This window comes from Lycorma delicatula, chromosome 9, assembly GCF_047948215.1.
Source record: "Lycorma delicatula isolate Av1 chromosome 9, ASM4794821v1, whole genome shotgun sequence".
Lineage (NCBI taxonomy): Eukaryota > Metazoa > Arthropoda > Insecta > Hemiptera > Fulgoridae > Lycorma > Lycorma delicatula.
In genome coordinates this window covers 112,429,658-112,480,686 of record NC_134463.1, presented here as the reverse complement: position 1 = coordinate 112,480,686, position 51,029 = coordinate 112,429,658, and the positions used below count along the sequence as shown (strand labels likewise).

At 31.3% G+C, this 51,029-nt stretch overlaps 1 protein-coding gene across 1 annotated transcript; it reads right to left on the bottom strand.

Annotated features, from left to right (window-relative positions):
- Positions 1-2,177: 2,177 nt before the first annotated feature.
- LOC142330000 (uncharacterized) lies at positions 2,178-49,231 on the bottom strand. Its single transcript, XM_075375002.1, has 4 exons — positions 49,168-49,231; positions 10,492-10,644; positions 6,691-6,819; positions 2,178-3,868 (listed from the first exon to the last, which is right to left on the bottom strand). The coding sequence occupies exons 2-4, from the start codon at positions 10,639-10,641 to the stop codon at positions 3,374-3,376; spliced, it is 774 nt and encodes a 257-aa protein (XP_075231117.1). The 5' UTR covers positions 10,642-10,644; positions 49,168-49,231; the 3' UTR covers positions 2,178-3,373.
- Positions 49,232-51,029: the final 1,798 nt, after the last annotated feature.

The following is a 51,029-nucleotide window of genomic DNA, read 5'->3' as shown; positions in this document are numbered from 1 at the left end:
TTTTTGTGATACTGAATGAAATTATATGAAAAAAAAAACATTGGCCATTAAAATACTTTTACTTCCTGTATAGGCGGCACTCAGTGTTAAAGTAACCTTTACAAAGATATGAACCATAGAACTATGGACTTCGAAATCAGCTGATTTGCGAAGACGCGTTCACACGAGACCAACCTGGTGGGTTAGGATTTGTCCATCTAACGTGGGCATATACACAAAGATCGCATGCTCAACACCATTATGGCCGCTACAGTATGATAAATCATACATGCTGTTCTCCATGGCGTACAGATATGCCTGAAGCAGCCATGACCTTATAAGAACTGAGCAAGTCTACTTTGAAGCTGTTTAAAACAGGCGTCAGCTGAAACTATTAGGCGGTTTTCTAAAAATCAGTATATGCATACTTTAGGAATTGATAGAAATAAATAACAACTGATATAAAAATTTTTATAACGCAAGTACACATTTATAATCTATTTGTTCAATCAGGACAATGTATAAATGAGGTGAATGAATGTCTGCAAATGTCTTAAGGAGAAAAGCCAACAGTAAAAGTTATCTCCTATTTACTTCATACTTCTCTTACAAGGAATTACATCTTAAAAATCTTGAATTTTAAAAGTCACTAGGATATAAGTGTCAAATGTGGATTGAAAGGTTAATTGTAAGAACATTTGTATGAATGTTGAATTTTGAGCAATACATTGAGATTTCTTCTGCGATTGTAGGTATGTTGCGAGTCATGTACATTGTTATTTGTAATGTACAAAGGCAAATCAGTGGTATATAAAACTTTGGATTGAAATTGTCATATAGTTACAGGGATCCTTGATTTACACGATTAATTCATTCCTGAAAATTGTTGCGTGAATCACAACTGTTTTCTCAAGAAATGTATACAGTAGACTATAGTATCTGTACATATTTAGTAGGCTAAATTTGTAATTCTTTTTGTCGGTAGAAGACACAAAATTTAAAACAATTTGGCTAAACATCTTTTAATTAACAGAACATAAATTGAATCCAGTACAGTAAATATGATTACATACAGTACAATATTGAAGAAACAAAGTAAAAAATGTAAGAATAAAAAAGTGCAAAAGAAGTACAGTATTATTAAACAAATAGTTACCTTAAAATAAATGTATATAGGCCTAAATACGATAAGGAATATTAAAAAAAAAAAACTTGTGATTTAGTTCAGCTTTGGTTTCTTAAAATAACTGTCCAGTTATACTGCTAATTGCAACTGATCTAGCAGTATCTTATAACTTAATATTCAATTTACAACTTTTGTATTTTGTTTTTGATCAGAATCATTTTCAGTTACGTAATCTCAAAATTTTTCGACGTATTCTAATGCCTCCTGCAATCCTTTTACTGTTAATTATGGCTTTGAAAGGGGAGGATGAGGTTGAAGGTTCATCACTGTAGATTTTTGTTAACCCTGATTTAAATCAACTATTATCGACTAAATCAACTATTATTTAAATGTAACTACTACTCGAACTGTCTCTAGCTGCTCATTGGCAACTTGACTACTACCAAGTCTTTGTTTTCTAAAAGTTGTTTATCTCCTTCCACAAGTTCAGTTACATCTTCAGAATCAACTTTGAGCCCTACACTGCTGGTGAGTTGTATAACTTCATTAAATAGTACCTGTAAGTCCTTGTCTGATATCATCGAATGCAGTTTGAGTTTGATAATCATCTTGATACACCATGTGTCATACTCTACAAAGCGTACTCTCTTTGATTTCTTTCCAAGCTTCACCGTCAATACGTACAACATGATGTTATATTTTTTCCAGAACATTCGCAAATCACAGATCCTATTGCTTGAACTGTTAGTCACAGAAACCATCTGAGAAAATGTTTTTTGTAAGATAGTAAGCATTGAATTGAGTTTTCAATCCTTGATCGCATTACTGTATCAGTGATGTCGAATTTGCAAGCATATAAATGACTTTTATATGTGAATTAAAATTACAAATTACCTACTCACCACGCAGCATGAGATGCATCATTAAAAAATAACATGATAGTACAAGATAAATAATAAACTTGCATCTGGACACACTAGAATACATTAATTTGTTTTTACAAAAAGAATGGTGTATGTTTTAAATAAAAATAAACCTGTTTTCTGTAGTACTTTGTTTATTAGATTAAAAATACAATTTTTTATATAAAATAAATATGTATAAACTTTACTCCACTTAAACATTTAAGTGAATGTTAACAATTTGACTACACAGATATATTATAAAATCAAACTACATAATTCTAAAATCTTTTACATTATGAAGAAAATGTTATTTATTAACATCACATAAAAACTCACAATTTATATCTTATAAACGTATTTCTAAAACTGAAATTCAAATATACTGCATCTATTTCACCAAGAAAATTATTTTCTAAAAAATTAAGTACAGATAATATAAAAAAAAATTTAAATATAAGTGATATAAACTTGCGATAGTAAAATTTTAACAATTTATTTTGAAGACCTATTAAATCTGCGAAATACCAAAGAAAAGCTCAACTATTTGGAACTAGTAAATAAATTATAAAACTCAAATTCCCTGAATAAACAAGAAAAAGAATATTTAATCAGATATCTAAAAAATAAGAAAGCATCCCATGAGGACTCAATAATGGTGTAACTTAAAATTATAACAAATTTGTTAATTAATGTATGATGATTTATTAGAGAAATTATTTGGAAGCCAGAAAAAATCTCATAAGAATGGCCGTCTGCACTAATTCATACTCTACACAAAAAAGGAGACAAAATAGAAATTAATATTACAGAGGAATATCTCTTCTTTTAGTAACCTATAAAATCTTATAAAAGTTGTAGAAAACTGAATAGCACATCAATAAACAGTTTGGAAAATATATCATGGTTGTTTAGAACATGAAGATCTTGTGTGGAAAAAATTGTTTGTGTAAATTAATAAAATGAGATGTATTTTGCCAGAATTATGTATTACATTTTACATTTTAAAAAGGTATATGATTCTGTTGACAGAAATGGGAATGAATGATATTAATAATGTTTTATGGGAAATGAATGTTTTAAATTATGCACAGTTGAAAGAAAGCTATTATTTTTTTCTCTGAATCAAATTTCATAATATAAGATCTTTGTAATGATATTTTAATATGGATATTATTAAAATGTCTGCCTAATTTAAAGTATAACATTTGTTAAAAGTTAACATTAAGTTAAACACTATAAACAATATTTCTCTTTGGGGTGTAAATTATTAATATGTTTCTTTGCATTAGAAAGATTATTAAAATCCTAAACAAACATAACTTTTCTCTTTTGTATGATTATTAAGATGTGCCTTTAAAACTTCTTAATGATTAAAAGACTTCGGACAAAAGTTACAAACATAATTTTTCTCTTTTGTATGAATATTAAGATGTTTCTTTAAACTAGAAGAAGAATTGAAAACCTTTTGGCAGAAGTTACACATATAATTTTTCTCTTTTGTATGAATATTAAGATGCGATTTTAAAGTAGAACTTTGATTAAAAGACTTCTGACAAAAGTTAGTATTATTTTTTTTCTCTTTAGCCTGAAAGTTAATGTGACTCTTTAAATAACATTTACATTTGAAACTTTCACTGCAATATTCACAAACCAATTTTTTTCCTTTCTGGACAGGTAACTTGTTTTTACTACTTATATTCTCAACTAAATCTTTTTCTGTTGTAACATCACCATATACACACATACATTCATTGGATTTTTCTTTTATAATTCCATCATGTACAGAATTATTTATGCATCTCTTACAAGTAATAAAATTCTTGGTACTATCCTCTATAGTTCCTTCATCGATAGTAACCTGTAAAATTAAAAATAAAAAAAAATTACAATTAAAAATGAAACACACACACATCAAAATTCAATGTCTGGTTATGGCGAAACAAAAATGGCATCATTGATCTGTTTTTTTTTTCATGGAGCCCACTGTTACAGGGCATATGTATTTCGACATGCTTGAGGAATTTACTGTTCCTCAGATTCCTGCAGGATTCAGTTTCCAACAAGATAGTGCCCACACTTTTATCGAGATGTTACCTTGTTAATGAACAATGGTTTTTTGGATGTTGGATCAGACGAGGAGGAATATCCACTAATATTTAATTATATTAATGTATATATATATATTCACATATACAGGGTGAACAACTTAAAAACCAAACAGAAAGCTAGAACTGCAATTATTTAAAGTGTCACCTTTAAGAATGCTTCTATTAGCATTACTGGTTGTGTGTTACTACTCTAATCTACTGGTGTCAGTTGCAAATTAATCATGCATCAGTGCAGTATGTTTTGTCCCTACTCCAGGAATAAACGTCTCAATTGATGACACTAACAATATATATTCTTTATTCAGGTTATTTTTTACTGATAAATTAGTTGATATTCTAATGAAATAAACTAGTAAACCTGTGGAAGCAGGACTGATAATTGATAATAATGAGATGGTTTTGTTGTTTCTAATTGTATATATGCTATCAGGAATTATTTGGAAGCCCCAAATCAAAAGTTATTATACAAACCAGCCCCTTTTTATTACTCCAGGATTTGGGAAAATTTTGTCTCATAAAAATTAAACTTCTGTTGCGTTTCCTCTGTTTTACTGATGATAAAAATAATAACCCATCTCCAAAAAATAAAGCCTCGTAAAAGATTCATACACACCAGAAATAATTTAGTGGTCGATGAAAGTTTACCGCTGTAACAAGCTAGGCTACGTTTCATTCAATTTATTCGAATAAAAAGGGACACACTTTGGCATTAAGACTTATGTTATTTCAGAATCAGAAGCAAGTTATTATAACTTGATAATTTATGTAGGTGCAGACACAAATTACAGAAAACCCAATTCATGGTTACATCACTAATATTATCACAACTTTTAAAATTGAGTAACCTGTACACAAACATCACTATATTTACAACAATTATTTTTGCCATCCTGAACTTGCTCTGACTTTCAGTGAGCAAAATACTGACTCGGTGGGTACTGTCAGAAAATAAAGGCGTAATATTCCAAAAGATAATACTGCAAAAGAAATTAAATAAAAATGAAATTCATGTAGTGTGTGATAAGGAGGGGAAAATTATGAAGTGACATCTTATATATGAATAATAAACAATTAGAAGAAGTACGGAAAGGAAAGAAGGCAATTCTTCCAGATGTTGTCAATGATTATAATAATTTTATGGGTGGAGGTGATCAGGTGGATCAAATGCTGGGCGGATGCTTACTCACAAAAAAAAAATACAAGTGTTATATAAAAGCAGTTCTGCCACTTTTTAAATATAACTATATTAAATATTCATGTTTTACATACGGTGGCAAGTACACTTTTATTCAATACACAAAGCCCTTATTGAGCAAATCCATCATAAAGTCATTCCTAAAACAGGTAGGCCCTCTGTAAGAGATGATACTCTCATACCCTATAAACAACATTTGTCATATATTTTTGATACAGAAAAAACCTACACCAACAAGATGTGTTGTTCATTATGCAAATAAGATAAGAAAGGAATCATAATATTATTGCTGTGAATGTGATGTTGGTCTTTAAGCTGCCCCTTCTTTTAGAAATTTTCAAAGGAATACAAATATATTTCTTAAAATATTTTCATATTTCAAAAACATTAAATTTTATTTTTAAAAAGTAATTATTTATAACTAGTTTTAAACTGAAATATAGCAATAGTTCTGTGAATTGGCAAATGTGAATGTATGATGTTATTGTGTGATCTTGAACTGTGATTGCCTAAATTCATAAATATTTATGAACTGTTTTCATAAAAAATAATTTAAAGCAACTTTTAAGGTAAAGTGGTAATTTGTATAATATATGTTTTTTTATTGTGCGAAAAGTATTCATAAATGTATGTATATTGACATCCTTCATTCACCAACATGTCAACTTGGTTCACCATTACCCAATGAGATGATGATAATATGTGTGACATGTAAACAAAGTGTATTCTTGTCAGACTCAGGCAGACCATATGAGGAAGGTATCCACTCTTCAGTTTTTAAATCTGTATAAAGCAACTAACGTTTACTAGGATTTGAACATGAAAACCTTTCGACTTTAAAAATCAGCTGTTAACAGATTTGCAACAAGTTAATAAATGAACTGTATACAATTCAAAATTTACACATTAGGTAATAATAATGAAAAGATAATACATTGGGATGCCAATTTTCCAAATGTTAAAACTAACTGGACTGCTTAAATCCAGAATAAGCTGTTTTAAAAACCTAATACATTATTTGAAAAATCTTAACACTATTCAAATAAATGTATGCTTTCACAAGGATTTTTTTATCAATCTTTATTTTACTGGAGTTTTTAATTGACTTTTGCAATTCATTTAGCAAAAGCATATATTTTGGCCTTTCCTATACACTATATTAATCATATTGTACAAATGTTCCAATTTCTTTATAATCTTACTGGAATATATATATATTTTGTAATTAGTATGTTAACTATTAAACATTAAGAATGATATGTGCACTATATATGATAAATCCTTTTTAGATTATCCTTTTCAATTATCTAGATATGGGCTGGCAAAGGCCCATCTGGATAATTGGTGTCTCATGTATGTAAAATCGAATACCCTTACCTCTTCATTTTCAATTTTAAAATTTTCTGATTTAACTAATTTAGTCTCTTCAATTGCTAAAGGATCTTTTTCAACATCACCATCAACAATATCAAGCGGTTCCTCCTTCAGTTGTAGTAAATCTTCTTGCTGTAATAAAAAAAAAAAATGAATGATATAAAGTAAATATTTAATGATTTTTTTTTGTAGAAAAAAGGTCAAAGGAATCTGAAAGTTGTTTGTAATCTGATTACTGAATTTTATGTTATTTTGTGCGCTGATTTCAAATATGGCCACCGTTTTTACTATCACTTAAGAATTTTTTACATACTAAAAAAAGAGAATGGAAAAAAGTCTTATTCTGTATGTATTCCTCATGAGAAACATTTTTATAAAAAAGTAAAAGGACGTTTTACCTAGAAAAAGGTAAAATAACCTCTACGAAGACTTGTAATGGCTTTATCTTTTCCTTTCAAAGCTTCAGGCTACATTTTCTGTTGTAGTCAGCTTGCAGTTCATCTATATGGATGCACTAACAGTACTCTGCAATCAGGTTCACATTCTGCCTTTCCTGTTATCTGCATTCCATTTCATTTATATCTTTGTGAAATCTTTCACCCTGTTCTTCATTTACAGCACCAACATATTTAGGAAAGTAATCAATATGAGAATGCAGAAAATGATGTTAAAGAACAATTTAGATCCAGAGTAACAGTACAAAGTGAAAAGATAAAGATGCTATGATTTGCTGATGATATAGTAATTCTAGCTGAGAGTAAAAAGAATTTAGAAGGAACAATGAACGGCATGGATGAAGTCCCACGCAAGAACTACCGAAAGAAAATAAACAAGAACAAAACGAAAGTAATGAAATGTAGTAGAAATAACGAAGATGGACCACTGAATGTGAAAATAGGAGGAGAAAAGATAATGGAGGAAGAAGAATTTTGTTATTTGGGAAGTAGAATTACTAAAGATGGACGACGTAGGAGCGACATAAAATGCTGAATAGCACGGGCAAAACAAGCCTTCAGTCAGAAATATAATTTGTTTACATCAAAAATTAATTTACAAGCCAGGAAAAGATTTTTGAAAGTATATGTTTGGAGCGTCGCTTTATATGGAAGTGAAACTTGGAACGATTGGAGTACCTGAGAAGAAAAGATTAGAAGCTTTTGAAATGCGGTGCTATAGGAGAATGTTAAAAATCAGACGGGTGGATAAAGTGACAAATGCAGAGGTGTTGCGACAAATCAATGAAGAAGCATTTGGAAAAATATAGTTAAAAGAAGAGACAGACTTATAGGCCATGTATGAGGTGCCACCCAAAATTTTGGGGAATTTTACCATAAAAATAAGGTAAGCTATTTAGCTTACCTTATAATTGCCACTGTCTCCTTCAAAGTAATCCCCTTGGGCATTGATATAGTGATCCCAGCATTTTCCCACGATTCCATGCATCCCTGGAAGTCTGCAGGTGTTCGAAGCACGTTCTGCGTTTCTTCCTGAATCTCCTCAACTGTGTTAAAACAACGGCCTTTCAATTGAAATTTTATTTTCGGAAAGAGAAAAAAGTTGCACGGGGCAAGGTCAGACGAATAGGGTGGGTGGGGAATCACTACCTTCTTTTTGGAAGCCAAGAAATTCTGAATGGCTAGCGATGTGCGCACAGGCGTGTTGTCATGGTGCAGAACCCAGCTGTTGTTACCCCACAGATCTGAACGTTTGCACCTAATGCTTTCATGTAATCGCTTTAAAGCTTCACAGTAAAACATCCCATTGACAGTTTGACCAACAGGAATAAATTCCTTATTGATAATGCCTTTGATGTCGAAAAAAACAATCATCATGGACTTCACGTTGCTGCGAACTATGCGAGTTTTTTTTGGCCGCAGTGAACTTGGCGACTTCCACTGTGATGACTGCTGCTTAGTTTCAGGGTTATACCTGTACACCCATGTGTCATCACTGGTTATGATGTTGAAGTTAGGGACATCTCTTGCTGAATTTTTCAATTCACTACAGACAGGTGATTTTGTTTCTGATCGCTGTTCAACAGTCTCGGTACAAATTTTGCAGCAATGCGTCTCATGTTTAAATTGTCCGACAAGATGCGTTGCACGGACCCATATGACATTTGCACGATTGCACAAACATCATGGATTGTTCGTCTACTCTCAATAATAGACTCTTGTACTTTCACGATGTTTTCCTTGTTGATGGTCTTCCTGAACGCTTATCGTCATCGACTGTCGTTCGTCCATCTCTGAATCTTTTGTACCACAAAAAAGTTTTACTTTTACTCATAGCATTGTTACCAAATGCTCCCACAAGCATGTGATGGGTATCTGCACCAGTTTTTTAAGCATGAAGCAAAATTTGATGCAGGTTCTTTGCTCTTTAAAATCTGCATTTAGAACTTCAGCGAAGCAGTAAAACACAACATTACACAAATGCACGAAAGTCAATAATGTAGCCTCTCACCGTCACAGCTGTTGGAACACTGATTCACATAGCCACATCTGCGGCAGCAGGTTGTACCAGCAATGATTTGTGCGCGAAATTTAAATTCCCTGAACTTTTAGGTAGCACCTTGTATTAAGCCATCCTGTAATAATCGCTTTAATATTGGAGGAACAGGTAGAAGGGAAAAATTGTGCAGGCAGACAACATTTAGAATATGTAAAACAAATTGTTAGGGATGTAGGATGTAGGGGGGTTTAAGGAGATTTGAGGGTTCATTAAGGGTTTAATGACTAGTACTAGATAGGGAATCTTGCAGAGTTGCATCAAACCAGTCAAATGATTGAAGACAAAAAAAAAACCAAATTATTTAAGCGTATTGCAAATCTAGTTTATATTCAATTACTTCAAATCAATTTAACTCTGTGTAGAAATGATGTAACTTAAATAGTACTTCTTCTAACATAAAATTTTATTTTCATATTTAATTTGGAAGGTTTGCTAATGTTGATATTGTTATTTATTGAATAATACTGCATTACTAAAGGGATCTTCTATTAAAGACTTAGGTTATATTTTGATAGCAAGTTATTCTGAAGTGAATACACTGGTTATACTGTATCTAAGTCAGTAAAAACGGTAAATTTTATTAAGTGATTCTCTACAAATTTAAAAAATATTAACTCTTTAGAAATTTAGGTTAGGCTTTTATTCTTCCAAGTCCCAAAAAACAAAACATGGAAAAATCAATAGTCAACAAATTTAAATATATGGGAATAAAATCAAAATTAATCACTTAGATAACAAAGGAAATCAAAAAAGAGTGAGAAAATTAGCCTACCAACTAAGAAAAGATATTTTCAACAAAAGGAACACCTCAGTAGTTACCAAAATAAGGCATGCAAAATCAGTAATCAAACCAGAGGACTCTGCATCAGATGTATCCTCAGTTTGAAATCAGATAAAACAAATTCAATAGAAAAAAGAAGGTAAAACCTTGAGAAAAATCCTAGGACCAATAAAAATACAAGAGAATGAATGCTAATTAAGAAGTAATAAAGATATTTATAGATACAATGAAACTGAGAAAATGTCAATTCCATCAGAAAAAATAGCCAAATCTTTTTCCAGGCTCACAAAAAAGATATTCAACTATATTTACAGCAAAAAAAGAGATTTCAAGGATTTCAAAGAGGAGAAAAATGGGACATTTGGTCAGAAGAGAGAAGACAAAAGTAAAGCAAAAAAATGAACTGTTTGAAAACCAGGAACGAAAACATACAGCAGAAAAATTAATAAATGCAAAATATTGCTTCATGGTCCTGTCTGGCAAACATAAAAAAAATTAGATAAACTTACATGCTCAAATGATGTATCAATTTCAGTCACATTATCTGGTAAAAATAAGCATATCATTTCTGTTACATTATCCTGTTCAGTCTCTAATTTAATATCTTTATTAAGAGGCAGAGCTTCATTAACAAAATTATTATTTACAGATCCATCCATTACCTGAAAAAATAAAAAATAAAATAAAATGAGAAACAAAAATTAAAATAAACATCCATAATAAAAAAAACAAAAAGACTATAAACATTTCTCCTGTAATTCCTTAATGATTGTTTTTAGTTATGTTTTATGGTGGCGAGAACGTGATTATATTTGATACTTCTTACTTCTTAATGAAAAAAATAAGAACAGGCAAAGATTAATGAAAATGCATTGATTGCCATTTCTGGCTCACATTACATCTTTCTGTGATTCATTGAATCAGAAGCGATGAAAACTACATATGACTCATACGCATATCCTTAGAATTAGACAACATGATCCTCGTAGGGCTTGCAACAAAATTCTTTTTATATTGGAAGTGTAGTCACAGCCTCACAGTTGTACGGACCTTAACTTTCAAGAAATTTCATGTTGGGAATAGTGACGACATGATGAATCAAGCTATTTACATATTTGTGAAATAATAAATGCAGTTTTAGATTCTGTTTAAACATAAATAAACAATGAGATTTAAGATGATAAAAACGGAAATTACTAAACTGAAGTTTTTAACATCTTATTATATTATTTTATAATATTTAAATTTTGTTTTTGTGATGGATTAAGTGTCAAGTGTCACTAACAAATAGCAAATTACAAGAACTAGTAAAAACTAGAACCATTAAGCTGATGAACCTCACTAAGGTAAATACAGGTGATTTAAAATTGCATGTCAATCTCACGACAATATCCTACAGCCAAAAATAAGAAAACAATTATATAAACATAGATCAGAAAACGGTTAGCTAGCGAGTTTCAGCTTGCAAAAAATTTAGCCCTGCTGTCCAACTAAACAATACTAAAATTCTTCGGGTAAAAATCGAGGGATAAACTTGATGCTTCCTAATGATTTTAATTGTAATGATTTTTTGATCTAAGAAACTGAATAAAAGTGGTCCCCTATCTCACTTAAATCAAGGAAAATGGGTCAAAACAAGAAAATACTTCTTGGAAAAATATAGTTTCTTTGTGGCTTGGAATAAAATAATTTTGGTAATTTCTGAGGATGAGATGAATGAAAGTTTTAGTAGTGTGTGAAAATGCCATGCCTGACTGGGATTTGAATCCAGGACCTCCAGATGAAAGGCCAAGACGCTACCACTCGTGCCACAGAGACCAAAATACATTAAACGGAATACATATATTTACGGAATAATTTTCATCAATGTTTGAACAACATAATGTATATGAAAACAAATAGATAAATTAACAATAAAAGAAAAAACGAATAAAAACTAGATTTTAAAAAATAGAAATCACAAACTTTTTGGTTTTTTCCTAAAAGTTATTAAAATCAAAATGGTTACTTGACAACTCTGCAAACATTTCTTCAAAGCAGCTGCACAATGGCAATGGAAGCCACTCTGTTCAATGCACAGTTCAGCTTAGCGAATCCATGCTAACTGGGATAACATCTAATAGCACAATTAGTTTTGGTTAAATCAAATCAAAAAAATAAGTTTTAATTTAATCATGATTAAATTAAAACAAATCTGACACTCATACTGCCAAGTATGATGAAGTTCAAATGACAATGACTTAGGCAAAACAATAAAAGAGCTTAGCTGTCAAGGTAATTTTCCTAATACTGAGTATGCTTGTGCCGACTGAAAAAAGGCTCCTCTCTTTTTCTGTTTAGCCTCCAAAACCACCATAATGTATTACTTCAGAGGATGATATGTATGAATGCAAATGAAGTTAGTCTTGTACAGTTTCAGGTGGTTAATTGAAACCCAACCACCAAAGGACACCAGTATCCACCACAATCTAGTATTCAAATCCGTTTAAAAGTAGTTACTTTACTAGGATTTGAATCTTAGAACTCTCAACTTCAAAATCAGCTGATTTGCAGCGACGAGTTAATCACTACATCAGCCCAGTGGGCTACTCGAAAAACACTGGTTTGTTGCAAGAATAGCATGAAAGATTGGGGCATCAAATATGAGATATGTATAATTATTTCTGAAGGATTGTAGAATTGAGTGTGACAACAATTCTGTGAAGGCTGCGTTATGGAAAAAAAATCATAAATGTCATTTGGTAAAAATTAAACATATACATTAAATAGAACAGCATCAATGAAAGTAAAAGAAAAGAGCCCTTTGTAGTTGTTTCTGAAAAGTTTATTTTACAACGTTCATTTGTAATGACAAAGTTTAAACTTAATTTTGTAAAGTTTATTTTCTGAATAAATATAGATTTAAAAGTTTATTTTCTGGATAAGTAAAAAGTTGTCTGCAGGGATGTTAAGTCAAGATCGGAAACATTACAAGAATCTAACTCATAACTTTTCTTACATACCAAACAAAGACCTTACTTAAAACCCAAATAAACAGAAGAGAATTTGATTCCTCATGCGTTAGCAACAGATAATAAAGATAAATACCATGTAATTAACCATGGGCAAATAAAGAAACCTTCCAGAGCATCGAGTATTAATATTTATGTACAAGGTGGTATTTAATTTCAGAGGATTTTTCATAGAATCTATGGTTTAAGATATTATGTAGGCATAAAAATTATACATTATAATATACTATAATGCATATTATGAACACCTCGCACTATAATGTATATAATGCCTTTGTTCAGCGTCACAACAGTTTTTGTAACCGAATTTTGTTTATTTTAGTGAGTTTACCGTGAAACTAATAAAACAGACTAACATTTGCTAGAAGTTATCATCAAAGAGATGCGTTTTCCATTAATTACAAGATGAGTTTTCCATTAATTATGCGTTTTGACTGTTGAAAGCTTCAACAGTCAATTACAAAACTGTCCATCAAATGTTCTGTTTTGTTAGTATCGGAAAATAATGGATAAAGAAGTAAGTACTATAATTTCCAATGCAATAAGAAGAAAATTACTATTAACAAATGACTAATAACAATGATGTGCCCACAATTTATGATGACATTTTTTTATTAATACGTTGCTTAAATAAACGATTTTACATTGAACTCAAATGAATTTACATCACAGGATAAAGCTCACACTACCAATTCAATACACACACAAAAAAATTAAGCTTAAATAATATTAATTTATATAAGAATATTATATAATATCTTACTTAGATAGATAAATAAATGAGAACCCCAAACAATAAATAATAATGAAATTAGAACGCAGTTCTTTCCTTAACAACCTGTCAGATAAATGATAAGCAAGTTGGTCAATGATGCCAACACATGCAATTTTATACTTCAATGTTGGAAAAAATATATAACATTTATGATGTTGCACAACAACAAAATACATAATTTTTCAATATACATTTAAAATGGTTTAATTCAAAAATAAAAAATCTACTGTAATTTTCATAAAATTCTGAGAAGCGATTGTTATTTATTCATTTATTTAAAAAAGAAAAAATGAGCTAGCATTTAATAATAATAATGTTTTTGTTGAAAATAAAAGTAATATAACAGAAAAACAAACGTAGTTAAAACACAAAAATTCAAATAACATTACGATAATAAATTAAACAACCAGTAATCATTTTTAATTACCTTATAGATTCTGGTCATTACGGTCGGTGATATTATTTAAAAATATATACCTTAAATTATATATTTTTTATTAAAACATAATTCAAATATTTTAAAAGTAATTAGTTGTTTTTTTTTTTACGTTGTTGAGAGTAAATCTCACAGAGACACTACCTGCCCCACACAGACAATAGCATCGGGCTCTCTCCGACCATATCACAAGTCTAGCGAGCGTGATATAATTTGTTATTCATGTTAACCGGTAATGGTATACTTTCTTTAGACTTGATTTGCCTCAACTTCTGCCATGCTTCAATGTTAACTTTTCTTGAAGGTGGTGTCCCGTGAATTACTTTTACACACTACAAGCATAGTATATTAGTAAAATCAGCTATTGTGTTACGAGAAACAGGCATATTGGAAGTTTATGTAGATTAGACTTCCGTGAATAATGCCTGCAGTTTTGGAAAATAATGGGGACACTTCAGTTTGGAATTTAACCATAAAATATATTTTACTTAAAAAACAACTGAAAATGTTAATGGTGATTAATTTTAAAAAGGCTAGTATATCACACTCTAAAGCTGTCTGAGCTTTGCAAAAACTCTATGAATCTTTTTAAAGGTACTAATCTGTTTTGAAGACTGATTGGTAGTCAAATATTAGTTTTTGTTGTAAAAAGGTTTTAATCTTCCAAATAAAAATTTCTTGAAACCTTTTGAAAGTACAGATAGCATGCAATCGGCCGATATGATGTTATATTATTAACGGTTTACCTGGTTTGATTGGTTTTGATTATTTTCCATAGATGCAGAAAATACTCATTTCTGAGAACAGATGTAAAGTAATAATTATACTCGCCAAACAAGCAACATTTTTATTTTGTGTGATTACAAGTGTAATAGACATTGTAGATAGTTTATGAATTGGTGTTTCGTTACATGTCGAGCCGTCTGGTGCTGCGATCTAGTGGGTGCTAGTGCTAGCCGAAAAGTTAAGTCTACTAGCTTTCTACGTCAGAATCCACCGAGTTGGTCTAGTGGTGAACGCGTCTTCCCAAATCAGCTGATTTGGAAGTCGAGAGTTCCAGCATTCAAGTCCTAGTAAAGTCAGTTATTTTTACATGGATTTGAATACTAGGTCGTGGATACCATTGTTCTTTGGTGGTTGGGTTTAAGTTAACCACACATCTCAGGAATGGTCGAACTGAGACTGTACAAGACTACACTCATACATATCATCCTCTGAAATATTATCTGAAAGGTAATTACTGGAGGTAAAACAGGAAAAAGAAAGAATAAAAAGTTTCTATGTCAGAATCTGATCCAGAGCGGTCGTATGCACTTTCAGTCCCGATGGACATATTCGGATGAACGTTTAGTTTATTAGTATAAGTTATATGTTATTTAATTTAATTATATTTGTATAAAATTCAATTATACATTTCCTTAACTGTCAAGATGACAATTCCTTAACAGTTATTCAACAAGCAGCAAGGCGTTGCCTTCATTCTTCACCTATGAATATATAGTCCAACCTCGCTCTAAAATCTACCACACATTTCATGGTCCTCCAGGCCGAATAGTCAAGTCGACAGACCTAACCAGACGGTATGTGAAAAATGAAGATAGTGGATTTTAATACTTTAATGATAAGAAAATCAGCATTTAATTTTACAAAAGCAGCAAAAGTTCTGAATCAATACATACAAGTTAAAAAAAACTTATTCATATATTAAAAACAAATTAAAATAATTTTATGCTGTTGGGTTATCTGTGAGAACTTTTACTCTTATTTCTGCAGCAACGTGTAAATATTTTTAAACAACTTTCGAATTAAAAATCTTTTGGCATGGACTTGAAATTAGTTTAATACATATTCTTAGAATTAAGCTTCACCTTGACAAAGCAGTACTTGTTGTTGATGTTGACACTTCCTATGTCTTATAAGAGACCTTACATGTGCTTAATCCTATTGGGCAACCAAATTACAAGGTCATGGTGTTACAGAAATTAAAAACAAACCTTTAAATAACTATTTTTGAATGTACACATTTTATAATGTTGCACTGTACAAATATAAAACCCTCCTCTACACTATCATATTTTTGAAATTGTACATTAATTTGGTGTAAAACATGTTTATATTTGTAGTACGATACTTCTTATCTATTTCTGTATTCAAAATATGAGACAGATTAATGGGAATAACTCTTTTTGCTGAAAAGAAAAAGGAGGAATATCCACTAATATTTAAATATATTAAAATGTATATATTCACATACACAGGGGGAGCAATTTAAAAACCAAACTGAGAAAGCTGAAACTGCAGTTATTTGAGTGTCACCTTTAACAATGCTTCTGTTAGCAACATTATTGATTGTGTGTTACTACTCTAATCTACTGTTATCAGTTATAAACTATTCATGCATCAGAGCAGGTTTTGTTTCGTACTCGAGGAATAAACTTCCTAATTGATGACACTAAAAATGTATATTCTTTATTCACGTTATTTTTTACTGATGAATTAGTTGATATTCTAATGAAGTAGACTAATCTTTATGCCAAGTTTAAAAAAAAAAAAAAATAGTAAACCAGTTTGAGGTTTCACCTGTGGAAGCAGAACTGATAATGATGAGATGATTTTATTTCTAGCTGTATATATGCCATCAGGAATTATTTGGAAGCCAAAAATTTAAAGTTATTATACAAAACTGGATTGGGAAAACTTTTGTCTCAAAACAGTTAAAATAATGTTACATTTCCTCCATTTTACCGATGATAAAAATACAACCCATCTGCAAAAAATAAATTTTTTTCAACAGATTCAGAAAAGAATATACACCTGAAAAAATTTAGTGGTTGATGAAATTTTACTGCTGCAAAAAGTTAGGCTGTGCTTCATTCAATTTATTAGAATAAAAAAGAGCATACTTTGTCATTAAGACTTTTGTCATTTCAGAATCAGAAATAGGTTATTTACAATCTGATAGTTTATGTAGGTGCAGACAAAAATTGTAAAAAACCCAAATCATGGCTATCGCACTAATATTATCATGACCTTTAAAATGTAGTAACCTGTTAGATAAACATCACTATATTTACACTGACAATTATTACTGCCATCCTTAACTTGTTCTGACTTTCAGTAAGCAAAATAATGATTTGGTCGGTACTATCAGAAAATAAAGGCATGGTATTCCAAAAGATATAGTGCAAAAAAATTAAACAAAAACAAAATTCATGCACTCTGTGATAAGGAGGAAAAAATGGTGATATTGAAGAAACAAGATAAGCAAGACTTCTTGTGTATGAAAACCAAACAATTTTAGAAGTAGTACAGAAAGAAAGAAGACAGTCCATCCAGATGTTGTCAATGATTATATAATTTTATGGGTGTAGTTGATCGGGTGGATCAAATGCTGAGTGAATACTTACAAGAAAAAGAGTAAAAGTGTGATATAAAAGCAGTTCTGTCACCTTTTAAATATAACTATATTAAATGCTCATGTTTTACATAAGAAAAGTAGGGGCAAGTACACTTCTTTTCAATTCACAGAAGCCCTTATTGAGCAAATTGTACAAATTCACCATAAAGTTATTCCTAACACAGGTAAGCCCTCTGTAGATAATCCTCTCATACTCTGTAAAAAATTCATGTCATATCTTTCAGACACAGGAAAAACCTACACCAACAAGAAGTGATGTTCATTATGCGAACAACATAAGAAAGGAATCACAATATTATTGCTGCGAATGTGATTTTGGTCTTTGTTGTTGCCCCTCGTTTTAGAAATTTTCAAAGGAATACAAATATATCTGTTAAAACATTTTCATATTTCAAAAAGATTAAAACTCATTATAAAAAAGTAATTACTTATAACTAGTATTAAATTGAAATATAGTATTCTTATTATTGTGTGATCTTGAACTATGACTGCCTAAATTCATAAATATTTATGAACTACGAGAGTTATTTTTTTTCCAAGGTCCGATTGGTTGCAAAATAAAAACCCGCAGAAAATCAGATGAACCTTTGCGCATATGTGTTGCCCAGCGTCTCTAGTATGGCCTTCAATCACGCCGCGTCACTTCATTTAGTTCTCAACACTCAGCTAGCACGTAAACATGTCTACATTAATAGCATCTCCCGCCAAGTGTGAAGTGCATGCGGTAATTCAATTTCTTCAGGCTGAGGAGTGTAATGCAGCTGAAATTTATTTCAGCTGCATTAAAATTTGACGAAGTTGTCGAATAACTTATAAAAAAATAAAATAAAAAATGATGAAGCAACCAAAAATATTTTGGTTGAATGACTTCATATGGATCGATTCATTCATTATAGTAATTTGCCATAACAGTATTTCTGACTGAAAATACTACTTTATTTCACATCAACATGTTCTTCATGATACACTGATTATAATGGAAAACTAACAGAACTCATTTTTATGGTTACAATATTCTGAAACAGTAACATTCCTGCAAAGTCAATAATAACAATGCTTTATAAAAAAATGATATTGATATAACTATCTTTTTATAATGACTTAATATATTTTTAGTAATATTTAACAAATACGCTTGTTTTTTCTCAGTTCACTCCCCATCCCAAATCTGCATTAAGAAGCTTCACTTCAAAAAATTATTTTTGATGTAAAATAATACGCAGTGAAATAAACTAAAATCATTTTACGTAAATAATATATCTAAATTGTTATTACTCTATTATTATATATTATACAAGCCTGTTTTACAATACTGAAAAGAAATCAAAACTACTTACCCTTTAATGAATGAATCACAATTATATAAATTTGTTGTGTTAATTTTACAACCATGAAGTATTTATAATGAACATATCTTTTTAAAAGTATTGTAAGTGGTGATTTGTTTTTTGATGAGAAAAAAATTGTCAATTACCTCATATGTTAAAAAGTAAAATTGATGCAAATGTAAAAAAAAAACTCAATATATCATTAGATTACTCAGTAACTCTGAATATAATTTTCCTGGATGCTTTTGGCATATTTCAGTGGCTAAGGATCTTAGCAGACAATATCATCAAAAACAAAGAAGATACCTATAAATGATAAATAAACTTATTTTAAAGTAAATAAATACGTTTTGCAAATAAAAGTTTTCATGGTTAATAATATTAAATGACGGAATGGATCGGAAGACCACAGAAAACTATAAATAAAGCTATAATAAATGCATACCAAAAATAACTTAAAGAAATCAGAAATGAAATGTTTTTGGCTACGTATAATTTATATACCAAACAAAAATGATCTGTTAACAATAAACCATGTTCAGTAATTAAATAAGAAAATTCAAATACATAAAAACAATGGAACCTATATAGGAGTTTAAGGGAATCTTTGACAGAAAATAAAAACCAAACAAAAAAAGCCAGTAGCTTAACAAAATTTAAAACTTTACATTAACTGCATTATTACCAATAATACCACATCCTAGTTTAAGTATGAACATCTACACAATCCTGGAACATTTGAACAACTTTAATCATTTGATAATAATTCATTCAAAAGCAAATTTTTCAAATTCATTTCGCTTATTGAAATGTAAAAATATATTAAAAAACCTGTAATAAAAAAAATGGTAGTTTAATTTAAGCCATTCAATTTTTTTGGATTGATAACCAAAGATTTGTGTTATAAACAAAACTTGTTTTGTAATAATACAATAAATTATTTTGTATCATAACATTTTTCTCTGGATAGAAAATTTACTAAATATTTGACATTGCAATGGCAAATTGGGTTTGACATTAACTCTGTTGAATGACTGATACTTGTTTATTATAAAATTATTTTGTTCATACTTTTCAAAGTTATTTTGTAATAATAAATGCAATATGAATATACAAGCTACAAGGAAACATGCTATTAGAAATAATACTGCCCTAAGTAGTTACTACAAATAATTTACACCAATGTAAATTAAGATCAGAAACATTACATTAAGTTGCAAAAAATATAGATTTCAGTTAAAAAAATATGGAGAAGTAAATGCTAACATGCAGGCTAAAATATACAAAGCTGTTCTGTGATCATGGAAAATCATGGTTTACAAACCATGATTCATGCACGAGGAATGCCTAGGATACAAAAGTAACTGAGGAATGATCGACCCGAGACTGTACAAAACTACACTTCATTTACATTCATACATATCATCCTCATTCATCCTATGAAGTAATACCTTACGGTGGTTCTGGGGGCTAAACAGAAAAATAAAGATCCCTATATCTAAGCTTTTTGGGTGTTTTAAAAAAATTCTGTTATAATTTTGTACTTGTGATAGGTGAATGATATGAAAATGTTTAGAAAGAGAACAAAATAAAGTTTATTTCAATATATTATATGAAATACTTATTTTACGTACTTAAAAAATGATGATGTTCTAAAAATCTTACTCCTGCCTCTAAATCCACATACCCCTTCATCAACTGTCAAATTTTCCCAATGAGAAATAATGCTGGATACTCACGAGACTAAATGGTTCAAAAAAGGCCTTGGTTCACAGTCCGTATCTTCAGAAAAATGGGATTCAGATAACATTTCACGGATTACATCCAATGTTTTGGGAACGTGAACATCCACATTTGGGCAGAAAACGATAAACACAAATAATTATTATTTTTACTTACGAAAACAAATACACTACACACAAAAAACATAAGTAACTACTTTTGTCTACAACCAATTCAAACAGCACCTCTAACCTCAAGCACGAAAACTAGCCATTGTGTGATATTTTTAAAAATATCAGGTATAGTGCGGAATACAGCAAAAGAATCATTCCAAATGAACTAAAGAACGATCGTTAAAGCGCAACAACGAATCTGTATGAAATTTATAAAAGAATTAAATACGAATGCCTGTGGATTTCATTGGCTCCGGTCACTACGAAAATATCGATAGCCCACGACATCCACGAGCTTAGGATTCGAAGTGTTAAAGGTAGAATAAAATCCGACAGGACTTGAGTTCGGACAATGGCCCAGTAGTTTAATTTTGTTATTGGTACTGAATTAGCGACTATCAAGAGGGTGATGTGCAACTAGTTAAACTGTATAAATGTGATTGCCGTACATAACTTTGCATGGTAGAATTTTCACAAACAAAAATAAACTGAATGGCATATCAGTGTAACGGTCAACATTCATCTTAATAATCGAAATATCGCTGGTTAAGTTGATAGCTGAGTCATTATTCATCTTTCTTTTTCTGTTTAGCCTCCGGAATCACCGTAAGATATTACTTTGGAGGATGATATGTATTAAAGTAAATGAAGTTGTAGTCTTGTACAGTCGCAGGTCGACCACCCCTGAGATGTATGGTTAGTTGAAACCTGTTCAATTTTTTGTCAAGGTCGCAGACACAACGTTGTTCGAGAGCCAACAGTTTTGTCGATTTCGCAATACCGGGCTTTCTTGCTTTCTTTTTCCTGTTTAGCCTTCGGTAACTACCGTTTAGATAATTCTTCAGAAGATGAATGAGGATGATATGTATGAGTGTAGTCTTGTACATTCTCAGTTCGACCATTCCTGAGATGTGTGGTTAATTGAAACCCAACCACCAAAGAACACTGGTATCCACGATATAGTATTCAAATCCGTGTAGAAATAACTGGCTTTATCGTAATACCGGGCTAGAATTTGTCAACAAATCAGAAAATAAGTTATAAACAACATACCAATCTGAAAAGAAGATTAAAACCTAACACCATGCTTCTTCGGAAATGGAATCATGATTGTTTTAAGAAAATCTGACTACATCCCATCGTTGTATATCCCATTACATAATTTTGTTATCTCCTGAAATCCTATTTAATTCTTAAGCAGTTCTGTTGATGCTGATAAAACTTCCAATTTTGGTTTTGCTGGTCCTACTTCAAGTTTTAATTTTATTCCAGCCTTTATAAGATCATTTGGCTTCCTTTTGAGCAGTGTTGTTACTTTATACACTTATTCCACCTTTCAAATATCTTTCCCTCTTCCTATAACACTGCCATTTTTACTGGCAATTTCTTTAGTGTGTGTACCATTCCTATACTTATCTCATGTTACTGTTTTTACATTTTATCACATTAGTTCATACCAAAATGCTTTTTCTGAATTTTCTACATATGAGCGTACTCAAAATGCTATTTCTTCTTTGCTTTTAGTGTTGCTCTACTAACCTCATTATTCAGTTTTCTCCATGATCTTATGTCTTCATCATATTTCTTATAAGATGACAGTTGTATTTGAAAAAGAGACTGCATTGTTTCCAATATTAAACACATGGTGATACAGAGTGTACAATGATAAACATTGGAGTCAATGTTTAAAACAAATTTGAGACCAATGTTGGACACATTGTATGGCAGTGCCTTGATCATGACATGGATTCTAACTCTCAGAGCTATATACAATCACATTTTGTATACAGAGGGGTTGTTATAAAAGTATACTAATGTATATTCCCTTTTAAAAATTGACCCCTCCTTCTATTGAAGCCTAGACATCTGTAAATGAATAATGAAATAAATCCAAAATCTCTTGCATTATCAACATGGGTTAGATCATTGTTATTAGTCTTACAGCTATGGTAAGGAGGATTCCTTTTACTAATTGAAGAAGAGAATAATTCTCTTCTTCAAAAAAAAAAAATAATTACTACATTTTCCCTTATTCATATCTAGATCACTTTAAATTCACCAATTAAATACACAATCTGCATGATCTCAAAAACATAATGTAGTCATTCAGTTCAAAAATGTGTTATTCACAAACATTAAATAACTTTAATTTTTTATAACTGTCAATTATTTGCAATTAATAAAAACAATGAAGTAATAATTTATTGTGATGTATTATTTTCAATCAGGTAACTATGACAGAATCTCCTGGTGCTAAATTTATACACAAAGATTTTGATTTATCTTCAATTAATGATATGGTAGCTGAACTAGCTGGAATCCTATTCTAAATTGATTTATTTTGTCTGTGTCATATTAACAAAATTATGAGGTGGCAGTGTGCATATCTCATGAGCAAAGTCGAGGTCCTAAATTTTCTTGAATGAATCCTACCAGTTTTTTATCTTCAATTGCCTACCTCGACAAATTATCAATTACCATCAGAAATATTTAAAATGATAGTACTCAGTGCAATCTGACACCTTTATTTACTCTTAACCTCTTGGTCAAATTTCCTGGCTGAATGACTTGAGATTTATATTTCTCTTTAGCAATGTTTATTATGTTTGTTGGTAAATTATATCTTTCATGGTTTTCCAGATATTAAAATTTTCTTAAATTAAATATTTAACCAAGATTTTCCTTCTATCTTCACATTCATTAAGCCTATTCTAAATCTCACATCACCCAACTCTGATTTTCTCACCCACTACATCTAACTTTTTATCTCAATTACTGAAAATTATAATTGTACTGAAAAATGAAGAGATAATAATAAGATTTTAAAAGAATAGAAGCTTAATCAGAAAAAAATAAGAAAGCTAACTGGCTGGAATAAATTCTGAAAGAAAAAAATTGGTTAAAACAGCATTTTATGTTCTTGGATGTCTGTAGCTGGAATAAGCAAACGATTTGAAAGGCCTTGAAGACCTTCCTATGACTCCAAAATATAACTTTTTTTTAATAGGAGATATTAACATAAATATTAATGAAAGAATAAACAGTATTTGTAAGCATTATCTAAAAATACTTGGTATGAATGAGTACAACTCCTTAGTTAATATTGATAATAGAGGCATACAATGTTTCTAGTGCTGTCATTCTGGCACATTTTAAGGATCATAGGGCTTTTGCTATAGTTATTTCTAAGGATGAAGCTCAAAGTAATTCATAAAGGATTTTAAAGAGGTTAGGATTAAGGTAAATTAAGATCATATTTATATGAAGATGACTGGAGGGAAATTCTTGATAATGACGATGTTAATTTTCAGTTTAATAACTTTTTACATATTATATTAGGGTATATTAATCAATCAAAATCTGTTATTTTAAAATAAACCTGTTTATTTATTTTAAGCCATGGATAAAATTGGGCTGTGCACTACAATTTCTCAGAGAAAGAGATGAATAGTATATGATATGGCATAAAAATTCTCACAACCACAAAATTAAAACTGAATCATTAAGTTAACAAGATAGATGTATGGATTATGGCAGCTAAAAAACAACATTTTAAAAATATGAGGGAATTACCTACAAAGAATCACTGAATTAAAAAACCAGTATACTTCTATGCCTACTATTAAATATAAAATATATATGAATGTAGTTTCTGATACGGTAAAATTGCTAATATTTTTAATGAATATGGTTCTTGGATCTACTTTATAAATGTCCTACTTTTGCATAAATTTTATAGTAAAGCTACATCTTTTTCAGATGATACTGCTCTACTTAACCTATCTTGATAGTTTGCAAACCATAATGCACAGTGATTTGGATAATTTAGGCTTATAGTTTTATCAATAAATTAGCTCATAATGCTTTAAAAATCAAATATATAATTTTTACTTATCATCTGCTTCCAGCGTATTAGTTTCATCAATATATTAGAATGGTGACTGTGCTTGTATACAGTGCAAATGTTAAGTCATATACCAGATGAATTTTATTAAATACTTGGCTTGATGGTAATGACAAATTTATGGGATTTGCATATACAGAGTTTGAAGAAATATTTATTTATATGAATTAAAACAATTTTATCATATAAGGAAGTTTTTTCCACTAGATGTTCTTTGCCAGATCTACTTTAGTTCATTCAAAATTCGATTATAGATTGCACTGCTGGGGATTGGCCTAAGAAAAAATAAATGTGTGGATTATGGCACTTAAAAAACAATATTATAAAAATTAGGGAATACCTGCCAAAAGACAGTGGAGAATTATAAACCATCACATGTGTTGCTGATCTCGTATGTCTATTTTTTTTTTTCAGTCATTTGACTGGTTTGATGCAGCTCTCCAAGATTCCCTATCTAGTGCTAGTCGTTTCATTTCGGTATACCCCCTACATCCTACATCCCTAAAAATTTGTTTTACATATTCCAAACGTGGCCTGCCTGCACAATTTTTTCCTTCTACCTGACCCTCTAATATTAAAGCGACTATTCTAGGATGCCTTAATATGTGGCCTATAAGTCTCTCTTCTTTTAACTATATTTTTGAAATGCTTCTTTCTTCATTGATTTGTAGCAACACCTCTTCATTGGTCACTTTATCCACCCGTCTGATTTTTAACATTCTCCTACAGCACCACATTTCAAAAGCTTCTAATCTTTTCTTCTCAGGTACTCCGATAGTCCAAGTCTCACTTCCATATACAGCGATGCTCCAAACATATACTGAAAAATCTTTTCCTGACAGTTAAATTAATTTTTGATGTAAACAAATTACATTTCTGACTGAAAGCTAGTTTCACCTGTACTATTCGGCATTTTATATCACTCCTGCTTCATCCATCTTCAGTAATTCTACTTCCAAAATAATAAAATTCTTTTACCTCCATAATCTTGGGCGACTGTATGAGCAATAACCTTCAGGTGAATTGTTTAATTCCCAGGGCTCGGTTATTAAGGACCTATTCTATTTATAATTTCTATTAATGACCGCTTTCGCATAAATTTTATGGCAATAGGAAGCTACTATGGTAGAGGTTGCTCTAGTACATTCATCTAAGAACATCGATAGATTGCAGGCTGATCTGGACTGCTTTAAAAATCAAATCATCTAATTTTTTCTTTATTATCTGCCTCCAGGTTATTAGCTCCATTTATATATCCTAGTGTTGATTGTGCTCATATTAAACTACAATGTCACTTTTCAAACATATCTTGGATGAATTCTATTAAATACTTAAGGTTGAAGGTAGATTGTATATTATCAAGGAATTTACATATACCTGTTTTGAAGAGATTTGTTTACATGCATTAAAAAATGTTATAAGTTTTTTCAGTAGATGTTTGTCAAATCTACTTTGGTAGAGTTCATTCAAAATTAGACTATGGATTGCATTGCTGGGCATCAACTTATTGGCTACCTTCATCTGATAATTTTGCAAAATGCTACTGTAATGTAATGTGTGGTGCAAGTAGGGAAAGCCTTTCCCTTTTTTTTCAGTAAATATCTGTATTTTCATTAGATCTCTTTGTTTATAAGGTCTTCTAATCTTTTACAAATGAAGTGGTAACATCAGGGTGATGAGAGCAAGGATGAAAGCCATTAAAGAGATTTTTTACAGAAAATTTTATTGTTCCAGGCCTTATTGTACATTGCTTCAAAAACTTTTCTTTTTTTACACCTAAGTTCTTTAACCGTCAGCTGGGTGTGCAAGAAGTACCTACAATATTAATTTAAATTTAATTTTTAGAGTGGAATTTCTTTAGGAAATTGTTAATTCTGAGATAATGCAAAAATTTAAATGCAAGATAATATTTCAAGGGACAAAAATCACTAACTGTGATCTCAAAGCTGTAATTTAGGTTTTACTTGAATTAGGGGAAAATATGAAAATCAAAATAAATTACCAAACTTTGTATACCACCTCCCCTTCACCCTCTATAAATTACTTTGAAGCACAAGGTAAATTTGAAAGGATACATTGGTTATAAAACTGCTTGACTTCTTATGAAGCAGTATACTAATTTCATGTTGTAAATCTATTCCAAGGATAAACTTGCCTAATTATTTTCAGTATCTAAAATATTAAAAATCACAACTGCCAAAAAAAAAACTGCTCTTAATATAAGGGTAATTAGTGTGTGGATGATAATTTTGTATATATAGTCTATGACATTCCTAGTAACATAAGGATAACAACTCAGAGTCTAGTACATCTAAATCACTTAATGACTTAAGCCGTTGAGCTGCTATGGTGGAACATACATATACCTGAAGTACATTACACTCCTTTTTGGGCAGTTGTGTAAAAATTGAGATTTAGCAATATTCTTTCTCAAAATGGACTTTATTAAAAAAAATAAAAATACCATCTAGTAGAGGGAGATTCAAATCCCTTCTTGCCCACAAGTCTGTAGCCTACCACCTTCAACAAAAATCATAGTATTGCACTGTTAAAACTTTGTTTTCCCAAAATATAATCTACCCTCAAAAAAAAAAAAAAACTTAAATTATGTAAGGGAAGTTCATATATTGAGGTCTAGTAAGGAGGTCAACAGGATTTCCAAGTTCTGTAGCAGTAGAAACAAACCTGCAAATTGTTTTTTTAATATTTTACTTCTAACGACGCTTTCTAATTTGATACTTACGCTTAATCATAGACCTGAACACATGGCAAGCAGCTTTCCATCAATAAAACTTCACAAGTAATGATATTAATCATTTTTTTCAACAAACATTTGTAGTATAAGTTGCAAAATTGCTTGACTTCTTACTAAGCAGTATACATATTTTATTTTATAATGTAAATCTATGCGTGCATAAACTTACTCTAAATTATTTGCAGCGTTTCAAATATTAAAAAAACCATTGTTCTTTCATACAGGATAATTAAAAGAACATGCAGGTGACAATTTTGTACATCGTATAATTTTTTTCAAGTTTTTCAAAACATAAACATATAAATGTATAGCCTATGACACTCTCAGAAATGTAAGGATACCAACGTGGGCACATATCTAAATCAGTTCAACTGTTGAGTTTCAACAGTGCTAAAATCAGAAAAATCAAAAGATTAGAAGGTTATGAAATGTGGTGCTATAGGAGAATGTTAAAAATCAGATGGGTGGATAAACTGACAAATGAAGAGGTATTGTGGCAAATAGATGACGAAAGAAGCATTTTAAAAAATATAGTTAAAAGAAGAGACAGACTTATAGGCCACATACTAAGGCATCCTGGAATAGTCGCTTTAATATTGGAAGGACAGGTAGAAGGAAAAAATTGTGTAGGCAGGCCACGTTTGGAATATGTAAAATAAATTGTTAGGGATGTAGGATGTAGAGGGTATACTGAAATGAAACGACTAGCACTAGATAGGGAATCTTGGAGAGCTGCATCAAACCAGTCAAATGACTGAAGACAAAAAAAAATATGTAATATAATAGCTAATATTTGTTTATTTATAAAACAACACAGTTACATAATATGTAACGCATACATATTACAACGAAAATAGAATCAAATAGACTATAATTTATTCTGTTACAGTTCTTTTAAAGGATATTAAGGATAACAAAGAAAAATGAATTTAAATAACTTTATTAAAATTACTTATTTTAAATATCTTAACATGAAATACATAACATTCACACGGAGAATAAAATCACTAAAATTAGTTGAATTACTGTCGTTTCAGGAAAAAATTTAATTCTGTTGAAAAATGTTTGTTTCTTATAATTGATAACGGAAATATGATTACTATTATTTGTATTTTTATCTGGCCGAACACTATTTTACGAGAAGTAATAGCTTATAACCAGAACTATTAATAAATCGTAATATCTAATATTGTAGATAGGTTGCTGAAAATAAATGCTGTTGTTATAGATAACCAATACATAGAATATTCACTTGGGGAAATTCAGCTAAAAGTATATCTATAACGTCCATCTAGTTCAACATTTTTAATTTCATTTTTACCTACAAAAAAAAAAAAATGGATTATATTTAAGTCAGAATTATTTATAAAATATTCACAGTTTTTTTTCAATCTGTCATTTACATACTAGTAGTTAGAATAAGAAAATTTTAACATCTCAAGAAAAATGTAAAAACAACTAATACAATCTAGCTATTATATTTGTTTTTCTAAAATTTATATTTTTTTGTTTATTTCTTATACTTCCATATGACATTACAACATAAATAATACAAAGAAAGTAAGAAAAGAGTCATCTAACTCAACAAATATGCGCGTGCCTTTTTATATGCATTTTAAATCAAACCTACACATTGGCTACCGATTCTGAGTAAAATAATAATTTTTCTAATACAAGGAAAAATCAGCGGCTCTTAAGGAATGGTTTAAGACCCTTAGCGACTCAATTATATAAAGCACATCTCAAAAATAAGTTATGTTCACAATTCTAGCTTCTTACATCTTCTTAAACTTTATCCGAGAGTCATACAAAGACTGGAGGAACAAATTCTAAAGTATCAGATGAATCATTAATATTTGTCATGATGAAATTCGAGGCTTCAAATGGGTTCGGTAGAAACTGGCTCGCATTACATGGGGAAATTCAAGGAAAAAACATGGTAAACTGGATTGAAAAAGGATTTCTTGCATTTCCCTTTAACGTTGTTTTAAAGGCGTAAATAATTTTCATTTACACGTTCTTAATTGTGATTTATTTATTTTTTAGCTATTTTACTTAATATCTCACATATTTACGTGGGCTTACACACGCACGCACACACGCACGCACGCACACACACACACACATACACATACGCACATACATACACACATACACACACATACGCACATACATACGCACATACACACACACACACACACACACACACACACACACACACACACACACACACACACACACACAATTATTATTATTTAAAAAATCAATTAAAGGTTGTACCTTACGTATACGATTACCTACTGCGACTTTCCCGTCACGCGGCTACAGGAGTAGGTTGTTTATGACGCACAGTTTACACATGGATACACTCAAAATTTAAAATATTTATCATTTTATTTAAATGCAATATTTGTTCATTTATTAAATTCTATGATTTTAACTAAAGCGAGCGCGCATACCGCATTTAATTCGCGCGGATGCGGCGGTACTACCGGCGACAGTCGGCACTTCGGCAGATGGGTGTAGCCGCCAGACTTAACGCACCAGATACCGAGTCAACCGGGCGATTGAGTTCGAGACCCAGCCCGATCGAGTTACTTTTTTACACTTTATATATTATTTATTTATTTAATTCTTCCGCTCACCCATGACGTCACAACATAGCAGTAGTTTAAAGCAGCATTTTTGAGGTGGAGGTGCGATTTTGCAAAAACATTTTTTTGTAAATATTGTTATTTTTTAATTGTTAACAAATGTTCCAAAAAATTGACCTTAATTAGGCGAAATATCGGGTTACTGAAAGGGTGACCTTGTTGTACCGCTCCACCCCTTGACCTTTTAAGTTGTAAATTTAATGGAATCAATGCCACATAAATAGAAGTAACCTGAACAAGTTTGGTCAAAATCGGTCCAGTATTTCTGAAAATATAAGGTTAATTAGAGACCAACACCAAAACACGTATATAAGAACATTAATATCCGGAAAATTTCCATTTTTAGCGTTCCTTAGGTGTCAAAACGTCAAGATCCGGTGAAAACCGCATATGCCCGAATTGACATTTTTCAAAATATGTGTTAGTTGGAAGCCGGATATTTATTTTTAACATTAAATTATCTCTTTGACTGAGCGCATCCGAGATTTCACAATCGGCCGTTACGAAAATAACGGAAAAAACCAAGAGACCACAAACAGTTTTATAATACTAAGTATTCAACCAACACGCCAAATAAAGGTTAATAGCTGAACTGACAGGCTAGCGTGAATAGAATGCATTCCATATGACCTAAGAATAAGCCGCCAAATTGCGCCGAAGGTCCTTTGATAATTTATAACTGCCTAGTGACGCTCAACGTGTTAACATCGTCGCATGAATTTTTTTGAACACTAGTTTCTTTCATTATTTTTTCTTTTCCAACTTCAATGTAATACAGAACTCAGTTTTTTTTTACTTTACGGATATTAAAAAGCAGATACATATCATCGTCGTCGTTGTCATTATTATATAACTCCTATAAGTAGAAAAATAGTGGAAGGCATCTCAACTTATTCCGAAAGAGGAAAAATTTCGATTAACTAAGTTGAATTGAATTTATAACTAAATTGAATTTCTCTGGTTCTGGCGTTGAATTTACTTAAAAACTGTGAGGAAGTATGACGATTGAGGAGGTTACATGTACTGGATCTCACTGATATTTGAGGGATCGGATGACTGCAGTGCGTGACTCGTAATTATACAGTGGTTATTATATTAAGCGTAGTTTAAAAGTTTAAAATCTAATCCTACTTTTATCTGTCTTTAATATTTATAACTTTACTTGGTTGACTTTAATGTTTTATGACTTAATTATTTATCTAACGTTATTATTTGTAGTTATCTGTTACCTTTTATTATCTGTTATCTTTTTATTAACTAACTGCATCGTTTATGTCATAAAGATAAAGCGGGTGTGGAGCGATTCGTGCCGTCTTGGTCTTTGGCTAAGCACTCACCGAAATAGAGAGGGAAACGCCCTTCCTTTAATCCCGCCATCCAAAAATAATAAAATAAAATCAATTTTTTTTTCGTGTGTATGATCTGTTTCTTTTGTTACAGATACTCACAGCAGCCACCACAACAAACAAAAAAATGGATTCTTCACTGCGGCCACGCGGTCCCCCCAAACCCTTCCCGGACACATGTGTGTCTGGAGATTAATATTATGATGTGTAAAGAACCTGCTATTTGCTTCTTCTACAAAGGCGATCGCCGCCCCATAACCGCGATCGCGAATAGGTATCATCAAAAATTGTAAGTTCCCTATTCCCTTTCCTTTCAAGAAAGAAGAAGAGGGAACGAGCCCAGCAGCCACCTGCACAGAAGAACGAAGAAAGAAGAAACCTGCACTTTTCCCCGTTCAGCCCTTCGGGGCCACGGGAATACCAAGGTTAATGGCATGTAACTTCGGTTACTGCCAATTCTCGGAAAGTGCAGGCCAAAGAAGAAAGAAGAGGTCATCGGTAAGAGGAAGAAGAAAATGAAGAAGAAAGAAGACCCTCTACTCGACCCGACGTCACGGACAGGAGTCCGGAAGAGAGCCCAGCGGAGATGCACCGTGAAAGGCAGCCATCAAACAAGTGGATGAAGAACTTCTAACTATCCTCTAACACTTACAATGAATTTAAATCAATCAGCAATTGCGACTCCCTCCGGAGAAGGGGGCGCATTGCTCCCTCCATACAGTTAGTGCCCCGTTGTGGCGTATTCCTGCTAGCCTATGAAGCGTTAGCACCGAAAGGACTTCAGTGGACGGTCTGAAGGGGAATTACGTCGGGAGGACAGGTTTCAAAAGCCTAGCCTTCCGCGGTCGGCCCATGAAATGGGTTCGATAACGCTGGTTTAACAACGGATTGGAATGCAATTAAATCCGTCCTTAAAATCAAAATATAAAATAACACAAAACTTGAAAATTTAGACCCGTCATTAAAAAATAAACCCTTAAAAACACGCTCGATAGAATCATTCAGCAGCAAGGGACACTGTCCAGGTTCTGCGATCTGTAGGGAGAATTGTAAACTCCCGCCAACTTTGCATTCAATTCCAAAGGTAATGCATGTTATTATTATTTGAGGTGGGCTGGCTTTGTTTGGTCTTCCGATACGTTACTCTTAGCCGTACAGTTTTACTTATGGTCACAATCCTTTTGGCGGGCGATTGTAAAAAATAAATTACTCAAAAAAAATTATGTAATCAAAGAAACTTAGAGTTGTACACGCTATTTTGAAATTTCAGGGTTAATGCCAAAATTTTTATTTATTTTTTATTGCAGCAAATATTTGTATTGTAGAAAACTCCGGAAAATGAAAAAAAAAAATGAATATTTTGTTAGTAAAGTAAAAGAATTTGTTAATATTGGATTTTATTTTTATTAGTTAAATTTGTCGATAACAACAGTTTAAAATCACCGGCCTCCGTGGCGCGAGTGGTAGAGTCTCGGCCTTTCATCCGGGGGTCCCGGGTTTAAATCCCGGTCAGGCTTGGTAAAAAAGAAAAAAAGTAGTTTTAAATCGTTGCAATAATTAATTACACTAAATAAATTTTTTAAGGCTCAGTTTCTACGTGTTCAAAATTTTGTTTTCAGTTCTTATAGAATACGGACATAATCGAATAGCGGTCCCGAAAAGGAAGTTCTGAAAGGACGTTTCCATAGAGTAAATGTGCTTCTTTTAATTATTTATATTTGTTTTATTTGACATTCTGGTAATTATTAATTTTATTAATATTTGAAGCATTAATATAGATATACATTACCTGAATCACTTCAGTAACGGATCTGAGAAAAATTCACGTACACGTTAAAATAGTATTCTGGTTAAAGAAATGCAGAAAATTCTGTTTTGTGTTAACTTGTTTCATTTCAAAACTTTACTCGATTCAGTATCCTTTCAGTAAAAATAGGTTTTAAATTTTAAATGAACCAGTCGCACAGAAAGCGCACAGAGATGTAGTATAAAGTGTAAGTAAAGTTTTTTCTTGTATACGAAGTATTTGTAATTTGAAAATATTTCTTATGTATTCCATCAAAAATAAACATGAATTATTGTAGGAATTTTTATCCGAATATGAATTACGAAAGAAGCTACTGAAAATTTCTGAAATCCTGAAGATGAAATTAGAAAATGCTCAACAAAGTTGTCTGTTAATAAATGAGATTGCCAGAACAAGGAAAAGAATTACCTATTACAAAACTGGAAAGGATAATTTAAATTTTCGAATATCATCAGATGACAAAAGTTTAGGAACTGATTGATTTGAAGAAGGGTACAATATTTTTTTTTAAATCGCACAAAAATTGTGATAAAATTAAAGTTAAATTAGAATTTCTTAATAAAATGCTTGTAAAACATGGATAATTTTTCGTTTTATGACCCCCCCCCCCACTTTTTCGCATAAAAATTAATATAACATGTTTTATAATAACTGATGAATAAAGCATTAGATAAAACACACTAAATTCTATTTTATACCGGTCATTTTAAGCATTTTAGTTAAGATTAGCGAGCGTAGGTTAATGTCTAATGAAGCAATAACGGATTAGAAAATGTACCTGAGAGGTGTGTGTGCTGATCATATATTAAAAAAATCCCTTTCGGTTCCCCAGAAGGAGGAGGTAGATTTCATCGGTGCTAAGAAGGGACAAAAAAATTTCCACCTTAGAGTTAAGAAAAACTTCAAATTTACTCAATACGACAATAGTTGCATGTGAAAAAAAGTTTTACATGTTTAGCATACGACAAGCCCCATCTTCTTACAATTCCAACAACATTTTGGTCATCCCTTGTCGTAAAAGTTTGTCTTACCAAAAATTGTTACAGACAAAGATTTTAGGTATTGTTTAGAGGACTAACGACCACTTTAAACCGATTCGATACTTGCCTATTAAGGGAGATTTTTTTTTTTGTCTTGGAAACCCCACTCTCTCCACCCTCTGGGACAACGGTTGGTGATATCATAAACCCTTAACTGAGACAGGTTTTAGGTTCATATCCAAAGAATAGTAGTAGAAACTTTAAACGAATTCAATATTTAACTTAATAAGAAAGTTATAGCGATATTTTGTTTTTTCAAAAAAGCTCCCTATTTCCACCTCCTCCGATTTTTCCCATTAATGAACTCGACCTAGATTTTAGGTCGTTATATCTTATTTATCAATTTGAAAGTGAATGGTGCAAATTTACGGCAGTTACCGTGTCCACAAGAAGTGAAATTAAGGCAGTTATCGTGAAGTATATATATATATACATAGTGTTTCTAAAATGGAGGGCTGGCTATACTTTTTCGGATTCTACTTGTAAAACTATTTCAAACAAAAAATATCTTTAGGAAAAAATGGCGATTTCTCCTTCGTTCTCCCACTACCCGCGATTTTGTTTTTTTATATAAAAATGTATATCTCAAGTTCGGGTAGACGAATCACATTAATGTTTGGAAAGCTTCTTGGTAATAAGGTTTTAAAATTAGCAAAAAATTAGGAATTAAATACCTTCGCAAATTACAAAATGGCGGCTATGTTTAAATTTCAATCCGTTACATCTCTGTAAATATTAGTTTTATCAAAATGTATGTTTTGCTAAAATATTAAGCGTTTTATTTTGAACAAAATGACATTTTATTATTTTAAATCGGTTAACAAATAGCCGAGTTATGGCAGAAAATTGATGTTGTAATTGTGTGACTGTTTTCAAGTCCTCCACTTTACGTTCAATTCGATTAAATATTAATTGTTTTTATTTATTGTTAATTCTAATATTGTAAATTACAACCAAATTAAGTAATCATTTTCTCACAATAAGATTTTATATTAAATAATAATAAAAAAAGTGATATTAATTTTTCACTTTAGAATAATTTTAAACATCATTTTAAAAATGTAAAAATGAAGCTTCCTTCAACAGGAATGGTGTTGAAAACTATCCCAACCAACGTATCTGGAGCGACAAGAATCCTCACGGTACCTTCCAAAGTAGCCTTCAACAAAGATTTTACCTGAACATATGGGCAGGTATTTTTAATGATTATCTTTGGGCCCTGTCATTCTACCAAATAGTTTAAATGAAGAAACTTATCTTGCTTATTTAACCGAAAATCTTCCACATTTTTTGGAAGACCTACCTCTACAATTAAGAGAAAATATGTGGTGCTCCACATATTTCACGATGGAGCTCCAGCACATTTCAGTCAGTTGATATCGGATTTCCTGCATGAAACATTTCATGAAAAATGTATAGGCGAGAAATCGCCATTTTTCGTAAGGATATTTTTTGTTTAGTTTTACAAGTAGAATCCGAAAAAGTATAGTCAGCCCACCATTTTACATTTTAGAAACAGCCTGTTTATATATATATATATATATATATATATATATATATATAAATTTTTGAACTGACGGTGGTTTTGGGATCTGGGGAATGTGAAACGCAAAGATATGTCGAAATTTTCGGGAAGTCGAATCATGGTAGCCGTTACAGTAAGTAGCTTTCTTATGAAATCTACCTAAAACCCAAAAAAAAGGTACTGGTCAAGAATGACGATAGAAATAGACAAGTTCTCATTTTCAAAAAGAAAGTACTATGAAGGCAGAATTCTTCAAAATCAGTGGATATTTGGAAATAAATTATAAATATATTTTAACCAATCTTAATAAATTAAAATATAAAATAAACAAACTTAGATTATATTTATAATTACCATTACTGCTTAATAATGGTTATATTTTTAATATGTAAAATAGGTTAATATGGAGAACGTTTAAAATTACCGGCTTAAAACAACATGTTACAGTGTTTTCTCTAATGTATTATTGTGTTGTAGGGGTTACTACTGTATTTCTCTAATATTTTATTCATCAATTATTATAAAACATGTTACATTAAATAATTTTTACGCGAAAAAATTCGGAAGGCGTGGACCAGGCCGTAAAATGAAAAAATACCAAAAGAAGAATTGGCATTGAACCGTATCTATTATTTTGTTACATTTTTTGGGTGAAATTTAATTGTTGTTGGTTGCTGAGCAACTTAATTATTTAAAATTTAATTTTTACTCGTTTTAGATTATTACTGTTCGAGGTTTTACGAATGTCATAATCGATCAGCGTAAAATCATTAGTATAAAATTGTTAAAATAATTTTCCTGAAATTCACTATCCTAAAAGAAATCTGAATAAAATTTTGTACGCTATTAAATGAAGTAATGTCATTTAAAAATCTGCTTAAGTGTTTCGGTGGACAGAGTGAAATATTTATAGAGGATAAAAATATCTCATTAAAGAAACTACTAAAGGCAAATGAAGCGTTGAGAAAAGAAGTGAACAATTTTCAACGAAAATATGAATTACAACAGCAAAAAGAAAAAAGAATAATAGCTGTATACCAACAACTGAAGTGTATTCAAGCTAATGAGAAACAATTAGTTTTCAGTTTAAACGAAGAAAATCAGATGTTAAAAGAAACATTGAGGTCATTTGAAAATGATCTTAGGTCTTTAAAAAAAGGATTAAAAAAATTATCAAAGGAAGTTAATAAAATAAAAAATAAAATGAAAGAGGAAAATAATAATAGTAATTCAATAATACTAAATGTTCAATAAATTATGCAATAAAAAGTCCGAGAATTAGGTTAAGACACAATTGATAATAAAAATATATTGGTTGTGTAAATATTTTTATTATTTTAATATTTAATATTAAAAAATAAATATAAATTTTAAGTATTAAAAAAGTTTTTTTTATTAAATTTATTTTTTTGAGAACGAAAATCGGATAGATTCATTTCTATACTATGAGGGTTTATACTACTTTGTATGAAGTTCATTCACTAATGGCTATGCCTTGTCGATTTAGCCATGTCACTCTCATCTCCGCTTCTCTCTTGAAGTCATTATATGAACCAAGGCCCATCTCTTCTTTAACATTATTGATGATGGTTACTCTCGGTCTACCTCTAAGTTTTTTACCCAAAACCTTGCCCTCAAATATATTCGCGAAGAACTGGTCGTGTCGTAGTACCCACCGGGCTGGCCTAGTGGTGAACGCGTCTTCCCAAATTAGCTGATTTGGAGTTCCATCGTTAAAGTCCTAGTAAAGTCAGTTATTTTTACACGGATTCGAATACTAGATCGTGGATACCGGTGTTCTTTGGTGGTTGGGTTTCAATTAACCACACATCTCAGAAATAGTCGAACTGAGACTGTACAAGAGTTCATTTACACTCATACATATCATCCTCATTCATCCTCTGAAGTATTATCTGAAAGGTAATTACCGGAGGCTAAACAGGAAAAAGAAAAGTGGTCATGTCGTACTACACTTGAATCCACCCAGCTTCCTTTTGTTATTTTCCTCCAAATCCACATTTCCATTGCTTCCAGTCTCCTTCTTTCTGCTTCCCCAAGCGTCCGTGTTTCACATCCATAAATAAGAACATTCCAGATATAAGTTTTAGCAAACTGTGTCCTTATTTGCATACTCATATAATTATCAGTCGGTAAATTCTTTTTAGCCTGGGAAGCTCGTTTTGCCAGCGCTATTCTTCTTTTTACTTATGTGGAATTTATTATCGCTAGTGATGGTGCTTCCCAAATAATAAAAACTGTCAATCTTCTCAACAACAGTACAATAATTTAATATCGACCTTGGCACCTTCCTTTGTTTTCCCTACAATCATAGTCTTTGTCTTCTCCTTATTAAGTAATGTGATTGCGAAAAATTTCGGTTTTCAAATTTCAACAGAAATATCCATTTTGACCATCCCTGAATCCATTTTAACTAATTTTGGGTGACGTCTGTACGTACGTGCAAACGTATGTAATACGTGCGTATGTATCTCGCATTACTTATAAACGATTAGCCGTAGGATGTCGAACTTTTGGATTTAGAACTGTTGTAATACATAGTTCTCCCCCTTCCCTTTTTGATTGCAATCGACAAGATTAAAAGTGTCCAAAAAAGCTCAAAATAAAAAAAATTGGATTTTGGACATTTCTTAACTGCAGTAATAAGCCCTCAACGAGAGCTTTTCAACGATATAGTGGTACTTATTTTCATTAGTTCCGAGTTATAGCCAAATTAAATTTTAATTAATGAAATATTTGGTTCTTACAAGCGGAAGGCACATCGGTTCGAATCAGACTCCAGCTCCCTTTTTGTTTTTTAACTTTTTTTTTTTAATTTAAATATATTGATTTATTAATAATTATTAAACTCTGATTTTAAAAGATTTTTACGATAAATAATTACAATAAAAAAAAAGAAAAAATATCACAGAAGTTACCAATGAAATAACATTATGTATTTTTCATTTTTTTTAAAAATGTATATGTAATTTAATAAGCGTTCAAGAAAGTCATATTGTGTACACATCACATTTTTATATCATTATAAATAAACCACATTTCTGCAATCACATTTAATGAGTATCTGAAATTTTTTTCCAGTATGTTACTATTACTTTCCTTTAAACCAAACTAATATACATAAACAAATATTTTATTTTATAATTCTTAAGGTAACACAACTATTTCATAAATATTATAATACAAAAAATAAACGCAAAAAAACAATGAAACGATGTTTCGCACCAAATTCGAACCTTTCTCAAGTATAACTGAAAAAGCACCTATTTAATCATATGTTAAACAATATTGGACTGTTCTAATTATTCAGCTTAACTAGAGATTTGTGAAACGTGTTCAGAAACGGAAAGAGAAATGATCATTGGTAAAGTAGTCGGAGCATACAGGAAGGTTAAGGAGAATTTTGTGTACATAAATTAAAATCTATTAATGTGGTTATTAAAAAGTACACCGATTTATGATACGAAAGAAAAGGTCGGTAGGTAGGTGAAATATATTTTAGAGTTTTACAGAGGAAATTAATTAGAAACTGGTGTTATAGAGGAAGAAGAGGATGAAAAGGAAGATACAATACTGAGATCTGTATGTAATAGAACGTTAAAAGATTTGAATGGCAGAAAGGCTCCTGAGATTGACGGGATAGCTGCAGACTTACTGTGCACTGTAGGTGAGGAAGCGATTGGTAGATCACACAAATCGGTATGTAATATTTACGAATAAGGGGAAGTTCAGTCAAGCTTCAAAAGAGTGTTATTGCCATGATACTAAAGAAAGCAGGCGCAGATAAATGTGAAAAATGTGCTTTTGAAATGTGTTGCTATACGAAAATGTTAAAAATCAGATGGGTGGATAAAGTGACAAATAAAGAGGTGTTGCGGCAAATTGATGAAGCAAGAATAATTTGAAAAAGTATAGTTAAATGAAGAAACAGACTTATTGGTCACACATTAAGGCATCCTGGTCACTTTAATATTGGAGGGTAGGTAGATCAGAAAAATTATACAGACCGGCAACGTTTGGAATATGCAAAACCAATTGTTAGGGATCTAGGATGTAGGGAGGATGTAGGGGGTATACTGAAATGAAACGACTGGCACTAGATAGGAATGCATCTTTCCGATGCATTAAAGCTGTCAAATGACGGAAGATAAAAATAATAAATTTTTGTGTACATGAATCCAACAACGTCTTCTACACAATAAACAAGTTTAATATTTTATCAAAATAATCAGATTATAAAAATTTAAAAAATTCTAAAATAGCAGCTTATTAAAATGTTTTAATCATTAATAAATCGATAAATATTAGTTTTATCTATATTTTATAAAATAAAATTTTAAGACATCGCTAGCAAAATAATACTTTGTTAGTTCAAATCGGTTGATAAACAATTTTTAGATATGACATATTGATATATGTCATATGATATATTATTAAAGTAAATTTCGAAATTTATGTAATCTTTCAATTTTGTGGCTTTTTTGTCTTGAATCACTCTGTATACAATTAGACGAGTCAGATATTATAACTATAATGCATTAACAATGTATTTTTAATATGATGAATGGTTTATTTTCAGTCATGAGTATTAATTAAATATATCATGTACATTAGAAAAGGTAAGTATGTATCCTATCGATGACAACAATAATCGAAACAACAAGGACGAGGTATCGAAACTGATATTGAGTGTGTCAATACGCATGTGTAGATTAACACATTTCCATCAACGGTCATCCTATAGAAGAAGCGAATAACATCAAGTGCTTAGGAGTTATCCTCCAGAAAAACGGCAGATACACCGACCACATAGTCAATGTATGCAACAAGGCAGAAAAGATGATAAAAAGCCTAAACATCATTATGTCATCGCAGAATGCCCCTCGGGCCTCAAAGCGCCGTTTACTGGGGACCACCGTCGTGTCTTCGCTTATGTATGCCGTTCCGGCCTGGTGGCGCTCTATCGCCATCAGGCGGAACAAAGAGAGACTGGCGAGGACGTACAGGTGTGTGCTCCTAGGTGTTGTGTCCGCATACAGGACAGTGTCCTATGCCGCCCTGTGAGTGTTATCGGGTACACCTCCTATTGACATAATAGCAAAAAAGAGGGTGGAGAGGGCACAAGGCAAGCCAGAACAAGAGGTCAGGGATGCTGTTTATAATATCTGGCAGGAAAGATGGTCGCAGGAAGCTGTGGGTCGATGGACGAGAACCCTCATCCCCAACATCAAGCCACGGTTGTCGAGAAGATTTGGTGAGGTTGATCATCACCTATCGCAGTTTTTTACAGGACATGGTTCCTTCAATAACTACCTGCACAAAATAGGCAAGAGAGAAGAGCCAATTTGCAACTACTGCAACGAGATAGATGATGCTGAGCACACCTTTTTTGAGTGCAATAGGTAGGACACACTTAGACATAGTAAGGCACTCACAGGTATAACTCCAGAGACAACAACAGACTACATGCTAAGAAGCGAGTCAAACTGGAATAATTTTGCTAGTTTTGTTAGACAAGTTGTTCTACAGAAATACTCCGATGAGAGAAGACAAGGTGTTGGCTAGAATAGGACTGGGTGGACAGCCTTGCTGGTGAGGTCCAGCATGCTGCGGTGTGTTGGCACTGATGAGCCACCAAGGACTCCACGGGTAACAGTCAGGTAACAGCACATTGAATACTGAAGGGACCCGGCGCCAGGTCGCGGCGAACTGGGTCTGGCGTGGTGTCCAAAAGGGCAATATTAATAAAGAACTCTCAAAAAGAGCTAACCGGTAGGCCGACCTGCCATGCCGGTAGGTGGGGAGGCCTTTCTTTCTTTCTTTTTCCTGTTTAGCCTCCGGTAACTACCGTTTAGATAATACTTCAGAGGATGAATGAAGATGATATGTATGCGTGTGAATGAAGTGTAGTCTTGTACATTCTCAGTTCGACCATACCTGAGATGTGTGGTTAATTGAAACCCAACCACCAAAGAACACCGGTATCCACGATCTAGTATTCAAGTCCGTGTAAAAAAAGCTGGCTTTACTAGGACTTGAACGTTGGAACTCTCGACTTCCAAATCAGCTGATTTGGGAAGACGCGTTCCCCACTAGGTGGGGAGGCCTATTTGAGTTTAAAGACATTCCCCTGGGCGGCGTAATACCAACAAGTCGGTCCGGCCCAGGGGAGCTGAGAAAAAAAAAAGGTCACAATACATCTACAAACATTACATTCATATAAATTTTGAATTTATCTTTACTTTTTATTTTTTACATGTTTATTTTTATAATATTTCAAATAATTATTATTTGAAAGATCCGGGGGTCTTGGGAATGGAACCTGTGGCTTAAACGGGCTGTCTAGGAGGGGGGGAGTGAAGACCGTGTCACGGTGGTAGAACCCTTTGGGAATTCACCACTTGAGGCAAGGCATAAAGACCATAGTCCCCGTGGGGAGCCGCGTTTGGGGTTCCCTCACTTGAGGCGAGGCGTAAAAGACCGAGACCCGGCCGCTTGGATTGCTACGGCGTGGACGGAATAGCCGGGCGCCAGACGTCCTGAGCGGTTAGAGGCGAGGCACCTTCCAGAGCCGCTTGATGCTTGATCTCAGGTCCAGTACTGGGTGACTGGGGGGAGAAAAATAAAAAAATTATTATAATCTAATAATTTTATATAATAAAGAAGAAAAAAATCTAAATTAAATTACATTTAGTATGACAAAAATTAAAATTCCTTTCCTTTTTCTTTAACCTAATTGCATTTCTATAAAATTTTCCAATTAATGTTTTAGTCTAATAATTTCATCCAACAAACAAAAAATAATATTAAAATATTAATCACATGAATATTAATATTTAATATCAATATTAAAATAAAATTATACGCAATATGAAAAAGACAATATTAAAAAAAAAACACAGATCGAAAATCATCTAAACAGATGTCATGAAAGATGGACTGTAGTATAGCATCGATAAAGGCTTTCGAGTGATTAATTTGTATTGACTTCTAAATGTATAAATATTACTTTTATACGTTTATTTTTCTTAATACAATCTATTTATTTACTTTTTAATTCTTTTAGGATTTTATTAAAATTATTATGCTTAGAATTTTTTATTATTAAAATTATTGTAACAATTAATTTTTGTGTACATTTTTTTATTTTTAGTATTACATAAAACCTACTTTGATAACTTGATCGACTTATTGTATGATGTTCTTACTTATATACTAAGCTGTGAACATTATTATAATGAAACAACATTAATAATAACAGGAATTTTGAAAAAAAACTGGAATAATACCATTCCACCTATGATTACCAAGAAAAATTCAAATAATAAGATGAAACACATGCATAATAATAATAATAATAATAATATTATTTCTCGTCAAGCCAGTCATTCCAGACCTCAATTAAAAAACTAATTATTAAACTACCTCACCAGAGTCAAATTACTGCGACTATTTAAAATTCAAGTATTTACTTAACAACACGATTTCACGGAATTCACGTTATTGTTAAAACAAAATGTTTATGTTATTCTTAAAAAATCAAAAAATTATATTCAATTGCTGTCATTGCAATACATTCTTTATCGGAGTAGCCAAAAACTTTGGGTTTATTTCTAAGCTTTAAAATTATATTTAACATTCTATGAAAACATTTAAATATTTTTGGTAAACTAAATCTTTTTAACGAATAGTAAAGGTCTGTTACAAAACGTAAATATAGAATTTCGATTTACGTTTATAAACTTTCTTTCCATTACAAAAAAAATTATATAGTAATAAATTATGATCCTAAAGAAAAAAAACTATAAAATAAAAACTGAATACGGTATAATAAACAGGACAGAAAAGTTCATATATCTTGGAGAAATAATAACCCCGACAAATCTTCCGAAAGACTCATTAAAATGCAAGAACAAGAAAATGAAACTGGCATACCAACTTTGCAGAAAAATCTACAACAAAACGTTTATTTCAATAAATGCAATTATTAGACACTACCAACACTGTAATCAAGCCCGAAGCACTTTACGCCGTAGAATGTATACCCTTAAACAACAAAAATACACTGGAATTCATAAAGAAAAGGAAAGAAAAATGTTAAGAAAGTTTCCAGGACCGATCAAGACTGAGGAAAGTATAAACTAAGTTCAAACGCGAAACTTTTCAAAAATACGTAATGCAGTCAATAGGGGAAAATATGTTCGATTTTTAAGAAAATTAGTAGAGTTTAAGAACGTACATGGGGTTGTAGATTAGGGTAAGTATAACTTTTTTATATGCGACTGGGCAAAATTTTCGCTAACAGGACAAAATGGCGGCGGTTCAAAGGTGATCAAAATCGGGTTTTCAATTTTGTAGGCCAAAGTAAACTTCCTAGGCGAAAAATTTCTGAATAAAAGTTGCAGGAATTTGCAGTACCTATAATTTAAGTCCTTAAACGTTAAACGAATTAGTTACTGAAAAAAAAATCCGAAAACCGTTAAAAATGACCGTTTTTATTTTTGCAAAACCAATATTTATTCCAAAAATAACTTTTTTTACTTTTTTTTTATTGTTTTAAAAGTTAGCACATGGAATTCCGAATTCAGTGATTGGTTTACAATAAAACTGGTTTATTTGTTGCTAAGATATTGTAATTTGTTTATAAAAAAACTCTTCAGACAACAGTAATTATTTTAGCTTTTCAGTACTTTTTCGTGTCCATGTGAAGTCCAATCTATTCTTCAAGACTTGTACTTTCAAATGTGAAAAGTTTTAGATAAAAAATTAATGTACTTCGAAAAAATGAGTGAAAAGTAGAGCGTTCTCGCGGTAGTCGTAGAGGAGGGAGCGTTTCACGGCAATCGCGCGCGAATAAAGCTGAATTCGTAACTTCAAATCGGCGGAGTGCGAAAAAATCATTCTATCTCCGCGAATTTTTTACGGATGTTTGTTTATTGTTGTTGAAAAATCATACTTTTGAAACGAATCCATCACTGGTAATGTATCATCTATAATAACATCAATCGAAAGCTGAATTGTATCAAAAAAAGATCATGTTGTCAATTTGGTGGAATTCAAAGGTTTTCCACATTCACTTTTTCTGTTCAGCCTCCTGAACCGCCGTAAGTTGTTACTTCAGAGGATGAATGAGGATAATATATTTGAATGTGTAGTCGTGTACGGTCTCAGTTCGACCATTCCTGAGATGTGTAGTTAATTGAAATCCAACCATCAAAGAACAGCGGTATCCACGATCTAGTTTTCAAATCCGTATAAAATAACTGCCTTTACTAGGACTTGAACCTTAGAACAACCGACTTCGAAATCAGCTGATTTGCGATGACGATTTCATTACTAAACAACCCTGTGGGTTGGTTGTATATTATTAGTTGCTTTCCAGGAACTAAACGATCTATTTAGATGTTTATATATATATATATATATATATATATATATATAAAAGTAAGTTAAGGGTGTATGTATATATATATATATATACTTTTAATTTTTGCAAAATATATTTAAACGTAATTTAGTTAATTATGAAGGCAGATGAATTATGTTTAGCGATAAATGCCATCTAGACCATCCACAGTGCAGCAGAATTCGAACAGAACCAAAATAAAATATTTTCCAACGAGAAAACCCTGACAGTTCACCGGATACAAGATAGGATGCTGTAACAAGACAACATCCAACCCCCTACGCATGGCGATCTCGCCAAGTTCAATCTGTGCAATGTAAGCCCCCTACGCAAATGATTGTAGAATGTTAACCATCTAACGATATTAAATTATAATACATTATGAAAACCCGTTTATAACCCGTACAATACTTACTATTTTCATAGTTCTTTGATCCTTCTGAAGACGTCTGCAGTTAACACAAGTCGGGCCCTCCGAGTTCTTAGGATACTTTTCTCGTTTATGAGTCTCATCCGCAAATTAGAATCACACTAACACCAGATGATTACACAGTTCAGCAACGTGTCAAAACTGGCGGCATTTGTAACAACGTTGAACATCTACAAATTATTTGGCCTTACACGAAGAGAAATCAGTAAACTACCTGCCCACAGATTGGACGGCTTAAAATTGTTCAGAACTCACCTGGAAGACAGCAACCTGGCTGAAGGTGGTCTCCTGCCGGTCGAGGAAGGCTCGTCGGTGGAGGTTGAATTCCAAGCCATTGAAGTTTGCCGGATACTGGAGGTAAAGGGTCATGCGGTGAGACGGCGTATCGAACACGAAATATATTCTAAGTCCTCACAGAGACAATTACAAGAGGGATCACTTTTTGTAATTTTTCTTACTTCCCGTTCATCCCATACCAAAATCCGCCCGGATCTCCACCGATCTGGGCCTTCGCTATCTCCTGACCCCCAAATCCAAAAAAAACACCAAAAATTACCCCCACCCCGAAAAAAATCTTCGCCAGGTCATATCTTTCCGTTTGTAGGCGTTTCAATTATTTTTGGGGTTAAGTATTTTTGGTTAAGGTTCCGATAGGTTAGAAATGGCGTGAAACACATCGAAACGGTAGAATTCGAACTGGTGGAGATTTTTTTTGGGGAGGGGAAATTATTGGGGTTTTTTGGATTTTGGTTCAGGAGATAGCGGAGGCCCGTATCGATGGAGATCCGGGAGGGTTTTAGTCTGGAACGAACAGAAAGTAAAAAATTAGAAAAAGTGTTCCCCCCCAGTATAATTGTCTCTGTGAAGACAGAATATATTTTGTGTTCGAAACATCGATACGCTGACTGGCCGCCTCACAGCCAAACGGTGTTTGAGGATGTCATGATCATCGTGGTCTTCTCCGAGCTAAACGTCTTAAAACGATGCTACGATCCAGCACGATGGTCAAGAAATACATATTTTATTATTTTAAATTATGAGGATCATTACAGGAATAATGGTTAATTCATCTAAATTTATTCGATCTTATTATTAACGTTATTTAACGTAAATAATAGTAAAAAATAAACATTTAACATAAATAATAGTATGGAATTTATCTATTAGCATAAATATATATAAATAAAAGACAATCTTCGTTTTGTGGGTGCCTTAAGAACTCAAAAACTACTTAACCGATTTCGCTGAAAATTTCACAATTTATTATTATTTGTTCCGGGAGTGTTTACTAAGAAAGAAATTTTTTTTGTTAAATTGGAGTAACTGGTTAAAATAGAGTATCAATGAAATTTAAATTTTTTGTAATTTCTCGTTATGAAATGAAGATATCAACATGATTTTTGGTGTGCGTAATTTTCATGTGAATATCTAAAAACCAACTTCTAGGTTTTTCTATGTTTGACCTTAAAAAGGGCGAAGAGAGTTAAATAATTGTTGAACAATGATTGCAAATTTTCCCCATTTCTTAATTAAATTAAACGAGATATTGAATAGATTTGGTCTTGCAAATATTCTTCTCATAAATATTTCAAAAATATCTTCGGTTTTTTTAATTTTATTTTGATTTTTTAGGGGTTGCGACGGTTTACGGCGCGGCGGCTCAAACAACACAGCCTATGTCATTGTTACTTTATGCGCGATGTGTCTACTACGAAATTAAAAAACGTAAAACAAAATAAAATTGACCACGACGGGAAACGAAAGTATACTGAGGGGGTGAAGCCGCAATTACATGCTAGTTATTTATTATAAAAAAAGTTTTAAATATTATGAATTTTTTTGTAGAGCACAATTTTTTTAATGTATATAAAAATTAATTTACCACGGCTTTAAGTTTATTATAAAACAAATAAGTAGATTAAATTAACAATCAAGAAATTAATTCTTATAAATACAACTAGAGCAATAAGATATTTGTTTACCAGAATCGTATTCTATTTTAATTTATTAAAGTATATAGTATAGATAAAATTATATAGTAAGAAATAAATACTTTTAAAAGTTATCTTAACTAATGAAATCGGATTATCAGAGGGATATAAACATGATAGGTACAAACGACATGATTAAACTAACAGTATTTAAGAACGTCTAGCGAAAACTTAGCTTGCATCGACAACAGTAAAAATAATTTTATTTACGATCGAAATTAATAACATTTTTTTTATTACGACAATTATATTTTTAAATTAAGAAATTGATAATAATTGAAATAAATTTTAATTTTTTTTCTCAGCTACTAATAATAGTAGCTATAAATAGAGTATTATAAAGAAAAATTGACGTTTTAAAATCGGCTGAGTCAAATAAAATAGAAAAAACTACGAAATTTTGTAAGTATGTTGGTTATGTGTGTTTTTATTTCGTTTAATATCTCTAGATTGGTTAAATATTAACAGTTAATTAAAAAAAAAAAAACGAATTATTTTTTGTGAAAAATTTAGATAGACTGGTACAGTAAATCCCGTTTAACGAAAGCTTACAATCTCAAGAAAAAACTATTTCAGTAAAAATTTTACAGATTTTTATTTTTAGTGTAAAAAAATTGAACTGAAACTATCCCCGACTCTAAAAATTAATAATAATAATAATAAAAAGCAACAACAAAAAAACAATAATTATTGTAGTTTTAATGTTTTCGTTATGTTAAGGTAAATATCGCGGTACTTTTTCATTTTGTCCCCCCACGTTTTTCAAATAAAAATTACTTAATGTAGCATATTTTATAATAATTTATAAATAAAAATTTGGATAAAAACACACTAACTTGCCGTTTCATACCGGTCATATTAAACATATTAACATATTTGACATATTAATGTATTAGTCATAGTTAGCGAGCAAAGCGAGCGTAGGTTAATGTCAAGTAAAGCAAATACGGATTGGAAATTGTACCTGAGAGATGTGTGCGCGTGCGTGTGATGTTCATTTATTAAAAAACCGCAAAAAAATAGGTGTTCCAGGACTGACGGTAGAATTAGACTAGTCCTCATTTTCAAAAAGAAAGTACAATAGAGGCAGAATTCTTCATATTTAGTGTGTGTTAGGATGTATTTGCTGAGAAATTATAAATATAATCTAACCAAACTTAACCTACGCTCGCCAATTTTGACTAATTAATAGTAATGTTTCGATTATTTAAATAATAAACTCAGTAATTATTGTAATTTTTATTATTTAAATTATCAAAACATTACTGTTAATTAATCAAGGTTAGCGAGGGAAATAGCGTAGGTTAAGTTTGATTAGATTATATTTATAATTATAAGCAATAATGCTTATAATAATGTTTAATGGTTATACTAATTTGTTGAAGATTAATCGTGTTATACAATAAAAATTTACTGGAGTATGTTAAATATACATCTAAAACTTACAATAAATCTATACCAAAAGTATATATATTTCTCCAACCAATTTTCCTTGTTGTTGCCTGGTCTCGGTGTGTTGTGAATAGGCAAATGCAATTATTGCTACCGGCTTGCCAGGTCTGACGTAGCTGCACACGTCACCGGTTTGAACCGGTATAAATCTAGACTGAAACAGACTCAGGTCGATCGCACCTGAGACGTGTGATTGATTGAAACCTAACCACCAAAGAACACGATACCAACAGTCTAGCATTCAAAACCATAGAAAAATAACTCCCTTTGTCTCGAACCTTAAAACTCTCGACATACAAAATCAGCTGATAATGATTTTAATCAGCATACTAACTTGCCGGGTTAAATCTATACAAGAAATACAATGTAAAAAAAAATTTTGACAAAATGGTATGGTTTATAAATTTAAACTTCTGGAAAAAGTTTCCATGAGATAAGATTAGATAATAAAGGTTAATCAGTAAGAATAATCGTAAGCAGAATAATTTTTTTTTATCCTGAATTTATTTTGTTTGAAAAGATTATTTGTGAAAATAATAACTAATAAAGAGAAAATAAAATCTACATATAGAATCAGATATTACGGTTGTCATACTTTCCAGAAATGAACTGTGTAAATGAGGGAATAACTGGTTTGTACTGCTTTCTGATTGAGAAGGTACTTCACCTTCCATTTAGAAACTGTAAATTCGGCATCATGAAGTCCTTTTGTCGAATTTAAATTTTTACAGTAACAACAATATTCAAAAAGAATAAGTAAAACTCAGTTTTCTACTTTTTAAGTAGGAAACTATATATTAAGTTAATTATAATTAAAATAATTACCTTAGCTATTAATCTATTTTTAAATAAAATATTCATAATTAATTCATGATAATTTATTTATGGCACAGTGTAAAAAAAAGGCGTAACCTTTGGTAACCCAGAAATAATGGTGGGGGAATAACTAGTATGTATTTCATCCTGATTGGTTAACGTTTATTTGTAAGGAATACGTTGTTTTATATTATAAAATATAAAAAGTGCTCGTCATTACAGTCTTCTATATAGTCATTTAATACTGTTTCAACAAAAATTCTGTCAAAATGGGTAAGTCAGACTTTTGTTTGATTTTTTTAATTTAAATTATAGTTTTATAAAGATAAGTTTGATAAAGAAGTTTGGACCTTTGATATAAGGATGAGTTTAGATCATTAGCTTAAGTATTATCTAAATTCAAAGCTTTAACGACTTTATTATAAACAGAGATAATTTAATTGATTTAGACAATTTGTTAAATTCCAATTAATTTAAGTTATAATAATTTTACGATCTGAGTACTTTTTAAAATATATAAACAATTGTTATATTAATATTAATTTATTGTATAAGAAATCTGGTTCAAAAATCTTTATTATTCACAGCTTTTCATGAGATATAAATATTTTATAAAAAGCTGTCGGTGGAAGAATCATTTCTAAATGAAAGTTGCATCAAATTAACGTAACTTCATCGTAAGAAAACTGTTACCCCTTTGCGTAAAGTTTTTGTTAATGGATAGGGATATCAATGTTTTTTTTTGGGGGGGGGAGATAAGTTATATATATACATGATATATTTAGATATATTTTTCACATAAATGTATGCTTTTTATTGGGATTGCTCGAACAAAAACTGATATAATATCAGCTAAAAACGCTTACTTGTTTGGAGGTCTTTCATTATTTCTTTTTTTCTTTTAATTCTTACATTTTTATTTTGAATTTTGTTTCCTTTCCTGTATACACTCTCTCTCTAGTGTCTACTGACGACAGTTTAAAAATTGAAAAAAAAAAATTTAAGTTTTGAAAAAAAAAAATTAAGTACATTTTTAAACT

What these genes read in the sequence shown, in the direction of transcription:
- LOC142330000 (XM_075375002.1), bottom strand. Translation starts at nt 10,641, where the DNA reads ATGGATGGATCTGTAAATAATAATTTTGTTAATGAAGCTCTGCCTCTT. An exon ending in TTGATACATCATTTGAGCAT is followed by an intron (nt 6,820 to 10,491) that starts GTAAGTTTATCT and finishes TTTTTATTACAG; the next exon opens with CAAGAAGATTTACTACAACT. An exon ending in TTAAAATTGAAAATGAAGAG is followed by an intron (nt 3,869 to 6,690) that starts GTAAGGGTATTC and finishes TTAATTTTACAG; the next exon opens with GTTACTATCGATGAAGGAAC.